Source organism: Papio anubis, chromosome 1 (genome assembly GCF_008728515.1).
Source record: "Papio anubis isolate 15944 chromosome 1, Panubis1.0, whole genome shotgun sequence".
In the NCBI taxonomy this organism is placed as follows: domain Eukaryota; kingdom Metazoa; phylum Chordata; class Mammalia; order Primates; family Cercopithecidae; genus Papio; species Papio anubis.
Window position 1 is genome coordinate 113,381,755 of NC_044976.1, and position 72,089 is coordinate 113,453,843.

General features: G+C 43.1%; 1 protein-coding gene across 2 annotated transcripts; it reads right to left on the reverse strand.

The window, feature by feature from the left end:
• Window positions 1–634: 634 nt before the first annotated feature.
• Window positions 635–42,944, reverse strand: TSPAN2 (tetraspanin 2). 2 transcript variants are annotated; one of them, XM_003892447.4, is made up of 8 exons: window positions 42,804–42,942; window positions 26,317–26,419; window positions 15,656–15,753; window positions 13,856–13,930; window positions 12,271–12,369; window positions 10,922–10,993; window positions 4,793–4,876; window positions 635–1,969 (listed from the first exon to the last, which is right to left on the reverse strand). In XM_003892447.4, exons 1-8 carry the CDS (start codon window positions 42,870–42,872, stop codon window positions 1,904–1,906), a joined length of 666 nt encoding a protein of 221 aa, XP_003892496.1. In that variant the 5' UTR covers window positions 42,873–42,942; the 3' UTR covers window positions 635–1,903. The 2 variants fall into 2 exon arrangements, with proteins under 2 accessions (XP_003892496.1, XP_009214344.1); XM_009216080.2 differs by lacking the exon at window positions 4,793–4,876 and having other exon boundaries at window positions 989–1,969; window positions 42,804–42,944.
• Window positions 42,945–72,089: the final 29,145 nt, after the last annotated feature.

The window sequence follows — 72,089 nt, forward strand, 5'->3', positions numbered from 1 at the left end:
ACTTTTGTGGAATCAGAGATAATTCTGAGTTGGAAAGAACCTGAGTATGCACTTGGGCCTGTTTCCTGTCTTCAGGCAAAGAGATAAACTAAAGCTAAGAGAGATGGACTGTCTGTTCTTTGCCTAAAAGGTCACATTTCTGAACTACTGGGGTACAAACTATATTTCATGAAGTAATTTTTGTAAAATAATTTTTCTTTAGCTATAGACACAGTAAAGTAGCTACGTATAATTAAGTTTTTAGCTTGCCTCAAATATGACCTTTGTTCTTCTGGAAAATTTTCCTCCAAAATCAGTAGCAGTAGCAAGTATGGCAGAAAGAGAAATGTGGTTCTCCATGGGAGAGAGACTATTTCAAGCAGTTATATCTTTTTAGCAAAATGTTTTGTGAGGTTTTTTGGGAGTGTGACACTTTTAGTGCACACTCAAAGACTTGTGTTTTCACATGTATAGAAGTTCACTTGGGGGTTTCCAAAGCCTCCCGTATTTTCACTTAAGTGTGGTCTTATAAAACGCAGTTTTAAAAAAATCTATGGTTTACTAAATGTAACATGTTAAAAATTACTGAAAAATTTGCCAATGTAAATCCTAAATTTAGGTTTACTAACTTAAAATGAAGCATTAAGACCAAAAAAAAATTTGAAAATTTTATTTTCACAGGGGATTTGCACAAAAAGAACATATTTTTGTCCTGTGTGTATATAAGCATTTTTCTTTCCTTAACTTGTTTCTGTTGTCTGCACACAACTAGAAGATGCTTTTCTTTATTTTGGTTTGGCCAAAGATGCTAATGGTTAAATTATGAAGGACTTTGTTTTACTTATTTTAAGTGGTGAAAACTGTAGTTCTTAACTATAAAGAATTATCCAGGTGGAGATATAAGAAAAATACAAAAAATTGGGAAAACATGTAAACATAAGTTATGAGGTATTTCAAAGATACAGTGCCAGTAAAAATTCTCTTTCCCACAATTTTCAACTGCCAGATCTCTTGCTTTAGTCTTTTTGTCCTTATATTTGGAGAAACAGAAGAGTTTGAGATAAAAGTCCCTTTGAGGATGTGAGGGTTGCAGTAGTTTACAGCAGGGTCAGAAAAGGAAAGTAATAAAGCAATATTTACGTGTTTTTGTATAAGAACAAAAATATTTCCTTAAAAAGTTGTTAAAAGGTTTTTAGTCCTATAAACACTCACTTTTATAGGGCACATGATTGTCTGTGTGACTTCTCTTTCCAGAGGAAGACTTTTTTATTTTTAAATTCTAGGAAAGCATGACTTATTCAAATTAGATTTTCCATGCTATATTTAGTTTTACAGATGTGTTTAGTTCTAAAACTGTGGTTTACTGTATTCTGGGGAGAGCATGTATATAAAAAAAAACCCAGGACACTCTTACAACCAACTTAGATACAGTCAGTTTTAACACTCCACTGTGATCTCTCAATTCTTACAGCTTATTGCTTCCATTAAGAAGAAATCTCTGAATTCTCTGCATCTAATTTTCGATGGCTACAGTCTGAGAAACTGACCCATTATCACTTTTTCTAAATAACCAAGTTCTCAAAGTTTCTGAAAGCTCTTTGATCTTTTTTTCTGGGAGTGAAATAGGTTGTTTCTCTTATATAACAAGAATCAGGAATTCCCAGCAAACAGATTTCATTATGTATAAAGCATATTTCAGAAACACACAGACCACACATGAATATGCTCTCAGTCAACATTCACAGGCATTCACTCAAGGGGTAAACCAGTAATGAGTCAAACATATGTACTCATGCAAATGTACAATTGACAGCAAATTATTTTAGATACTAATGTCATTTCAGTATTAAAAATGAGCTGGGAGACAGCTCCTGTGACATTTGGTATGAAAGCTTTAGATTGCAGTTTTCATGTAGAAGTAGCTTCATATCACATCTCGTGAGTTTCGTATCGCACAGCAGAGGACCATACTGAATATCATGCCAAAGATCTGAAACAGAAGGAAACACTCATCAGTGACTTTGAAATGGGTACTGATTGGTAAAATGTTCAGCAGATTTTCTGTGTGTCTAACTCAAGTTAACAAATAATTATAACCAATTATTACCAGTTACAAATGACATTTTAGTATGTTACTTAAGGTTGGCTATGGGGTAAAGATTTCCAGATTAACTGTTTAAATGTATATGATTATTGTTAACAAGTAACAAGACTCTGCTTTAAAGGAACCTACCCTGCTTTAGAATTATAGAACCGTTCTGAATACTTGTGAAAGACAGATACAATACTGGCTTTGGAATTTTATATTTCAGGTTAATCCCAGATCTCTTTTATAAGTTTATTTTGAAAATTGTGTTCATAACCATTTGTTGTTTAGATATGCTTGTGGTCTAAATAATTTTCTATTGTTGGAAAAGCTCTGATTTTTTACAACAGTGTCTGTATATAAAAAAATGGAGTATCAGCTGGGTGCAGTGGCTCATGCCTGTAATCCCAGCACTTTGGGAGGCTGTGGTGGGAGGATCGCTTGAGCTCAAGAGTTCTAGACCAGCCTGGGAAACATGGTGAAACCCTGTCACTACAAAAAATACAAAAATTAGCTGAGCACGGTAGTGTGTCCCTACAGTCCCAGGTGCTTGGCAAGCTGAGGCGGGAGGATCGCTTGAGCCCAGGAGGTCGAGGCTGCAGTGAGCTATGATCGCACCAATTCACTCCCTGGTGACAGAGAACCTGTCTCACAAAAAAAGAAAAAAAAAGTGGAGCATCACTTCATTTTTGGTCCATTTTTAAGGGCAAATGATGCTTCACTGTTTAATTCAACAGTTTTAGCAAAGCATAAACTAGTGTTTATACTATGATATTATTGACTTTTACCTTTTGGATAGTTCTCTGAGAAGTCAAATACTTGATTGAAATCAATATCCACTTCCATGGTTTAAATAGAAGAATGCCAAAGATTCTTCTTGTCTGCAGTTATTTCCCCTACAATTTTGTAGAGCCCATGAAACCCTATCTGTAGGCACCATTCTATAAACTACTGTCAATGCTTATTTTAAAAAATGGGTACTATAACTTTCTGGTTCTCTCCTCAATTCCATCCTAGGTCAGACTAAGATCTGTAAATGTTAAATTCAATAAGATGAATGATCAGTTGTTTTGAAAAGGGAGGGACAGAAGCAGGTAAGGGTATGGCCAGGAACAGGATTTCAAGCTTCTGGATAACAGGACTAAGTACCAGTATGTAGCACAGGAGACACCCAATGGACATTTAGTTAACTGATTACATTGTGCAACTCTCACTTTACAGAGAAAAGAACTAACGAAGAAACCTGGAGGTGCCGACTCAAGATAGACTTGCTATGGGCATTTCCCTTTTACCACTGCCATAAGGTTGGATGTAATCTCTACCCCATCCTGGCTTCAGTGAGACTTCTTCAGTCTCAGCCTACTGCTGACACGAGTCAGGGGTGAATGCTTCTAGGCTGCTCATTTGCTGAGATTGTGAAACTCTCCATTATGTAGCACATGCTCAGACCTGCCTCAGGATTGTCCTTTGGGGAGCTGCGGAACTGCAGCCAGGCTATCCCCAGAGCAGGTGGGGAGGACCTGAGAGCTGTCCCTTGATTTGGAGGGCCTCAGCCGAGTATTTCCAGCCACTTCCCCACCCCTCTGTGCTCTAAATACAGAAAAGGGGAAGGCGCTTGTGTGTCCCCTGATAACTGCAAATTCACTGATTTCCTCACAATTCCCACAGCCCTGGCCTTAGTTTAGGCCATGAATTAATCTACATAGAGGGCTAGAGACTAAGTGCCATCTCAGTATTAGCTATCATCACCCAACCCCTGGAAAATGGAAATCACCCTTTAACCAGCCTCCCAAATCCAATCTTGCCTCCCTCCAACCTTTCCTCTATCCTCTACCACAGGTTCTTCCAACCCTTGGTGACTCCCCTCTCCTTAAGGATGAAGCCCACCCTTTCAAAGGGGCATGCAAAGACCTCAATGATGTAGACGCAACACTCTCTCCATTACCATCTCTCGCAACTCCTGCCATACCTGTCCCCTGCTCTCCGTTCTTCCCACACACTCTTCTTTTGTACTTTAGAAGTACAGAGCCACCTGGTGGTGGCCTGGATGCACTACGCTTAATACCTTCTATGGCATTGCCTTTGCCTGGTAGATTATTCAGAGAGCTGGCATTTGTTGAGTGCTATATGTCCCAGACACTTTACCTGTAATAATTTGTAATACTACTTTATATGTAGTATCCCATTTAATTTTCACGGCAGTCTTATGAGGTTTATATATGAACAAGATGAGGAAATTGAGGTGTAGAGAAGTTAAGAAACTTTCCTATGATCCCAGAGTTTGCAAGTGGTGGAGTCTAGAGTTAAATCCAAACTATGTGATGCCAGAGCTCGCCCTATTAATCTCTATGCTCTGCTGCCTCTTAAAATCATAGATGAGAGAGATTAACCTGATATGTTGCATTGAATTTGTAACAGTAGAAAGAGACCCAGAACTGAAAATCACTTATCTGGGTTACGGATGGTAGCCTTAAAATGGGAAGTTAATAACAATGGTACACTCAAGGTCATAATGAGTTAAAGTTGAAATTTGTATTATATTTTAGAGGACAAACTATTAATATATTTAATGAGCTTTGTTCTTAGAAGATATAACACATTGTGAACAAAGGTCTTTTTTCTTTATGAGAATTCTCTCTTAAGATACTATCACACTTGAAGAGAAATAAGATGCAAAGTTTCAAGGCTTTTAGAGGGCAAAAAAGGTAAGTTCTAGAACTTTCTCACCGTGAGACCTGCAATTCCAATACCGACAATTCCAATGAGCTGGAGCTTAACACTGATTATGGTCTCAATTTCATCGATGCAATTCTGTTTTGAGGAAAAAAAGCCAGGAATAAAAACTGTTTGTATGTGTCAATCATTACCCTGATCCAATCCTTTCCATCCCTACAGTTCATTCTATGAGAGTCAATCCACGCCAGCTTCTACTCGTGTTTCAACAATTCATCTTTGGTAACATCATCTAGATAAACTTAACGCAAAAATGCAGTTTGGGGAAAAAAATAGAAGTCTCTCTTTTGGGTGAGATTTTCATGTTTAGGACATTGGCTTCTTCAGAGCCCTGAAATATAACTGGAGGAAGCTATTTGTCTGGTTCCAAGGAATCTAAAAATTTGGAGCCACTTCTTACTTGTAGCAAATAAGTAAAATGCCCTTAAAACAATAACTCTTTGTTTTCATATTGTCATTTACAGTTTAAAATACTTTCTATGTCTTTGATCCAATTTACTATGCAAGGTAGGCATGACCTATTAAGAAACTAAAAAGTCTTAACAGGTTCAAGTTAAACAAAGGAAAGCCAAGAATTAGAAAAGCCAAGTCTTGGGAGCTCTAAAGACCATTCTTTTCTGTGGTGGCTGGGCTGGGCTGGGTGGGTTCCTATCCTTTCATCTGTGCCCATAAGAGACCTGTGTAGCATAGATTCAAAGGGCCTTCATGGATGTGGGGAAACTTAGACAGAAAGCCAAATAGATCACCTGTAACTATTATTAGTTTCCCCAACTTCAAACACTCCTATTTGGAGTGCTCTTAAATAGCCGGATGCTCTCAATCCAACAGTATCCCCGGGTTACTGTTCAGATCTGTTCGCTTGTCACTGGTTGGTTCCTTCTGATACCATCTGAGCTATGTGAAACCCTCACTTCTCTCTTTGTATTTCCGATCACACTTCATTCATTCAACAAACATTTCTTGAGCATCTACCTTGCGTTAGTCACTGGAAGAGGGGTGGCAGATGCAGAGACAATAGGATATGGTTTCTCCTGCTTTCTGGGAATTCACAGTTTAGAGAAGGACACAGATCCACAAGAGAAAGCTATAATACATTCTGACAAAAGTATGAAAACTACTGTTCTATAGAGTGGCTCCCTTACTTAGTAGAAAAAATAAGAGTCAACCTATAGCAATTCTTTCACTCTTCCTCTCCTTCTCCTATACACTTAGATGCTCCCTTCCTTCAGTGCCAGGCATTGCTGTAGGTAGCAAGCACACTCCTGACTCCTTTTTCTCTGATCAGAGCCAAAGAGGTACCCTTCTCTGTTGAAAGTTAACCTCGTGGCTGGGTGTGGTGGCTTACACCTGTAATCCCAGAACTTTGGGAGGCCGAGGTGGGTGGTTCACCTGAGGTCAGGAGTTCGAGATCAGCCTGGTCAACATGGCAAAACCCCATCTCTGCTAAAAATACAAAAATTAGCTTGGCATGGTGGCACCTGCCTGTAATCCCAGCTACTAGTGGGGCTGAGGCAGGAGGATCACTGGAACCTGGGAGGTGGAGGTTGCGGTAAGCCAAGATTTTGCCACTACACTCCAGCCTGGGCAGCAGACTGAGACTCCGTCTCAATAAACAAATACATAAATAAAAATAAAATAAAGTTAACCTCATATCCTGCTTTGGGTCTCTCCCTCAGCTCCTCAGGAAGCCTGTGCTGCCAGTTACTTTTTTTCCTTCCTATACATTCAGCCTCTCCTTATCCATTGACATTTCCACTTATCCTATTACCATGCTCAAGTTCTTCAATCAAAACAAACAAAACAACACTCAAGATTGTCCTCCTCTAGTTCTGCCATTAGGCCCTCCTTCCCTTCATTGCCAGTTTCTTTTTGTAAAAACCAAATGTACAAAAGATATATTGGCTTTAGTCACAAAAGGAATACATGCTTCTTGTAGAAATCTAGAAAAGAGATTTTTTTTAAAAAAGAAGCATCTGTACTCTCACCACAAAAGGTAATAAATTTGTTGGTGATACTTACACACACAAACACACCTACACCCTTAGGTCATTCTTTATATTCAACAGTGTGCTTTTTTAACTTAACAACTTCAAAAATGCCTTGTTTCACTAAAAAATTCTTCGAAATCATGATTCTTTTTTTTTGGAGACAGAGTCTTGCTCTGTCACCCAGGCTGTAGTGCAGTGGCGCAATCTCAGCTCACTGCAACCTCTGCCTCCCAGGTTCAAGTGATTCTCCTGCCTCAGCCTCCTGAGTAGCTGGGATTACAGGCACATGCCACCATGCCCGGCTAATTTTTGTATTTTTAGTAGAGACAGGATTTCACCGTTGTTGCCCAGGGTGGTCTTGAACTCCTCAGCTCAGGCAATTCACCTCCCTCTGCCTCCCTAAATGCTGGGATTACAGACGAAATCATGATCCTTAATGGTGGTAAAACATTTCATCATATGAATAGACCACAATTTATCTAAACAATCCCCTACTGCCATATATTAACAGCCTATCCAGCGTTTTGTTCTTATGAATAACATGTAATGAACAAAATGGTTTGCACAAAAATGTCTGTCTGCATTTCTGATTCGTTTTCCTTAGAATAAACTCCGAGAAGTGGAATTTCTGGATAGAAGGGCATAAACACATTTCATCCTCCAGTCTTACACAGTCATACTGATCTTTAAAACTATTTACTATTTTCTCTGAACATGCTCATCACATCACTCTTACCAAAACTGTGTATTATTAAGGGGAAAAAAAAAACTTGGTCAATTTCATAGGTTAAACAACAGCATCTCTTCATTTTAATGTGCTATTAATTTTAAATATTACTTTTAATTTCCTATATTTTCTATATGTTTAATGGTAATGTGGACTTTGGCTTTTGTAAACTTTCTTTTTGTGTCCTTGGCTCAAATCCAAACTTCTTGAAAGGATGCTCTCTCTCCTCACATCTTGCTCTCTGAAACCTGGGCTCTGTCCTCACTCCATCCCTCACAGCACGCACCAGTTGGTTCCTTACATGCTAAATCCTGCCAGCTTTTCAGTAGTTATTAGTGGACCTTCTTAGGCTTTTAGTTCCCCACACAAACCATGGCATTTCTACCTCTGTGCTGTTGTTTACCCTGGTCTCTCTGCAGGCAGGCCTCCCCCTCCTGCTTCCTGCCCAATGCTAGCATAATTACTTTCCATTCTTGAAGATTTAGCTGAGACAGCATTACCTCCAGTCAGCCTTCCCCATCCCCCAGCCTCTGGCCTCTCCTAAGTGTCTTTCCCTCTGTGCTTTCGGAGCATGATGCACATTCCATGCATGCCTAATCACTGCACTGTACGGACTTCATGTTCATCCCTCCTACTAGACTGCAATGCAAGCTCCTTGGGAGTAGGAACCTTTTCTCCTTCCCCTTTGCATCCACAGTGCCGAACATAAGGTAGGCAGCTGATCAATACGGAATTGCCCTCAACAGCAGCATATGGGCCTGGTGACCATTCCCTCTCCTTCCTGCAGTGTCTCCTCACTTGTGTCTGGCTGCCCCTCCCAGTTTCCTTCTTTGGCACCTCTTCTTTTGCCCACCCTTAAATGTGGTTGTTCCCCAGTGCTCTATCCTCATCCTTCTTTTCTTCCAAGTCTAATGAATCAAATCCGTATTTATAGCTTTAAGTTTCCCATCAAGTGCTGACACTCAGACCTCTTTCCTGAGCGACAAACCAGATTTTCCAACTGCCTACTGGATATTTCCACTTGGAAGTGCCACTGGTTCCTCAAAATCACCATGTTAAACACAAAGCTCATTTTTCTCCACAACTGGCTCCTTTTCCTCTCTCCCTCAGCTCCGTAAATGACACCATCATCTACGTAGGTGGTGAAGCCAAAAACCCAGTGGTGGATTCTCCTCTCTTCTCTGATTTTTAACTGGTCACCACTCCTATAGACGTCACTTTCTAAAAGACCCTCTTTAACATCTCTTGCTAACAACAAGGGCAGCAGCCTTCCCAATGGGTCTCTCAGCTCAACGCTATTCATTTTCCATCAATCCTCTATGCTGCCACTAGAGCAAATTTGGTAAAATGCAGATCCCATCCCAGATTCTACCTTCAATGGCTTCCTAAGCTAGCAGCATGAAGGCTAGACTTTTGGTCTCACAAGAGTGCCCTTGGCCCTTTGAGTACGGGTCCCTCCTTTCTGAAGTACTCATGTCCCACGGGCAACCTGGGCTTTCAGACACTTCTGCTGCTGGCACTCGCCTGCAGACAGCTACCTTTTCTCTCCTCCATGCCTTTGCCCTGTGTTTCTGCCAGAAATATCCCATCCCCAAAAAAAATATTTTTTGCTTGCTTACTGAACTCCTAGTCATCCTTCAAAATTCATCCTGAGAATCACATCAGGGAAGTGCCTGTGGACCCTGGAATCCTATGCCCGGTTTGTCTGCTGCACTGTCCTGCATAGCCTTAACTCAGCCCACGTGCTGTACATGGGTCCTGTGCGGGTCTCCCCTGCCAGACGTGAGCGCTTTGAGGGCAGTGCTGTCTTGTTCATTTCATCCAACTCAGAAAGACCCAACCAGTGTTAAATGGGCAATTCGGGACACAAGCTGGAGTTAAAATCTCATCCACCCCATTCACAGCCGAGGATCTAAGAACATCTACATTATTGTCTCCATAGTCTCATAGTTCCCTCTCTCGTTCCCACATTGTATTTTTCCCCAATTACTTTGCTGACACTGTATGACAAAAGTCATTAATGATATTCTAACCAACAAATCCAACAAACTATTTTTGGTCTTCATTTACTTGTCTCTTCCCAGCATTTGACTTTATGGGTGAACCATCTCCACCTTGGCTTCCAAAGTAGACTCTGACTCCTCCTTCACAGTCTCTTATGCTGGCTTCTTGGCCTCAGTCTGCCCCTGAAATGAGGGAGCCCCTGCTCCTTCCTTGTTCTGTTCACTCTCCCTGGTGCTCTCGTTCACTCCGAGGGCTTCAGCTACGGCCAAACTGCTCAGTTTCCCACACCGTGTCTTCATCTCAGCCTACCCGTAAGTCGACAGGCACCTAAAGTACAAACTTGACCAAAACCAGAGTTGTCATCTGTCTCCAGGATCTGCCCCTTTCCCTATATTCAGGGAGTGGAACCTCTACCCACCCAGCCACCCAAGCCGAAGTCTGGAAATCTTAGCCCCCTTCCTTCCATTCACTCACCACTTATACCCACTAAGTCACCCAGGCCTGTTGATTTTGCCTCCTGAACGTCTCTTCAACTGTCACGTCCTTTCCATCCCTACTGTTTCTGACTTGCTGTGGCCGCTCATCCTCTCTTATCAGGGTGACCACAAGTGCCACCTAAGTGGTCTTCCTCCATTACTCTCCAACCCTATTCTATCCTTCACACCCCAGCGGCCTGAAAATACTCTCTACAACTCAAAGCGGATTTGCGCATTCTCTACTAAAATCAATGGCTTCCTCAAACTTCCAGGTGTAAAATCCTGCCTTTGCCTGCTTTTCTCAACATGTTACCCAGCGCTCTCTGTGGGCTCCCTGTTCTCCTGCAGTCCTGGAGTTTTTCAGGTGGCCGTGTCTGTGTTCCTGCTGCTTCCTGGGCTTGGAATGACCTTCCTTTGTTAGAACTCAGCTCGGGGACCCACTCCTCTATGAACCTTTCCTAAATCTGCTGCTTTAGGGCTCCCTGTTCAGACTTCTTACATAGCACTACTGCCCTCGACTAAGTCTGTGAGGCTGCTGAGCACAGGGACCATGTCTTTTTCATCTCAGAGTTCCCAGAAACTGGCATAGTGTCTGATGCACAGAACTGAATAAAGGAAGCATTTATCAGTGCTTGGAGAGGTGTGGGACAACATTCTTGTGCACAAACTTCAGCCCTGGTGACCTTAATTAATACCATAAGCAGGTGGCATCACTACTGGAAGTTGGCATACCATCTTTCCCCAGGGCATCGGGGGACTGTGACACCGCATTGCTTCACTTATTTCACATGGAATGAGGCCAAGCCACAGAAGCCACTGAGAGAGGGCTTCCCAGAATCCCTGAGGTAGGAACTGAGCCCCTAGCCCTACCCTGAAGGCAAAAACGCCTCACAGTACAGGTAGAGCAGGAACCTTGGTAGAAGCTTACCTTGTGTCCTAGAAGCTCCTTTGGGCATGTAGGCTGAACCTGTTCGGAGCTTTCCTTCCCACAGCACTGAAACTAGAGAGTCAGAAAAGAGACTTCAGGGCCAGGAAGGAGGAGCAGCAGCTACAAGTCTGGGCACCCTGCTAAGGACTGGGGTGCCAAGGCGGCAAAGCAGCTCCGAAGCCCAGTCACTGCAACCCAGACTGCTATTTCTGGAAGGAGAGCGAAGAATCACACAATCATGCTGGCAAAACAAGAAAATGACTTCGCTAAAGCCATCTGAGTTTATGATGGGAAGTGACTCAAGGCAACCCAAACAAGGCAAGAAGCTAATTGACAGTGTCTGTGTAAATTGTTGCTTTTTAGAAAGGGGTTGGGGCTTTAGATTCCTTCTTTCAGACTGGGGGTCATTTAACCTGCTGAGGAGCTCAAGTTTTAAGAGCTTCAGGAAGGACTCATTAGCTGGGAATAGTCTGGGAAAGAGGGGAGAAGTGGCTGCAGGAAATTCCAGGGTCCGAAAGACCAGATTTGAAGATTGGCCAGCAAACAGGTATCCTGCCTAAGGCTAGCTGGCCCTTTAAGACAAAAGAACCTGTGTGCTGCCTCAGGTCCGGAGGGCAGCTGAGGTGAAACTGTGTAAATGTATAAATGGTAGCCACTTTCCAGGACATAACCTGTCCTAGACGAGAACTAGGTACCTGAAAACACCTGACCCAGGAATTCACAGCTACTTCTCCATATCACAGTGTCTAAAAAATGAGAATGACTCTGGCCTGGCCCATCTCCTCTGCAAGCCTTCCGTGATTAACTGCATGTAGCTCTGAGCACTCCATGGACAGTACAGTCCCACTGAATGTTCCAGAAGGGAGTGTAGCTATCTCCCATGACCCTTCATTTTCCAAATGAGAGAGTTGAGTGGGTATCAGGGAGGCCAAGTAACTCGCTCAAGGTCACGAGGCTGTGAAGTGGCAGAGCGGCAGCTAGAAATTAGCTTTTCTGACTTAAAGATCACACTTGTTTCTGTTACACCACAATGCTGCCCTCTGACACAGCCTGCTATTTATTTGGGCTCCTTTCTCCGTAACCTTGTTTGTGCTCTTTTGTCTCTTTGGGGCATGTGTCTTTTGGGTTCATGCTCTTCTGTCCCTCTTGTGAACTCTGTGTGACAGGCATCTTTCCCTTCAAGGGTTCCACACATAATGCAAACTATGGCCCTCGAAAGGGCTAAAATAGGGGGTGCTACTTGGCTTTACTGAATTTATTTTTATTTTTCATCCTGGTGATTGGTGAGAACCTGGCTCAGACATAATCTTCAGAAGCTGCGATTTGAAGGAAGAAGTGAAGTTACTCACTGTTGAGTGGAAGGTGATGAGCGTCCCATTGCCTTTTCCCCTGTCTTTAAGGTAATCATTATAAGCCTCTTCATACATGGTCTGAACATGGCGGATAGCCTGAAAAAATACCAGGAAAAATGAGGGACTACTGAGTGGGAAGTTTCAAACATTCTCCTTTCATCAAGGAAAATCCCTGCTTCCACATCTTTCAAAAATACTGCCTTTCTCATAAGAATGATACAGTGGACTCTGGGGACCTGAGGGAAAGGGTAGGAGTGGGGTGAGGGATAAAAGACTGCACATGGGTACAGCGTACACTGCTCAGGTGATGGGTGCACTGAAATCTCTGAAATCACCACTAAAGAACTTACTCGTGTAACCAAACACCACCTGTTCCCCACAAAACCTGTCGAAATAAAAAAAATACTGCCTTTCCATAGGTATTTTAGGATAATTCTGCACATATGGAGAAGATTATAGTTTCTGGAGTCTCTAAGATGCTTTTGAGGATGGAAGGATAGACTAACCAGAACAATTTTCATGGACTAGAAAGATTTCTGACAGTTCCCAAACCCAGTTGGGCTTCAGCATCAACTGGGCCCCAGATTCCGGGGCTGCACCCAGGTGATTCGGATGCATAGCTAGAATCGGGACTTATACATTCCTGTTACCCCATTGGTTAAAAGCATTCAAATCTTTTTATGACATGGTTTAAAAGATATTCATCACCAAGGAAAACTTTCTACATTCAAATATCATATAAAGCTTAGAGAATGCTTTTTCTAGTATAAAAGCTTGTGATTTCAAATCCACAGAAATCTCAAAAGGTCCTAAGATCCCATTCTACTTCTGTATATAGCTGAATTTAAACTAACCTATGAACACAGCCAGCTACTTTAGAAAAATTCAAAATGAGGTGACATTTACTATTCTACATGTTTACTGTTTTTATAGTCTAAAATAAGTTCATAAACATAATATTAATGACACAGGAGTTAATGTGAAATACAGCAAACTTAAGTTTCCATTCTTTCTCCTTTTCCGTTCCATTCTCTTCTACCCCACAGTGTGTTTTACCCTTCTAGAAAGGCTACTTCCTCTGTGTGTCCTCCTGATAAGCTATTCTGGACATGTAGAGTTGGGCAGCAAATATAAACTGGCTTCACTAGCCCACAGCAGGGCAGGCTCTGGTCTTTGAGAATGAAACGGCCCTGTCCAGGTCAATCCTTAAGAAGAAATGACAGTCTGACAGGGGATGAGAATCTAGATTCTTTCTCAAGTCTGTACTCTAACTCTTACCCCATTTCAAACTGGGGAAGAATCTTAAACTAGAGATCTTTTTTTGTTGTTTTTTTGGTTTTATTATAGACCACTTCATAAGTCTAATGGAAGATATGAACTATCTCTCCAAAAAAATGTGAGCATGTATATATGCCTGCACACTCATACACACATATGCTCAGTTCTGCACACCGCTTCTAAGTTAAAAAGTTCTGTTTAAACTATAATAATGGAGATTATTTGGCTTCTTAATAATATTGTGGGTATCAATATTCTAACACTTTTAACCGTCACAGAAAAACATTATAAGTAATTTACTTACTACCCCCTTGCCTATAAAAGCAAATACTCCAGTGGTTACTTCAGCAGCAAATATCACCAGGAGGCAGGTAAAAAACTGTAGAGGAGAGAAAATACTAATTTCATTAATTTAATACCTTCTTAATTTATATATTTTGCACCTTAGTTTCCTTATGTAATGGCTGAGTCGCTTTCATGTGGTTCATTCATTCATTCATTCATTCACTCATTCATTCAGCAATTGTTTATTGGGCATCTATTCTGCACCAGGTACTGTCCTTGGTGCTGAGTATTCAGTGGTGAACAAGATAATATTCCAATGTCTCTGCTACCACGGACCTTGGATTGGACAGGGGAATATACGATAACTGAGTAAAGAAATTAGAAAGTGAATACGGTAAGTTCAGATAGTGATGTAAAAATCCCACCACCTAGAACACCACCTGGCACCTATGTGCTCAGTAAATACTTGACAAACACAAAAGACCTAGAAAGATATAAAATAAGGCCAGGAGAGAGAGAGTCACTGATGCAACTTGGGCATGGGGAAGGGGGTGACTTGAGACTCTGTGGTCTGGAAAGTCTTCTTTGAGGAGATGGGAGTAGAGGTGAGGGCGTGTCCTTCTGGATGGATTTCTGTTCTGGTCTATGGATTTGCTCTGATCAAACCTAGTTCAGTGATAAACAAGACAGAAATGTGCTCAGCAGTAGGAGAAAGAGAAAGAATGAATGGCAAAGAAAAAAGTTAGACATTTCATGTAGCAAGAGATCAGAGGCTGTGGCCAGAGTTAAAAATCCAAAGATCACAATGAGTAATGAGATGAGAGGCTGCCTCTTAAAACTGCTGTTTCTGACTCCCTGTGGAGAAATATCAACACTTTCTCTCCTCCTGCCCCTCTTCTTCCCTTCCGTTTCTCTTAGGCTACACTGGCATTGAATGTATAGCAGTTAATTGAAATTATTTGATTTTTTTTAAACAGAGGTTGCTTGTTAAAATAAGCCACAAGAGGGATTTTGGTTAAGTTATTGATCTCAAACATAAATGTTTTCCTCGTAGATAACAGTGCTGCCCTGGCTATAGAAACCTTTTAGCTGTGTCATCCACTGTGAAATATATATATACACACACACACATGCATAATGTATACCTATATATGTATATATATACATATATATGTATATGTGTATATACACATATATGTATACATACATATATATACACACACATACATACATATTTTTGAGAACAATCATAGTCACCCCTTACAATTACTAAGTACTTTTACTCCCAAAACATCTTTACACCAATGACCTCATTTCTTTTCACACTTCTCATATGAGGCAGGAGCAAAGATAATATTTTTTTTCTTTTTTCTTTTTTCAAGACAAGGTCTTGCTCTGTCGCCCAGGTTGGAGTGCAGTGGTACAGTCATGGCTCACTGCAGCCTCCCAACTCCTGGGCTTAAGTGATCCTCCCGCCTCAGCCTCCTGAGTAGCTGGGACCACAGGTGTGTGCCATCACACCCGGTAGAGACTGGGTCTCCCTGTGTTGCCCAAGCTAGTCTTGAACTCCTGGGCTCCAGAGATCCTCCTGCCTCGGCCTCCCAAAGTGATTACAGGTGTGAGTCATAGCACCCGGCCCTAGGTAACATTATTCATATATAAGAGATGGAGAAACCAAGACTGAGGGAGGAAAAGTGCATGCCAAGGGTTCAGAGAGTCCATGGAGGAGCTGCAGCCAGGGGCCAGAGGCACTGACTCCCTTCAGATGCAGGCGGCTCCATCACTCCCATCCCACCATTTACCCCCACGCCCCACTTACTGATCCAAGCACACATTGCGACTCCCTCATGGCTCCACAGCACCCGAAGAAACCCACGGCCATCATCAGGGCCCCGGCTCCAACCAGAACATAGAGCCCTGTGGGGAAGAGATCAGAGGAGACCATTGACAGCCAACCGAATGCCTCCATGACCAACTAGGCTTAAGACTCTGGGCACTGCAGAGCATTCTAATAGTACCACAGGTACTATCCTTACTGCCGTGTTTAACACGGAGGAACTGAGTCCCAGAAGGTTAAGCAGTTCGCATCAGGTCATAGAGCTGGTGCTTGGCAGAGCCGGGAGAAAAATAGCCGTGAGCCTCAAAAGGCTGCCCACATCCCGACTCTGTCCTGCCTCTCCAGTGATGGAGGCAGCCATCATTCAGGTGGGGATTTCACTTACTACTTAGTCAAGCCCCAGGTACATTTCTGACAGAGAAAGAAAAGGGCAGAAGTGCTCTGGTTCTGAGAGAACTAAAGCCAAGCCTTTTTGTATTTCCTTCTCTGATTCTGAGATAAGTTAGAATACAATGTGCGACCTGGCACTTGTCTTACTTGGAATCATATTAATGGTCTCTATTTCATTTTTTGCGTTTTACTCATATGAGTCACCTGGAAACCACGCCCATTAACAGGGAGGGTGGGGGCTGGTGCCCCGCCTCCATGGGGAACCCCTGGGCCTGGCATTCAGGGTGCTTCCTGGGGCTCCTCTGGGTTGCTGATGGTGGTTTGTGGGCAGATCTGACAGTTCACAGACCTACTAGGAGCCACAGGCGAGGCTGCTCTGCTTCCTGCCCCACCCGGGCCTGGCCGCAGGGTTCTTTTCAGGGCCCTGAGGCCCTGCTGCTCTGTAGCCCTGAGGCGGGTATTTATTTCCTGCTGTTCCAGCTCTGGCACCTCCTCCCTTTCCCTTTTCTCTAAAAGAATAATTTCATGAGGGAATGGATGTGGTAATGCGAGAAACGATATCCTATTAAAAATAATAGTGTTGTTGGCCCCACTGCTTAAACACTTTACTGTTTTTAAAAATGTCTTTCACCAAAGGTTTAATATCCAGAATCTATAAGGAACTTAAATCAACAAGCAAAAAGCAAATAACTCCATTAAAAAGTGGGCAAAAGACATAAACAGACAATTCTCCAAAGAAGACACGCAAGCGAGCAACAAACATGAAATAATGCTCGTCATCTGTAATCATCAGAGAAATGCACATCAAAACCACAATGAGATACCATCTCATAACAGTTAGAATGGCTTTTGCTAAAAAGTCAAAAATAACGGATGTTGGCAAGGCTAGGAGAAAAGAGGACACTTTATACACCACTGCGAATGTGAATCAGTACAGCCACTGCGGAGGGCAGTTTGGAGATGATTCAAACAACTGAGTTGAACTACCACTCGACCCAGCAATCCCATTGCTGGGTAAATACCCAAAGGAAAATAAATCATTCTACCAAAAGGGCACATGTTCACTGCAGCACTATTCACAATAGCAAAGGTATGGAATCAACCCAGATGCCCATCAATGGTAGATTGGATAAAGAAAATGTGGTACGTATACAGCATGGAATACTATGCAGCCCTAAAAAAGAACAAAATCATGTCCTTTGCAGCAACATGAATGCAGCTGGAGGCCATTATCCTAAGCAAACTGTCACAGGAACAGAACATCAAATACTACATGTTCTCACTTATAAGTAGGAGCTAAATATTGGGTACACATGGACATAAAGATGGGAACGATAGATACTGGGGACTATTAGAGGGGCACAGGGGTTGAAAAACTAACTATTGGGTACTGTATTCATTACCTGGGTGACAGATTCAGTCACACCCCCAATCTCGGCATCTCCCAATATACCTTTGTAACAAACTTGCCCATGTACCCCGATTCTAAAATGAAAGTTGAAAAAGAAAAAAAAAAAGTCATTCACTGTGTTGCAAAGTTTTCAAAGCTCTTTCACTTCCATCATCTTATTGGCTTCTCAAAACAACCTGGTTAGGTAAGCAAGGACTGTTATTTCTGTTTTACAAATGGAGGTCTGAGAGACAAGATGGCTGCAGGCAGGATGCCCTGGCAGGGCGGCAGCAACACCACCATATTCAGCTCCTTCACGAATGTCTCCTGGTGGACCACCTTGCTACAGAACATGCCACTGCCTCCCATTGCTACTGCCACAATTGCTACATGATGCCATTTGCAGATCTATCATGAAGTCACAGCCTGCAGACCAGTTGCCCCCCAAATCCTTATCCATCCTATGCTCCAGCCACCTGGGAATTCACCACAATCTGACCGTGACCTGCTCTTTTCCATTTTGTGCTTTTGCAGGTTCTCATATTAGTCTCTCATTATAGATTTCAAGTCGACAAACAAACCTTATTCATCCTCTCTAGAGAATGCCTTGCACAAGGCAGAATTCTCGGTCAGTGTGCATTGCATGAGTAGATAAGACAGAGAAAATCAAATCAGTTCCAGGCTGGCTTGCTGTCATCACCCATCTTTGCTTAGAGATACATGCTGGAAACACGTCTTAGCAAACATCCACAGAGGAACTACATAGCTGGGCTCTCCAAAGCCAAGCACAGGAGGATGGTTGCTTCACACCCCGAGAACCCCTGGAATATAGGAAAGAGGGAGGCTCCTGAGGAGGCGGGAGGCTCACTGCACAGGGGCACAGAGGTTTGAGGGAGGCCAGAGTTGCTCCCTACTGTAAAGGAAACTGTCTGCTCCCTCAGGCAACAATGCTTATCCTGCTGAAATAATGAGCTCTTCAGGAAAATGTGCTTATGTGAACAATATTTCATTCTTAGGCCATCAGAATCCCAGAGCTCATGGCAAAAACAACCTGAAGCTGCCCTAGCAGCTTCAACTTTTAGGCCTCTTCTCAGCCAGCCTCTGTTTTGTATCTGTGGGCCTGTGACTCAGCCCAGCTCCAAATGAGCATTGCTTACTGGAGTTGAAGGGAAAAGCAGAAAAAATCTGCAAGAGGAGAGGTTCCCTGGGCCCGCTGGATCCAGTTCCAAATCTGGCTATAATACTCTGCATGCCATAAGGCCACCTGTGGCTTCCAAGGATACTTTATCCTTCTTATGGTGTGCCCCTCAAAAAATAGCTGCTAAATGTAATTAATTTACAGCCACATTTTAAATTCCAAGATGGTGACTGTAGAGCACTCTCCTTCCCACAGGAGCAGGTGTGACAAACGTATGACCTACTTCCCGAATCCCTCACGCTTTCCGAGTCCTATTGCCTTTGATTTGAAAAATAGAAAACACTTTGAAATTACATTTTCATCATGAATAGCTGAGCTTTGGGATGCCAGTGATCTTGGGACATGCTACCACAAGTACTTTCCCTGGGACACCTTCTTTTTTAAAAATTTAAAAAGTATTAAAAATGTTTTTTATTAATATCTTACTGATAATATTTATACATATTTTGGTGGTACGTGTGCTATTTCAATGCATGTATACAATGTGTAAGGATCAAATCAGTGTCATTGGGATATCCATCACCTCAAACATTTATCTTTGTGTTGGAAAGTTAAAATCTAAAAAAATTCTTCTCATCTAGCTACTTTGAAATACATAAAAATTATTGTTAAATATAATTTCCCTACTGTTCTATAGAATACAAGAATTTCTTCCTTCTATTTAACCGTACTTTAGTACCCATTAAGCAGTTTCTCTTTATCTCCCCACCCCCCTACCCTCCGCAGCTTCCAGTAACCATCAATCTACCCTCGGCCTCCATGAGATCCACTTCTTTAGCTCCCACATGAGTGAGATCATGTGATATCTGACTTTCTGTGCTTGGCTTATTTCACTTAACATAATGGCCTCTAGTTCCATCCATGTTGCTACAAATGACAGGATTTCATTTTTTTATGGCTGAGTAATATTCCATTGTGTACATGTACCACATTTTCTTCATCCATCCATCTGCTGATGGACACTTATGTTGACTCCATATCTTGGCTATTGTGAAAAGTGCTGAAATAAACATGGGAGTGCAGATGTCTCTCCGATTTACTGATTTCCTTTCTTTTGGATATATACCCAGCGGTGGGAATGCTGGATGATAGCTCTAAATTTATTTTTTGAGGAACTGCCATACTGTTCTCCATAGTGGCTGTACTACTTTACATTCCCACCAATAGTGTATGAGGCTTCCCCTCTCTCCATATCCTCACCAGCATTTGTTATTCTTTCTTGCTTTGATAATAGTCATTCTAGCTGGGGTAAGATTTGGAACATGTTCCCAGGCAATTCCATCACTCTTTTCTTAGGTTTCAGAGTCTTCTTTTAAGCTAGAAACATCATTTTAGTTAACATAAAAATGAGAGAGAGCCTTCTAACGGCCTACTGGGACAAACTCATTTTAAAAAGGTTCCCCCCTTTTAGGGACTGGATGTGGTCATCAATTTTAATGGCTTTCTTGCAGCAGATGGTTTTACATAATCTGCTAATGACCATTTTTTATCTAAAAAAATTTTTATGTCCCTACATTTATGTCCCTCTCTCTCCCTTCCAGTATCCCCTGAATGCATATAATAATGCAAATATCTAGAATATTGAATGCAACTTAGTTTTTGGGAAGGGCAAGTGTTTCAGCTTTAGGATGTTTTCACATTTTGAAATGTTTGCATTACACTGGTCGAGCATTCCTAATCCCAAAATCCAAAATCTGAAATTATCCAATGAGCATTTCCTTTGAGAGTCAGACTAGTGCTCAAAAGGTTTTGGATATGGGGGAATTTTGGATTTTGGATTTTCAGATTAGGGTTGCTTGATCTGTAGTAACAATAGCCAATATTTACTGAGGGCTCACCACAAAACAGATACTATGCTTAAATATGTTCATATTTCACAGCTGAAGAATCTGAGACACCAAGAAATTAAAAAATTTATATGAGATTGCATAGCTAGTGAGGGGAAAAATTGGAATTGAACCCAGGGGAGCCTACTCCAAAGTGTACCCCCTGAACCCCTATGCTTTCCTTTTAGCAGTAACTCTGAAGGACAATAATGCTCTTAGTTAGAAATTAGTTCATTTTGCAATTTATAAATGGCAGTACAGTTATTTTTCCTCTTCCTTGAGAAAAGTACTTGAGATATCTAGAATTGACGGTTCCTGGTTTTTCCTCTGAAAGTACAGGGCTGGGAGCCAGAAATCCAGGCCTGCCAACTATGGCTTTAGGTAAGTCCTCCTACTCTTCAGTTTTGTTAGCTGCAATATGGAAATGATTGTCTATTCCAACTTCTTATAAAAATGCTCTGCAGAAACTGGCTCAACAATGTAAGCTACAACACCTCTCTGGTATCCAGTTACCATGGATGTCAGGTACAAGTGAAAACGAAGTAAAAAAATACGACCAGCGTGAGTCAGAGTTTTTAACAAGCCAAGCCACCCCCTTGGTGTTCAGCACTGGAATGCTTTCCTTATACGTAACATTCAACCACAATCAGAGCCAGGCTTGGAGACTCTGAGTTCCACAGGGAGCGACAGCTGCAGTCAGGCTGCGATCCTGGAGAGCCCAGTGGCTCCTGTGTGTGTGGGCAACCCCTTCTTGGAGAAAACCTGTTAATATTCTCTGCTCACAGACATGACTTCATGCCCCAAGCACACAGTCTCTCCAGTGTTCCAAGGGCTGAGGGGCTCATTCCCTACTCTGTAACTCTAGAAAGAAGCCCCTGGGGTGTCTGCCCACTCCAGAGAGGGACTGTAACAGGAAGTCAGATGGGCAGGTTGCTGGAGTTTAGAAGACACGGGGCTTCTCCCAAAAGTGCCCTGAAAGAGACTAGCATGGACAGGGTGTAGGAAACACTGAGCAACTCAAGTCCTCCTCTGCCAGCATCACTCCGGCCAGGTCCTCTCTTTTACCCTAAGCAACCAGTGGACACAGAGACCTTGGAAGGGCCTCCAGGCCTTGGCCTGGATGCAGAGGGCCCTGAGAAGAGACACAGGTGGCAGTCAGTCAGACCACCCTCTTGCCCTGTCCTCACTTCCCGCAGTTGGATCCTCCTGCCCTGGCCTGGGATTGACCAACCCCCTGGCTTGGAGGTTATGTCTGATCTTTATCACAGGGAGGGAAACTCGTTCCATCCCCAAAGAGAGAGAACCAAGGATGCCAGAAAGGAAAGCTTCCCCTAGAAGATGGGACAATTTCCCTTACAAAGTCTGGCAGTCATCTACCTCGAAGCAGGGACCTAAACAATGTGTCTTCCTGGGGTTCCTCTCAGAGAGGAGAGTCAAGGCTGGAAGGGCTTACTTCTTTAAGAACCACCTGAATGTGCCACGCTAGTTTAGGACACTCCTTAACAAAGAGGTGATAAGAGTTCAATGGACTGATTTATCTGGAACCTATTCTGAAAAGGAAATACCCAGACCAATGAACGGTGCCCTGTGACAATGGAGCGAGGTTTTCCAAACACTGGGCCTGCTTGTTTCCTAAAGTGCTATCACCTGACACTGTGTGCAGTGCAAATCCATAAACAGTATCCTAGTGTATTTTTCTTCTTGTTTTATTGCTGGAGAGCAGGTGTCTTTCTTATTTGGAAAATTATTCACTAAGGAAAAAATGTCAATTTCTACAAACATGTCTATTGCTCTTTCTATTTATATTATAAGACATATTTGAAGGAGAAAAAAGGTACCTGACTTCACAAAGACTTCTTGTTGCCACTATCCAGAGAGGCAGCACTGGGAGACAGAGCAAGCACAGACCTGGCTGTCGGCAAACCTGGGTTCCAGGCCGAACCCCACCAGGAGGAGCTGAGAAGCCCTGGCTGACTGCCAGCCCCAGGTGCTTATCCACGGTCTGTAGTTTCCTTATTCTGCATGGTGCTAAGTTTCTATGATGACCCACTTCCCTGAACTTTGAGCATGGATCGTAAGTGCCTTTACCACCAACCACTCTGGGCTGCCTTAGGGAAGGGAGATGTGGTGGACGAGGAACGAAGGGTGGGTAAACCCATATCATGCCCTGTGACACCAAGGGCAAGCAGGAGGATTCAGGCCCTGCTGTGGCCTGCTGTTTTCCCTGCCCAGAATCCACTTCTTTTTCTCTATTGGGTAAAGGGAACTCCTCCATTCTCAGCCCATGCGGTTTGAGAGGGCTGACTCACCTCCAGCTCCACGGTGGGCATGAAGCCCAGGCATATGCCTACAAGCAGCTGTCCACAATGACAAGTTCAAGGATGGGCACGAGGTCCAATATTGCCAATAAGAGTTAGGCCCGGGGCGTTAGATGGATCTGTTGGAATGAAAGAAGCATGTTCTATTTCTGGAGTCACTCTGGAAACGGAGCCTAGAGCCACTGGCAGCCATTTTATCACATGGAGAAGAAACCTGCCTAAGAATGGAGCCAAAGGAAAGCAGGGCCAAGAGATGGCTCCAGATTGAACTCTGGTCACATCACCTGAGTCCCTGAGACCAGTATTAACCCTTGACCTTTCAAGTATGTTACTCAATAAAGGTCTGTGTTGCTTCAGTCAATTTGAGTGGGTGTCTGTGATTTGCAATACGAAGAGTCCTGATAGACATGTCCATAAAGATAGGACATAATGAATAATTCCTCATATCTCAGGCAGTGTGTGTATTGTTTGGTTTAGATTAGAAACAAAATCAGGAATGTGTGTGCGGAGCCAGTTCAGCCTCCGGCTCAGCACAGGAATCTCCTGAATAAAACACACAATTCTGATTCTTGCCACGATAGCGGTTAAATATGACATGAAGGACGGCTCACTTTCATCTGTGGAAGTCTATTCAACCTTTTGATGTATCCAATCATGAAGGTTTGTATGTGGAACTGACATCTACAGCTGTGAAATGGCTATCAGCCTTTTGTTTCTGGAGAAACACAGACTGAGGCTGCTGCCGGGGAGGTTTCCATCTGTAGCTCCACGCAACGGCCCCTCCATCGGACGGAGCAGGGACCCCTTCCTCACACCTGTAACTCAGGTTTCCATCAGAAAGTCATGAATTATTACTGAGAGGCTTGACTCTGCCTCTCACTCATCTCTTTTGCCATTTTGATTTCTTCTGTCCCTGAGTTTGATTAGGCAGGCTTAAAAATGTTTAATAATGTTTCTTGTCTTTCTGTTTCTTTCTTCTTAATTCCTTCTGCAACCACTGTGGGTTATATCCTAATTTCTCAGGCCTGATTGTATCAATAATCTGCCTTTTTTTTTCTGTTCTGGGATTCCCCTCTCATTCTACTTCTGCCATAATAATCTCTTTAAAATGCAGTGCAGATCATACCTTACCCCTGGCCCCAAATCATCCTTCGACTGTTTACCAACTTAACCCTGACATTCAAAGGCCTCTATACTTGTCCCCTCTCCCTCCCCAACAGTCCGAATCCTACTGCCCACCATGCCCCAGTCCTCAGACTCCATCACAGCCCCCTGCCCCGCCCAGCTTGCTAATCCCTCCCCACAGTCATGCTTTGTGCATGCCTTCCCAGTCCCCATTTTTCCTCTTCTCCATTGATTACAGCCTGGTCTTTAAAACCTAACTTAAATTCTTCTTTCCTTACCAGTTTAGAATGACCTCTAATGCACCCACTGCAAATACCACTTAGTTGGCATTTAGTCACATGCTAATTTTTATTGTAATTTAAATTGTGAGGTCTATGAGTCTTTTCATTTATATTACAAGTTACATGGGGGCAGTTACAGAATTCTTATACATTTTGAGTGACGGCAGAGCCCAGGACTGTGACGGCTGGCCAATGGATTATATTGAGGTTATACTGATAGGTTATATTTTCTTGTCTCAAATGTCCTTGTCCTGTGCATACTTCCTGGAAACCATGTGGGTAGAAAGGAGCATTTCAGTTTTATGTCTACGGCAGATTCCTCTGCTTTTTCATTGTCACAAAATCCCAATCTTGTCCAAGTGTCACAGGCCCTGTGGGGGGCCCAGGCCCCTCCCCAGGCCCAGGGGAGGGTGTGAATATCAATTAGTCAGAGATCCAATCATAGTAATTCGCTTCTTGGCCATGATTGGCTTAGGCATGAATACAGAATGCGATTTTGACTAAGAAGCTGCAAGGGGAAATGTGTTGGCAGATTCTGAAAAAGGTTTTACTCCTTCAAAAAAGGGACAATATGAAGCGAAATTTTCTATGTTCTCTTTTGGATGTTGCTGTATGAGAATATGATGCTTGGAGCCACTGCAGCTATCTTTTAAGGGGAGATGTCTAAGGACACTGAGGACAGCAGAGACGGGGAAAGAACCTGGGCCCTTGATGACTTTGTTCAGCCTTGAACAAATTCTGGAAAATCCCCATCTCCAGACTTCTTTTACTATATTTCATCACTGTTGAGATGGTTTATTTTTTGGTATATCTTAACATGCTGAAATTAGAATGCATCTTTTATGGTATGTCATAGCTAAACTGGTAGCATTTTTTCCTTTCTTAGTGGAACCTAAAATAATTGAGTGTTTTACAAAGAGCCACATCTAAGATTTCCTGAAATGTGGAATGTCCTTATTGTTATCCATCTTTAGTAGGTTTTCTGCTACTCTCCTCTAAAAGTATCCTAACTGACACAGCTCTTCTCCTCGCAGGAGGATGCTGTGTGGGAAGAGTGTTTGTAACAAGAGGCAGCACAGCTGCGGGCTGGCCCTTCTGGAGGATGTCCCTGCTCTGAGTGGGGCCTGCACTCTCTCTGTCCTGGAAGAGACTCTACTCTTCTTGTGATTTAGAGCAAATGACCTGTGCAGGATGCTCCTCCTCCCCGCCATAGAGGTCACCACAGCCACTGAAGCTTACTCTATGGCTGGTGCAGATCCTAAAAGAGCCAGTCATATGGGGGTGTCCCCTATAATGATGATGGTCTTGGGCTTTTTGAAATTTACAGTCTTAGTCCATTTAGCTGGAGAAGGAGAAAAGGCCACAGGAAATGCTAGAAGTAGGTCAACTAATCCCAGGGCAATAATGCTCAGCCCCTACTAAGAGCACTGCCTTGCGGGTGGAGGCTGTACCTTACCCTACACTCCTCACCCCTTCCTACTGTGGCAGGGGCGGAGCTATTGCCCCTTCCCGCTGGAGCCTCTTCCCAGGGGTAGCCCTCTCATCTCCTCTCCCTCCATCTCTCCCTTCCCTCCTTCTTCTCTCTCCTCTCTGCAGTCCCTAGTCATGGAGAGACTGAGATTAGCCCCTTCAAACCTGTATTTTGAGTTATGTTTTTTCCTACACAATTTAAAACATAAGATCAGAAAATAAAGTCCTGCAGGGGTCCTGTGTCACCCCAGATGGGCTAGTGAATGACACACTTGTGGTGTAACCACTTTACTCCAGGGGCAATAGGGACTTTTCTCATTCTTTGAAATAAATTTTAATTGCATTTCCTTGAGACTTTCCCTGAAACGAAGCACAACAGGCTGCTCTTACTGGCTCCAGCCTCCCTTGATTTTGGAGACTGGAGGAACAGGCCGCGTGAAGGCAAGGGGAAGGGGTCACAACAGCTTCTCTACCTCTCTTCAGCACACAACCAGTGCACAGGGGCTTGGGGGGGCTCCTTTCAGCCTCTTTCCCTGCCCCTCTTCCCTCCCACTCCCACCAAAGTTTAAGTGCTGCTTCTGCTCTAAGCCTTTGCACAGCCCCATCTACTCCGAGCTGGAACTCAGGGAAGCTGGAGTCACTCACCCACATAGAAATACTCTGGGGACTTGTCCTCTGATGATAACTCCTTTATGGCACCTCCGAACCGAAACCATAGTCCAAAAGCAATGACGGCCGATCCAGCCAGCTGGAAGGCAAACAACACTGTGTTTACAGTGGAAGGGGAATGAGCATGCACAGATCCGAGAGCAGGCTCCAGGCACAGGATGCTGACGAGGTCACCCCTTTAGAACTCACTTAGACCACCCTTCCCATTTTATAGGGGAGAAAATGAAGGCTCAGAGAGGTGAAGTGACTTGCACAAAGTCCCTCAGGCCCCTGATGTGACATTGGACTGGGTTTTTCTGATTCTGAGAGCAGGGATTTTCCATGATGCCAGGCTGCGCTGTGGTTATGGGGCACACTCAGCACAGCCAGGGAGGTGTCTCAAAAGCAATATTCCAATAACATTCCCTCTGGAAGGCATCTGCCCCCTGCCTTTTTGTCCCTTGCTGGGCACGTCGGATCTCTTCACCCACACCACAACGAGAGGTGACTACGTCTCAGCTGCCAGGTCACCAAGAACAAGATGAACTCCAAGACCTCAGGGAAATCCACTTTTCTAAATGGGAAGACAATACAGCAACCTCAACCTCAGAACCCACCCACACCTCGTGAGTGCACAGTCTCCAAATAGAAAGCTGTTTTAGGGGCACCCGTAACCCTCTCCCCCTATCCTGTATGGTCACTGCCCTGACTGGGGATGGTTTTGCTGGTAGGGAGATAGCCCAGTCTTTTTTTTTTTTTTTTTTTTTGGTTGCTATTTTGAGTTTCCATGGAAAGTGAGAAAGGAAAAAATAATTTTCTGAAAAAGCATGGTCTGTGTGCTGTGTGGCTCATGGAGAGGCTGAGTGGCTGGCGCAAGCAGTGGCTGGGCAGGCTGGCGGCTGGTAGAGTCATCATCCGGCTTCCTTTGCTTCCCTACTCTGAAGGCTTTTGTGAGGCTCAGCATGGAAGTTGGAAGCCCTTTCTGCCATCTCAGGACTGTCACTGCTGCGTGCCAGCAGGGTCTAGCCACGGTGTTCCCTCCCCACAAACACTGCTCTCGAATTTCACAGTATCAATCCATCAACAGATATTTACTGGGCACCTTCTGGGCTCAGGTCACCATGGGAAAGTAAGCAGAGATATAAAAATAGCCTCCTAATTCTGCTGGCCCATCTAGTTGCTGTTGGGCTGCCCTCACCTACCACTAAATGAACAATTTAGAGGCTTCCCCTGCCCAAACAGAGCAGAGCACACACAGATGCTGGGAACAGGAGCACGGAGGATGCAAATCAGAGGAGCAGAGGTCTAAAAGGCAAAATCACACCAGACACAGCATAGTTCTTTTTACACAGGAGACTTCTATCTTGCCAGGCAGCTTATAAAGCACCCAGAACTAGCCTTCTGGACGATCTGGTTGGATTTCTATGAGGACTCTATCCCTCTTCTCCTTCTATCCCCCAAGGCCAATTCCCTTTGCGGCCAGTTTCTTCAGAAAAGAGGTGTGATTTCAGTGAGGAGGAGTCAGAGGGGCAGAATTCTACCAGCTGGACTCTCCCTTGTGGAGTAACTAACAGTTTCCGGCACTTAGAGGAAAGCACTAATTGGATAATGTGAGGGGCAGCTAAAGGAACTGGGATCAATCAGCTTTTGAAAGAGGTCTGCGTTAAAAAAAGGCTGGCATGGCATGGAAACATACTGAAAGGAGTCTTGCTAAAACACTAACAATATCTTTTTAGGGCAGGATTTCAGGTGACTTTTTTCCTTCTCAGTATATTTTCTAAGTTCTCTGCATTAAGTGTGTATTTCTCTTGTGGCTTTAAAAATATATTTTTAAAGTGTTACATGGTAGTTTCTATATTCAATCCAGAAAAAGTGGGGAGAGTCTTCTTGGGCCATGTTTTAACTTGGGAGGACACCAGCTTTGAGGTCCTCGCTGTTCCTGTGCAGGAAAGAGAGCAATGCCCCTGGTCAAGCACCTAGGTTCCTCCTAGGAGCACTTGGAGGCTGCCTGGGACAAGTCTGCCCAGCAAAGCGTCTCAGGCAGCCCTGCACGCCCTCATCTCTGTGGCGACCTGATGGAAAGACAGAGTTTCCAAATACAAAGCAAAACCTATTGACAGAGGCATCGGGCCAAAGCCAGCAGCCACCGAGCAGACTGTGGAGGAGGTGACTGGTCCCAGGGACACCCTACCGCGAGGCCACAGTTTTGGAATCTCTGTACACAAACTTTAATTTATAGCTGTCTGGGATTATCCTCCCAGACGGAATACATGTGTCCAGTTCTGGCACAGATGTGTTTGATGCATAATGGAAAATTAAAAGAGAGGTTGCAATTTAAAGCCATAGGGCAATGGGAAAAAATCTGCGCTTGCTCATCCATGCCCCTAACCCCAAACCACACGGGTTTCCTCCTGGGTCGAGGAAACTGTGGCTTAGCTGAACGTCATCACTGTGTGGAAGGGAATCCTCCCAGCAGGCTGCTGCCGGCTGTGTCAGGGATGCTGTGGGTAAGGACCTGGCCAGGGCTGATGCTGCTTGTGACAAGAGACAGGGTGATCACTGCTTTGGAAAGTGGCATCGGCACAGACCACACAGCCGTTTGGTCCTTCTTAACTCACCATTCCTGTAAGATTCATGGAATGCTCTGTGTTCACTGGGCTTTGGTTGGTCTATCACACACTAGAAATTGCTTGAAAAAAATTCACACCAGTTCCAGTCCAGTCAGGAACAAAGTGAGCATGTCAGTGTCACTAAGTTCTCAACACTCCCTGTATTCCATAGAGCTGGAGGAAATGGTCTCCCCAGTGACCTGAAGAAAGTCTTCGAACCTCTGTAATCCTAAATGTTAACCCAATGAGGCCAAAACTGCCTCATGCCCACATTTCCCTCTTCTCCGTTTAATCTCAACCACTCCTTTGCATTCAGACATAACATTGCACCTCAGCCAATGTTAAAACAAATAAGAAATGAGAGGCTACCATTTTTTTAATGGTTCCTTCTTCTGCCCCTAGCCACATCTTTCCCTGTCTTTGTTCTTTGCATGTTTACTAAGAATAAACTATGGTCCAGGTCAGGTACTGTGCTCAGTGTTAGGGAAACGATGAAGTAAAAGACACGGTTCACAGTCGAATGTGGTAGATAGTCACATAAAGTACTGGGTGCACTATAATGCAGGAAGTGCGCTGAAGAGGAACAGCGTGCACACTGCCAAGGGACTGGAGCAAACTGTAGCCACTGGCATGCAGGAGGAGTCATTAAATTTTGATTTACATCTTGAAGAATGAGTGAGAAGTCACTGGGCAAGGAAGGACTGGCAGCAGAGGCAAACTCCAGGCAGAAATGGCAGCACAGACGTGCATTTCCTTACCTCGATGCTGTGTTTGTTAAGGAGAGTCTGGGGGAGGTCGGAGGTTCGGGTTTAAGAGCGTGTGGGGCAGACCATGACTCGGCTTCTACTTTGCTTGCTACCATCTTGGAAAGCCCATAGCAAGGTCTGCCTGAGGGGAGGAGGAACAGAAGCCCACATTTTGATGGAAACCATCAGGAACATGAATACTACCTGGATGTTAGACATAGCAAGGAGCCAAAGGCAAAGGCTTGAATGGCTGAGGACCAGAGACAGGACACCAGGGGAGTGGATGTGGAGAGCTGTGAGAACGATGAGGTCACTGTACCCATTGAAGAACTTTGCTGAGGGTTGGCCTGCTTCCAGGACCAGTGCCAATCCCCGTGCCTTTGGAACAATTACAACTAGAAACGTTGTTGTTTTTCAGAAACGGACTTTTTCATACAGAAGCAAAAGTTGGACTTTGATGTTAATCCTTTAAAAGACATGTATTGAACACCCATTATGAGTCAGAAGCCAGGGTTTCAGAGATGAGGAAAGTCCAGTCCTTCTCCTGGGGCTCAAGGAGACGCTAATCCCCACTGGGTGGCCCAGGAGGGGATCCAACCCTGCGGGTGGGAAGTCAATCCAGAAGCAGCCCACCAGAATGCACGCGAGAAGATGCCAGAGAGCATCATTTTTTGAATCCTCCCTCCCTTTTTTTTGACAAGGTCTCACTTTGTCACCCAGGCTGGAGTACAGTGGTGCCATCACAGCTCACTGCAGCCCCAACTTCCTGGGCTCTAGTGATCCTCCACCTCAGCCCTCCAAATAGCTGGGAATACAGGCGCACACCACCACACCAGTTAATTTTTGTATTTTTTGTAGAGACAGGGTTTCACCATGTTGCCTAAGCTAGTCTCGAACTCCTGGACTCAAGTGATCTGCCCACCTCAGCCTCTCAAAGTACTAGGATTACAGGCATGAGCCACCGCGCCCAGCTTCATCATTCCTTTTCTGAGGACCGGTTGTATGTGAGGTACTCAGAGAATGTGATAAAATAGTATTTAAGGGCAAGAGTGTGCCAACTATTAAAAAGAGGATGAGAAAAATAGTTAAAAAAAAAAAAAAGAGATAAGAATGCAGGGAAAGGAACAGATAGTGACAATAATTCCGAGTCATTAAATAGGGGATCATCAGATATGGTTATAGTATGTATTGTCATGGGCAAGTTCTTTCAGTAGCTAACCATATTTCAGAGAGTTTGGAGGACACAAAATTGCAAATTGTAAGCATATGTCTTTAGAGAAAACAATGTGTGTTCTAAAACTACAGAAACAGAAGAAGGACTGAAAACCTGATTAGAAAGCATTTCAAGCAAAGTGGATGGACAAAAAGTTTTCTTTAATAATGGCTAACTGCCTAAAACAAGTCATCGTGCATGAAGCAGAGCTTGCTAATAGATTTCAATTTTGTTTTACTGTACTTACTTCCATTTTCCTGGGATTGCTGATGAGATGTCCTATCTTGAGGACATATTTTTTCATTTTTAAAAAAGACAAGTTTCACGAATTACAAACATGGTTCCTAGGGAGGCGCTGTGGTTGGAGTGGGTGGTGCTGAGATGCAGGAATGCAAAGATCATTCCCCATTCTGGGCTCCCCCAGTCTGCCCAGCTGTCCTCCTTTTCCCTGAAGTTAGCCAACCAGACCACCAAGAGCAAATACCTGCTATCCACTTTCTAGTGACTAAACCCAGCAAAAAAAAAAAAGCCCACTTTTGGGGTAAGAAACATCATTTAGGGAAGTTCTAGATAGCATGTGCACTTATACCTAAGTGGGAATCACAGGTCCTGGCCCTCAGATGCTCCAGCTACAGTTTCAGATCCTTCCTGCCCCTGTGGAGGTCTCTGTTCTTGCTGTTCCCTCCTCCCCCTCCCCCTAGCTGACACCCATTCACAGCTCTAACATCAGTTCCTCAGGGAAGCCTACCATGGCCTACATAGGTACCTTCCTTTATATCTCACATCATATTTTCTACTTAAATATGTCCATTTTTTGTAAATTAAGGTCTAAGCTCTGTGAAGGCGGGGACAGGGTCTATATTGCTATTTCCCAAACATAATCCCCTTTGCCCTGCAGAGTGGGCTCCCAATAGACATTTGCTAAATGAGTGAATGGAGGACCTTCACAAAGATGCTATGGACTGAATTGTATCCCACCAACGTGCAAAATTAACAGGTTGAGGCCTAATCCCCAGTGTGAGGGTATGTGGGGATGGGGCTTTGGGAGGTAATTAGGTTTAAATGAGGTCACGAGGGTGGAGCCCTCATGAGGGACTAGTGCCCTTATAAGAAGAGACACCAGAAAGCTTGCTCTCTCTCTCTCCACCACATGAGGACACGGCAAGAAGGTAGCTGTCCACAAGCCCTCGCCAGGGAGCCCTCGCCAGAACCCAACCTGACCTCCGACCTCTAGCATCTGACCTCTGACTTCTAGTCTCCAGAACTGCGAAAAATAAATTTCTGCTTCAGCTACCCCACTCTGTGGTATTTTTTTTTTTAATGTCAGCTTGAGCTGATTAAGACAGGCTGACAGGAGCAATTGCGAACAACCTCCTTCACAAGTCTCCAAGGGAATACTTCACAAAGTGCTATTTTCAAACTCGTCTGCACCTGGGAAACACTACAGATACCTTGGAAGGCACTGTGTGAACACATTGTCGAATATGTTCAGCAAAACACTTGCCCCAGAAACAGAAAACAAAACTAGAGCACGTAGTATCAGTTCTGTGTTTTCCTAAGCCTGCAGAAATGTGTGTTGTGCACCATCCGTGGACATAAAGAAAAAATCTACACAAAGTAAATCTACACAATGTATATATGCCTTCCACTGGCAGGGGCATATGAACACAATACAATTATGGTGACACACACACACGCACACACACACACACATGTACATGCTGCACTCAAATGAAAGAATGAACAAAATCAGTTCTGTATTCTGGCTTCTCCAGGGTGAATACCAACTCATTTGCAATTCTCTTCTTTGGGATGAAGTCACAAAATTGGAAATGATGCTTCAACCCTAGAATTTTCATTAAATGCTTTTAAGCTAATACTTGCTCTTGGTGGCAATTCTCATCCGCGTTGGAATCACATAATGAGCACTTAACGATTCTTGATCTGATTGTAAACCCCATTATGATACCCCATAAGGATAATGGAGTCTCACCCTCTTAGCAGGCAAAAGTCAGAAGCACATTTGCTCTGGAAGATGATCTGAATTTTCTCAAATAGGAAAACCGGCTCCCAAGATTTTTATTCCGTTATGCAGTGAAAGCAAGGCAAGGATTCAGATGGCACTTCTTCAAAATCAAGGGTTTTATCAGAAAAAATGTGAGAATTGAATGCCATACGACATCCACATCAAATAGTCTCCGAGGGACCTTGCTACCTTAGCCTTCATCAGGACCAGGTGAGTGGGAACTGAGAGGCAGGACTGTGGCAGCATGTGATGATAAGGCTGTGTTAGTTTGGAAATGCATGGCAGCTTCTTTAGGTACCAGTGTTTCTGATCTCTCCATTATTTTCCTCATACAATTTCCTAAGAAAAAGTTCACTCTAAGAAAGACTTCGTTCAGGTAAGAGTATATTTTACAATCAACCAATGCTTAATTCTCTGCACTGATGGAAGGGTGCTGCAATTCAGGCCACAATAAAATCAGGAGCGTTCCATTCATTTCTGGAAAGAACAGTGGGCAACACATTTGTGCCAGATGTACCTTCAGTTTGTTTAAATTGTTATAAAGTTAACTTGCATGGGTCAACCAACATTGCTGGGGGCAGTTTATAAGTGCTGGAGAAATATAAGCTCAGGGGAAGGAAACTAACTTGGGATGAAAAGCTTGCTGCAAATGATAGAGCAGATAATGTACACATAGACAGTGGAAAGTGTGTTGTTTATTCAGTGATTATACATAATGTCTTTTCTCTTAAAAATATAGGGGGAAGGAGGAGGAGATTAGGGAACATCAAGAATTAGGAGAAAGATGATGGCTGTGTAGTTTTCTTGCTGTTTATTTTTTTGAGACAGGGTCTTACTCTGTTGCCCAGGCTGGAGTGCAATGGCCTGATCACAGCTCACTGCAGTCTTGACCTCCCAGGCTCAAGCGATCCTCCCACCTCCTCCTCCCACTACAGGCATGTGCAACCATATCCAGCTAATTTTTTTTATTTTTTTTTGTAGAGATGGGGCCTTACTTTGTTGTCCGGACTGGTCTCGAACTCCTGGGCCCAAGTGATCCTCCTGCCTCAGCCTCCCAAAGTGCTGGGATTCCAGGTGTGAGCCACCATGCCCAGCCTATGTAGTCTTCTTTATACAGCAAAGTGAATGTCATAGACTACTGGCTAAGGATTCCAGGGAGCAGATGGCTTACTCAAATGAAGATCAAATATGTACAGAGCTAAAATCCAGCCTACCAAGTCACAGAAGTGAACTGAACTCAATGTCCGCCTTACTTACCTCATCAAGGGGATAAGCCCAGGGAGGAAAAAATGGTCTTTTCTAGGTTCTCTGGACTTCCTCTTTGGAACACCCAGCTGGCTGTCATCCTAGGCCTGCCCTCTGCATATATAATCACTTCTCTTGGAGGCCACAGTGACTACTGTGACATCTCATCTATCTAGAGCTTTACATAAGCAAAGACAATACATTAAACACAATTTATGTATAGTGGTTGGGAGAACTACTTTGGAGCAGATAAACAGAATTCTTAATTATTGATCAATAAATATGATCTTCATCCAGTTTTAGTTGTTACAGAATGACAATGGTTAAAAAGATGTTTCAAGTAGAACTAAGGCTAGATTAGAAAAGCCAAAACAATTTGTTTAGTAAGAAGTTAGCATGGGTGGAATCTAGCAGAAATTGTGAAAGTCTAGCTTGGTGCGCTATAGAGATTTTTCTTAAAAGCCATTTTACGAGGACCTGTTTGAGGTCAGGAAGGTGCAGCACTGGTCCGTTCACATAGGGCTAGATAGACTCTGGCGTGAGCAGGGAGACAAAGTCAGCTCCCTGGATGAGTGACAGCAGCCTCCAATGCACCCCTGGCCCTGCTCAGCCTTGCTCTGCCACCTCTGTTAATAAGCTGACTCCCAATCACCATTATAACGTGGGGGACAGAGCTTGGTACACATCCTGGAATATCTGCCAACTGCTCTTCTAGAAATTCACCTCTTCTGGGTGTTCAGAGTGCATAACGATGCCCTTAGGGTAATAAACACATGCGCACATACAGTACTTAAGTGTAAAGGAGTTATAGTGGATAAAAATGGGGGTTCTAGGCATTTGGGTTTGAATCAGGCTCTGGCACTTACTGGTCCTATAATCTTGGGCAAGCCACTTAACCTCTCTAACCCCAGCTTCCTCATCTGCAAAGTGAAGGTACTAATAGTGCCTCCTAAAGAGACTAAATGAGTTCATGTTACACACTGAGAGCAGTGAGTGCCTCACACTTCGTGTTATTATGTTGGTAGACTTGCTAATGTTACCTTCAAACTGAAAGCTTAATCTTCAAGACAGGAAACATCGCTCCCACGGTTCCAATAATGTGGTCTGCTGCAGCCGTCCTCTACTCATTTTCATTTTAGATCTACACTCCCTCTTTCCATGACAGCTGGAATTCCTTTCGGTTTTTTAAATCTTCTATACTAGAAAGTCAGTGGCCTTTTGTGGAAACTATGTCTTCTCTCTTTAATGGTTTTAAGGCCTCATAAGAGAAAAATATGAATAGATGTATTTATGAGTGAAAGAATAACTATATTTAGGCTAGGGCTGTCAAGTAGAACTTTCTCCAATGATGTAAATGTCCTATATCTGTGCTGTCCAGCATTGTGGCCATTAGGCACCTATGGCTATGGAGCTCTGAAATGTAGCTAGTGGGACTGAGAAAATGAAGGTTACATTTCATTTAGTTTTAATTAATTTAAATAGCTACATGTGATCGGTAGCATAGTCCTCACATTGGACAGTGCAGGTCTAGAATTCACAAGCTCGTCAGAGCTTCAACCTTCCTCTCTGATCGTCTGTAAACTTCGAGTGGTTACGAGTATAGACTCTGGGGACACACACAGAGACACAGCTCTGCCACTGGCCAGCTCTGAGACCTGGGCAAGTCTCTTCAATGCTTCAGACCCCTGTTTTCTCATATGTAAACTGGGGATGATAACTGCTACTATTTCATAGGGTTGTCGTGAGGATTAAATTAGTTAATAATAAAATGTGCCTGGGAAAGCAACCGGCACATAGTGTTTATATAGTGCTTACTGTTCTTCAAATTTTTGCTCCTGAAATTAATTTTTTAAACTGTCTCTTGATATATACCCTTTCTCAATTTCCATCTTACTTTTCCTCTGCCTGAAACTGATCAGCAGTGTTCCCAACCTCTCTCCTGCTTCTTCTCCCATATGCCTTAGTATTTTAGGCATCTCTTTGTACCTGTGTTTCTGGAATGCATCAAGACTAAATCTGACACTGAATATAATCTCCCTGATCACAGACTTCACATTTTCCAAGTTGGTAGCATTTCTTATACCTTATATTCTACATGTTCCAATAAATTAAAACAATGAAAAGAGCATGGGGTTTAAAGTCAGAAGACCTGGGACATACCACCTACTGTGCCTGACTTTCAGCTTTCACAACTGTAAAATGGGAATAATTACACTATTTCACGAGATTGTTGTGATTCATGATCAGGTGGGATAATGCATATGAAAGCACTTTGTAAACTGAAACATCGTATGAATGTTAATTAGCATTGTTATTTTTGTTCCCAATCAAATTCAAAGAGGATGAAAAAGGCAGGCCAAGGTAACCCGAGGTAATTCATCTGTAAGACGTGCTCCCAGCCCAGCTGGTATTTCCATCTTACTGGCAGCATTCTCTCTTTAATTCCTTAGCAACCATGACATGATTTGTTTCAGTGCTCAGTATAGCATCACTTGTTTTAAGGGAGCAGCTTCGCAATATTAACTGTCAAGGTTGGGGGATAGAGGTTACGTTCTCTTTTGCCACACATGGTTGAAGACCCAAAGATACTTCATGGCTGACGTTCTAGAATAACACGGTGAGATGCAATGAACAATGGACGGGTGGCCTCCCAGTAATTCCTTGATGAAAGCATCAAGTATTTGCATAAAAAAGAGACTTAATAAAGGTAAAGTGGTAACTGAAATTAAAAGAACGGCCAAAAACAAGCCAAGTGAGTAAGCCAAGAAGTAGGGCACACCCTGCTTCAGTCAGAAACAAGTGCCACTGCTGAATCTCTGATCTCTTCAGACCACATCTAAAACAGGGGTTCTCAAAGCATGTGCCCAGACCAGCAACACAAGCATCACCTGGGGGCTTGTTAGAAATGCAGACCCACTGAATCTGAATAGAGCTGAATGAGCTCCCTAGGTGATCTGTACGCACGTTAAAGTCTGAGAGGCACTGATCACCAAAGGTTTTCCCATTGCTCTTCCTTGGCCTCCACTTAGTAGCACAGAAGCAGGAAAGGAAATAAACAGATCCTGCTCCAAGGTCAGTGCACACAACTCCCTTAGCTGGAGCCATGCTGAACTCTATTAGGTGCTGAGGGACTGGGAGAAAGGGGATGCCAAAAGGACATAGTCCCTGCCCTCAAGGAGCAAAGACTAAACAGGGAATAAATTCTAATCAAAGGCAAAATGGAGGCTAAATAAAGGCATGAGTGCCTCAAGATCAAGGACTGTGTCTTAATCATCTTTGAATTCCCAGCACTTGGCAGGGAATTGTAGAGGAAGTGATCTCCCCTTTTGACTCCACGCCCTTGATAAACTCCGACTCTTGCCACCTTGCTTGCTTAGTTGGATGTAAAACACCTGCCTGCTTCATCGTGCCTTTATGAACCTCTTGGATTCTAGATTCTACTTTCCCATTTGTACTCCTAGTATTTAAAAACAATAACTACTACTATCTTATGTTATTATTTACTGTATGCATGAACCATACTTATAACCTTACATATATTAACTCATTGTATCTGCACAAAGTTCATAGATTGATATTAGTACTTTAATATGTCCATCATACAGATGAGAGAATGGAGGCTCAAAGAGGTTACACAACTTGCCCGAAGTCCCCTAGGTAGTAAATAATGGAGGCAGGAATAAAGTCAGGCAGTGTGATGCCAGTATCCACTGCCCAGGTTTTCGATTCCTGGATTTGAACTGCCACACTGCATAGGTCTGACCGAGGTCTACCAGAACCCTGGGACCATAGCTGTGGCTTCTTCAGACTGTCCCCTCTGGTAGACTCCCTGTTCCTCCCAGCAATGCTAGGTCCCTCTCTAGGTCCACACTAGGGGACACTGGCCCCTGTTGCTCTCTTTCCACCTTAACAAAAATCAGAAATGAAGATTCTCCTACAGCGAAGCTGAGAACATTCCTATCTGCCTTATGGGCTGGTCTCCAAAGGATACTTTCTTGAGGTATTTTTTCCTAAACCAACCTCTCTGACAAGTGATTGCTCTGAAGTTACTGTTTGAAATAAATTTGGGAAAGAGGGGAAGGTGACCTCTATAAGATTCATGTGAGTCAAACTTCTTTGACTCCCAAGCCTGCAAGACACGGTCTTTCTTAAACTCACCTGTTAGGCATCTCCAAGTGAAAACCCAAAGGTGTATTAATAATGGTGAGAAGGAAAGGAGGGCAACTTCAAACTTGCCATATATGGAATCTGCTTTTCAACAATGAACAGCTCTGCTTCCTGTGGGTCAGTACTGCTGAGCAGCTAGTGCAGCACAATGATAGGAAAACGCTGACCATACAACAATAAACCAAGGAATAAACAGCGCCCAGGTTTTCCTTTAAACCAACATATGCGGCTTGGTGGGGGTGTAGTGTTTTATTTATATTGCTATGCAACGTAGGAAAAAAATAAAGGTGATTTCAATGAAAGGCACAGGAATATGCTGTGCTATCTGATCGCGGGTCTGAATTTAGACATGACAGATGTTGGGAGGGGTTTCACCTTAGACATCAACCATGATAAGAGAAATTAATGTAGTGGGGTTAATGGCTAGGCTTGACTTTGTTTTTAAAAATTCAGCGGTGAGTACAGTCAGTGGCCCTGGGCCAGGGAGTACTGTGCTGGCTCTGGCAGGGTCTGGTTGGATGTTTATGAAACCAGGAGCACAGCCTAGGGAAACTTAAAGCAAGCTGCCAGAGGAGGCTACAGATTGATCTGTTAAATTGCAGATCACCAAACGAACCCTGCCCCGCCTCTGTGCTTACCTCTGGCGAGGAGGTTCTGACTGGAAGGAAGTGCTGTCACCCAGGGAACCCCGTAACTCAGAGGGGCAGGCATGTGAGCTTCTAAGGGCGTGTGTGTAAATGTTACACTGTAGTCACAGCTAAAGCCTGGCCTTCCAGGAAAACTATCCCCCACCCCTTTCCCAAACTTCCCACAAAGCCCTCCAACCAGGAGAAAACAACTTCAGAAACTAGAGTGGGGCTTTTCTGGAATCAGGTTCCCTCAGTTACAGTGAAGGCAAATATCTAGATACTTTATCCCACACAGCTACTTTCCCTTAAGTCATGAGGTGCCTGTTTCAGTTGCCACTTCGCTCTGGTTGCTGCCTCCGCCCCCACCCCCATGAAACTGGGGGAGAGGAAGGTCCTTCAGTTCCCACTGCATGCCTTCTATACGCCACACACTATTCTAGCGCTGGGGATACAGCTATGAGCAAAACAGAAAAAACAAAATTCCTGCTCTCAGAGTGTTTTAAGTTCTAGTGGGGGAAAATCCACAAGTACAAATTGACAAGATAAGGTATAGTTATCCTCAAATAAAGACAAATTGCAAGTCACTTGGCAAACTTATATACTATTCCCCAACATGAAAAGAATCAGGAGAAAGAGAGCTAACATGTATTAAATGCTTCCTATGTGCCAGGCACTTGATAACAAAAATAATAGTTAACATTTTTTGCATATTTCCTATGTCCTAGGCTCATAGGAAGTTGAGGTGACATACTTTACATATTCCCTCTTAATCCTCTCACTATTTCTGTTACTCCAGTCGTACAGATGAGAAAATAAGCCTAGAAGCAAGAATAACTTGCTCAAGTACACCCTGTTTGTGCAGGCACACCCTGCTTGGGACCTCTGCACTCCAGCCTGATAGCTTTGACAGTCAGATGGTGGCACACACTCCCCCTTGCTCTGCTCCTCTGCTGGTGGATGGTCAGTCACCCCCTCGCCTTTGCCCAGCTCCATTCTACCAGTCCTTCCAGGTTCAGCTTAAATAGCTCCTTAAGGAGAAATTTTCTGGCTTCTCATGATGACTCTGATCCTTTCTCTAAACTTCTTACTTAGATCACATATAGAAAAGGTCAGATCTAACCTCACTGGTTAACACATTCAGGCACTCAAACATTGCATGGCTCCTACTTCCTTTCCTTACTGTGTCTATGGTCAACAGTGTGATACTTGTCACTTGATTCCACACTGTCGTGTTTTTATGTTGTTCCATATCCCTTGGTCTCGTTTCCTCAGTGAGATGAGCAGCTTAGGGAACTGTGTTTATATTTATACATTATTATTTGTTTAATCATTGTTTAATAGAGTGGGTCTCAAATTTGAGCATGGATCAGAATTATGTGAATGGCTTGTTAAATTAGATTGCTGGGTCCTTCCCCCAGAGTTTCTGATTCAGCAAGTCTGGGATGAGCTGAGAATGTTTTGTTCATTTGTTTGTTTGTTTTTGAGATGGAGTTTCGCTCTTGTTGCCCAGGCTGTAGTGCAATGTGGCACCATCTTGGCTCACTGTAACCTCTGCCTCCCAGGTTCAAGAGATTCTTCTGCTTCAGTCTCCCAAGTAGCTGGGATTACACGCACCCACCACCATGCCTGGCTAATTTTTGTATTTTAGTAGAGATGAGGTTTCATCATGTTGGCCAGGCTGGTCTCGGACTCTGCTCAGGTGATCCGCCTGCCTTGGCCTCCCAAAGTGCTGAGATTACAGGCATGAGCCACCGTGCCTGGCCCGAGAATGTGTATTTCTGACAAATTCCCAGGATATGCTGACGCTGCTGGCCCAGGAACCACATTTGAGAACCACTGGTTAATTGAATGTACCGCAATGCTTAAGAGAAGGTAGGCGGCTGGGCGCGGTGGCTCATACCTGTAATCTCAGCACTTTGGGAGGCTGAGGTGGCCAGATTACGAGGTCAGAAGACCAAGACCATCCTGGCTAACACGGTAAAATCCTGTCTGTACTAAAAAGACAAAAAAATTAGCCCGGCGTGGTGGAGGGCACTTGTAGTCCCAGCTACTTGGGAGGCTGAGGCAGGTGAATGGCGTGAACCCAGGAGGCAGAGCTTGCAGTGAGCGGAGATCGGGCCACTGCACTCCAGTCTGGGCCACAGAGCGAGACTCCATCTCAAGTAACTTAACCAATTTGAGCCTCTGTTTCCTCATCTGTAAAAAATGGGGATAATAATAGTATACGTATATCAGGACTCTTGTGAGGATTATGTGTAATAATGAATGTAATATGCTTAGCACTGTCCCTGACGCATTGAAAACATTCAATGAATGCTTCCAACTATTACTGGAAAGGCTGATACAATATCAGGCACTAAATAAGCACTGAACCCAGTTGAAGAATTGCTCCTCAGGCTTAAAACTTCTTTTGAATTCATAAGCAGTGAGAACGAAGGGTGTCACTGTGGCATGACATCTATAATTAACAGCTTCTGAAATTAAGCCAGATTCCTAAAAAATACAACACAAAGGGTCTTCAGAAACCCCTCTCCCCATAGTATGCTTAATGTAAATCCCCACATGTACAAAGGCCATGTGTCTCTTTAAAGTTCAGGGGATGTCTGGGAGGTACCTCCTTCACACCTTCCACTGCTGAAGGATACTGAAGAGCTTAGAGTTGCTGGAGTCATCCAGGCATCTGAGCTAATGGGTTGACAGACAAAAGCGGAACCCATCATTCAATAATTAATTACTTGCAATCATGGGAATACAACTTCCCCCAGAGCAGATAGGACAGCCACCTCCTCCAGCCTGGTAGTTTCAAAGCACCCAGGCCCTGGCTGCTCTCAAACCTCTTTATCCAAAGCAAGAGCTACGTTTTCCCTCAGGGTCTAGCTAAGCAGTTACACTGACTGACATTCTCTTAAGAAAGCCCAAGAGGAAATGTGCAGAAAAGACGATTTCCAGACCTTGTCTCACAGTCCTCCAGGGCCTGGGACAGGGTATCCAGGGATGTAGGTTTGGTCTAGCTGTATCCCTGTCTCGATAATATAGGAGACAAGGGTCAAGATCCTATCACTCTGTGAACCATGAATCCTGGGAATGCTGTCAGTTCAATGAAACCCTGCAAAGTTGAATGAGATCATCTCTGGGAGGATTAGTATTTACCAGAGGCTGCGGCTGGGGGTTGTGGAGAGATGCTGCTGCCCTTTGGAAGCCCTTCCATTCCCCATCCCCTTCTCAGAAGAGCACCCACCACCTCCTCTCACCTAGCGGTACCCTTACCCTGATGCCCAGAAAAACGATGATCCCCCCACCACCACAATGTTCATTCCTATCTCCAATTTCTTAAACAAAACCTTCAGAGCCAGGTACTCTGTCCACACACTCGAATGGAGCACCACCCCAGGCAGCCCCAGGGCAGGCGTTTCTCTCCCAACACCCTGGCCAGGCCCTGGTTCCAGCTGGTAGGCAGAGTGAAAAGGGGGTGTGTGCACGGGAGGCTGGAGGGGAACAGGGACCGCCAGGGCCCCAAGTCCTCCGGGGGTGAGGAGAGACTGGGTTCCCGCACCTGGGGTCACCAGCTGGGAGATAAAAACCAAGGCAGGTGGTATTCCTTCCAGGAAAGGGCCACACGGTGTATCTCCCCTTCTCACCATTTCTCATTGATCAACCTTCTGTGTTCCCGTTCTCTCCCCTCCAGCCCTCCCCTCCCTCTTTGTTTGCCTTCTCCTCGCCTCCGCGTTTGAGCACCCTGCCCTCCCACGAGCGCGACTCGGACGCCGCAGTCAGCTCCCCGGGGACCCCGGCCCCGCGCCCGCCACCCGGCCCCCTGCCCTGCCCGGCCCTCCCGGCTCCTGGTCTCACCCAGAAGAGCAGGTTGAAGCCGAGCAGCAGGTACTTGATGCACCGCAGGCCCCCGCGGAAGCGCCCCATGCTGCGGCCCGGCGGCGGGATCCCCAGTCCCCAGGCCCGCGCTGCGAGCGCCGGGAGCGGCAGGCGCCGGCGGGGAGGGGGAGGAGCGGGGAGGACCGGGGCGGGGCCTCCGGGGGGCGGGGCGGGGCGCGGCGGGGAGGGGCGCGAGGACCCCAAGCGGCCAGGCTGGCGACAAGTGGGGGCGCCAGGGGATGGAGATCGAGCGGCCCGAGGGAGCATGTCCGCTCTTCCCCCGGACCCAGGGACCACCTTCCTTCCCTCCCGTGGGCGCACCGCTGCTGGTGGCTATCCGAGCACCTGCAGGGCGTGAGCGCCCACCGGGGACTGGGGACCCATTTAATCAGCGCCCAGTGCGGAGACTGGTTTGAGGCCCGGGCGATGCTTGAGGGATAAGCAGCACTTGGTCTCGTGGCTATGGAAATCTAGGAAGGTGACCTCGGGTAGAAGAACTAAGTGGGGTCCGAGGTTGCCCCGAAGCTGACAGGACCCGTGGCGGGGCACCCGGCTGAGTGTCCAGGGCTGCGGCTCCGCGGTGAGGAGCAAGCGCACAGGCCGCTTCTAGGGGACCCTCCCTCCGGCCCCTCCCCCTCCTCGGGGGACTCTTACCTTAATAGGCAAGAACTGGGAGAGGGCGCAGGAGGCGGCGCCCTGCGTCCTGAGAGTTGCCCCCAACCCGGTCGGCCAGTGAAGGGAGTCTGACTTCTCACATCCTGCCAGGTTCCGCTGATCGGAAGATTTGGAAGGATCCCAGATTTTCGGGATCTTAATTACGATGTGGAGATGGGAGAAAGGGGGCGGTTTTTGTTTTGCTTTGTTTTTATTAAGTTAGGCTGTTGGCAGGAAAATCAGACTCCCACTTCCATTGACTAAGTGTCTACAATATGTGGTGTCAGACAGTATGGGGGAGACAAGAAAGTGTAAAATTCGGAGAGCTTATGCATAAATTCAGCAAAACTTTGAGTGCCTATTATAGGCCAGACATAGTAGCAAGCCCCAGGGACTCAACAGTGAGGAGACAGCCAGGCCCAGAACCACATCTCTGGTGGTACAGACAGATCTGTAAGCAAATAAGGTGAGAAGAGGTGGGCTGGGTGCTGGACAGCTGTGCCTGGCCTGACTGCCTTAACCAGAAAAGGCATTGCTAAGGAGAGGGGCCTAATCTGGTCTAGAAGAGGGAGCCCAGGCGGAAAAGATCAGTCCAGGAAGACGGCATGTGCAAAAGCACAGGGCTGGAGAGAACAAGGCCTCCAAGGGAGTTCTGAGAACCGCAGTTAGCCTGAGTGAAGCCTGATGGGGCAGAGTGAGTCAGGAAGGCAGGAGGGCCAAATCACAGCTTTCAGTCGGCTGACTAATGTGCAAAACTGTCCTTGGCCCCAAGTATCCCCACGTGCAACATGGAGATAATAGTACTCCGCTCATAGAGTTGTGAAGATTAATGAGTTAGTATTTGTGAAGTGCCTAGAACAGTGCCTGGCACAGAGTAAGTACTGCATAAGGGTTAGTATTATTGTATCACACTCTTATCAGTTAACCATTCAGTTTCTACCATGTTGCCATCTTTGCCTACCTCTGTGTCTTTGGACATTTGTTTGAATATCGACTCATTTATAAAAATGAGTAGAAGACAGAAAAATGAAAGTGCTGATTCTAGTAATAAACATGTCTCCAACAATGAAATAAAGACAAAGATGGAAGTCATTAGGTATGCAGAGAGAAGTGAATCATTAGCTTCAATCAAACACTTATAGTTCTATATCTGTCACCTCTGTTTTAGTATAAAGGAAAAGAAGTTAAAGAGTAGTGTCTGGTACATAGAAGGCGTTCAATAAATCAATGAAATGAATAATGATATTATACTTTAAATATATCGTTGAATTTTGCATCTCTAAGACAAAATATTTCTAGAGATTACATAGAGGGAAGAGAACCCCTATTGTAACATATACATCTATTGTTTGTTTTTTTATGCTACAATTTTAGCACATATGTATTAGAGACAGATGGTGGCTGCCTGTCAACATTAACAGTTTCAGATCTTTAGTATAGACTTGCCCAGTCACCGTTTCACAAAGTTATATGTCTTAGGGGAAGCTGACCCTTGACAAGAGTAAGCTAAGGTAATCCCATTTGCCTTGTAGTTAGTTCAGGAAACAAATTGACAAGCACTCTGACTAATGGGATGGGAGTGGTGTCTACTGAGGGGCCAGATGGTCTTCTTCCTCTTGAGGCTGTTGGATCTGGATAATATACATAGAGTTGCTATATCCATCTTCATACCAGCCTGAGGACAGATCCAACATTGAAAACAGCAAAGCAGGAAGCTGAAAAAACCAGTGATAGGTGACATTAACCATAACTGAGTTAGCCATTTCTGAAGCCAATTGAGGTTTAGGTTTTTATGTACATGTATGTGTATGTGTATGGATGCATGTGTGTTAGTCCATTCTCGTGTTGCTATAAAGAAGTCTCTGAGACTGGGTAATCTCTAAAGAAAAGAGATTTAATTGGTTCACAGTTATACAGGCTGTACAGGAAGCATAGTGCTGGTGTCTGCTTCTGGTGAGGCCTCAGAAAGCTTTCAGCTGTGGTGGAAGGTCACAGGGAACCAGTGTGTATATAGCGAGAGTGGGAGCAAAAGAAGTGGGGAGTGCCACACTCTTAAACAACCAGATCTCACATGTGAACTCAGAGCGAGAACTCACTCATTATAGGGAGGATGGCATCCAGCCATTCATGAGAAATCCACTCCGATCCAATACCTCCCACTAGGTTCCATCTCCAACATTAGGAATTGCCATTATCAACATATATGTATGTATTGTGCCTGAAAGGCATCCCATACATTTTCAAGGGTATATTACTATAAGAAAGTACAGGACTACATTAAATGACATAATAAGAAAGTTAGCCTTTCAACTGTCACTGGCATTGCTCCCTTTTCTTTCTTTCCTGTCTTGAACTCAGACATGATGCTTGAAGTGCTAGAATGTTTTGTGACTATGAAGAAAGGGCAAGACAATTGCAGACCTTCCAGTTAGGACATCGTGGAACCACTGAACCAATACCAGCAGCCACCTAACTCCAGATTTCTCAGTATATAGGAAAAATAACTCTCTTTTTGTTTGACTTTGTGTTCTGTTGCATGTAGCTAAAGATATTCCTAACTGGTAGAGGGAAGACAATACATTCATTTTTGGATCTGCTGAGTTTTAGATATGGTGGGAAATCCAGATGACATGGAAATATGATTGGATTCTGGAGAAAGGTTTGGATGGTAAGTTTAGGGTAAAGATTCTTCAGCAAATGGTGATAAATAGAAGTCAGTGGTCTTTAAACTTTTGCCCACACATGCCCTAAAATAGTTACAAAAATATTTTCTCTTGCATTTTTTCCCAATATTTTATTACATACAAAATAATTGAAATAGTTGAGCAAGGAGCACCATATACTCACCATCTAGGTTCTACAATCAACATTTTGCTTCGGTTGCATTACTTATCTATACACTTGTCCATTTCTCAATCTACCTTGTTTTTTGATTCACTTCCAAATAAATTTTAGGCAATATGTTTTACCCCTAAACTCTTGAGCATGCATAACATTACCTAGAGTTCAAATATCTATTTACTTTTATTCTAAAATTTACCTCAATGAAATGTACATTTTAAGTATATTATTTAATAATTCTTGACAAATGCTTTTGCCTTTCTAACCCCAAATCCTATTAAGATATAGAATATTACTGTCACCCCAGGAAGCTTTCAAGTTTTCATATAACCCTTCCCAGTCAATCTTTGCCCACATCCCTCCTACAGGCAAACACTGTTCTGATTTTCTTTCACTATAGATTACATTTGCCTGTTTTAAACCTTCATATAAATGGCGTTGTATAGTATTACCCTCACACATTTTTAAGTTACATGTAAAATTATTTATTATAAGTTTGAATATTTTCAGAGATGTCACTTCTGGTGTGTCTTAAATATTGACTTTTAAAATAAAATGACCACATTACTCATTTTAATACATCCAATAGAAACTGAATGCCAGTATGATCTGCTACCTGTTATCATCCATTTAAAAAATACATGAACAAGGCCGGGAATGGTGGCTCACACCTGTAATCTCAGCACTTTGGGAGGCCCAAGGCAGGAGGATCACTTGAGTCCAGGAGTTTGAGACCAGCCTGAGAAACATAGTGAGACTCTATCTCTACAAAACAAATGGACAAAATTAGCCGGGTGTGTTGGTGCTCACTGTAGTCCCAGCTACTCCAGAGGCTAAAGTAGGAGGATCCCCTGAGCGTGGAAGGTCTAGGCTGCTGTGAGCTGACATTGCACCATTGTACTCCAGCCTAGGTGGCAGAATGAGACCATGTCTGGGAAAAAAAACAACAAAAAAAAAGCAAGTTCCTCTTTAACAGGGTGAAAATTTTAATCTTTCCTTTTGCTTCTTGAACTTGTATTTCCATTTTACAAAATGTCATCCTAAATTAATGCATGTTTATGCTTGAAAGATTTTTCTTGAATGTCCTTTTATATCTGTCTGAACAAAATTTACTATGTTTATTAAAAGAAATTAAACTTTTCCCCTGAGACCATAAGGCTGTAAGTGTTAACAAATTTCTTCTAGATCAGGGGTGTCCAATCTTTTGGCTTCCCTGGGCCACATTAGAAGAAGGATCATTGTGTTGGGACACACACAAAATACACTAACACTAATGATAGCTGATGAGATTTTAAAAAATCACAAAATACTCATAATATTTTAAGAAAGTTTATGCATTTGTGTTGGGCAGTATTTGAAACCATCCTGGGTCACATGCAGCCCAGGGTTGGTCAAACTTGTTCTAGATTAAGTTACTGTTAAAATTATTTTTGGTATACAAGTGGTTAAAATTGTATACTAAATTTAAAATACAGCTTTAAATAAATAGTCACTAAACTTAAAGGTAAAATATTGCTGGAAATGCATCTCTTAATGATATTGGTGGGATTGGTATTTTTTTTCTACTAGTTCATATATCTCTGAATGAATATTATTGCTAGAATCACAAGGCTCACCATAAATTCCTTTAATGTTTTTCATTGTTTTGATATGAATATTGAAAAACTCTGTTTAGACAAATAAGTAGATAAAGATGGAAGACGTTTTTATAGCAATGCCAATCAATTCTTTAAACCTCTTCTGAATTATGTGCCCCAATTCACACACTGATACATGCTTATATGGTAATTCCCAGTGTTGGAGGAGGGACCTAGTGGGAGGTATTGGATCATGGGAGTGGATCCCTCATGAATGGCTGGATGGCATTCTCCCTATAATGAGCGAGTTCTTGCTCTGAATTCACGTGTGAGATCTGGTTGTTTAAAAGAACATGGCACCTCCCACCCTTGCTGCCACTCTTGCTATTAAACTATTTTAAATGATTAAATCAGCTGACAATTCCATTTGGCCTCTCTTCAATTTTATTTTTTTATTATAATTTTTTTTTTTTTTTTTTTTTTGAGAAAGAGTCTCGCTCTGGTACCCAGGCTGGAGTGCAGTGGCATAACAAAACTCACTGCAAACTCTCTGCCTCCCAGGCTTAAGTGATCCTCCCACCTCAGCCTCCCAAGTAGCTGGGACCACAGCCATGTACCACCACATCTGGCTACTTTTTGTATTTTTCTTTTTTTTTTGGTAGAGATGGGGTCTCACCATGTTGCCTAGGCTGGTTTCAAGTGATCCCCCTGCCTTGGCCTCCCAAAGTGCTGGGATTACAGGTGTGAGCCACCTCATCTGGCCCTTTCTTCAATTTTATTGAAAGCATAGAGTTGGAACCCTTCTAACTTACAAAGGCATTTATTACCCATATTATAGTTATTTACTTTCTCAGCACCTACAGCAACTTTGCAAATTGGTGACCAAGAGATTTCTACAACCTGGGGACGTATACCCGATTCAGAATGGGTGAGCAGTAGCTTGTGGAAGATATCTCGGTTGTAGGCATATTCCCAGGCAGATTGATTCTAGGAAGGAATACACCTGGAAATTAACAAGTGGCAAACTGATTTTCTTAAAACTGTTTGTGTTGGAGCACCTCTGCAAAGAGTTCTTGTATCCCAGGACATGCATGCCTCAGAGATATACGGCTATCTTAAGCCATAAGAATGGATGATATGCCCGGGAAGAGTGTGAAAAGGGTCAAGAACAGAAACTTTAGAGCAACAACATTTTAAGATGTGGGCAAAAGAGATGTGACACTTAAAGGAGACTGGTAAGAAATGACCAGAGACATAGGAGTAAAATCAGAAAGAAGTGGTGTCACAGAAGCTGAGTGAGGAGTTTCTCGATGGAGGCAGTGTCCACAGTGCAAAATACCTCAGCAGTGTGAGGTGAGAGAAGAGTTCATTGCATGTACTGATTTGGTACCTTAGGACACTGACAACCTCAGCTATTGCCACTGCAGAAAAGTGGGGGTGGACTGGGTAAGCTGGAACACAACTTAGGAGGGAACGAGTGGTGAGGAAGTCATAATAATTGCTCTCTCTCTCTCTCTTTTTTTTTTAAGTGAGAAATGTGCTTTTTGTTTAACTTTTATTTTAAGTTCATGGGTACATGTGCAGGTTTGTGATATAGGTAAACTTGCGCCATGGCTTTATTTGTACAGATTGTTTGTCACCCAGGTATTAAGTCCAGTATCCATTAGTTATTTTTCCTGATCCTCTCCCTCCTCCCACCTTCCACCTTCCTATAGGCCCCAGAGTGTGTTGTTCTCCCCTATGTGTCCATGTGTTCTCATCATTTAGCTTATAATTGAAAACATACGGTATTTGGTTTCCTGTTCCTACATTAGTTTGCTAAGGATAATGCCCTCCAGCTCCATCTGTGTCCCTGCTAAGGACATAATCTTGTTCTTTTTTATGGCTGCATAGTATTCCATGGTGTGTATGTACCACGTTTTCTTTATCCAGTTCACCATTGATGGACATTTAGGTTGATTTCATGTTTTTGCTATTGTGAAGAGTGCTACAGTGAACATATGCTTGCATGTGTCTTTATAATAGAATGATTTATATTCCCTTGGGATATACCCAGTAATGAGATTGCTGGGTCAAATGATATTTCTGTTTTTAGTTCTTTGAAGAATCACCACATTGCCTTCCACAATGGTTGAACTAATTTACACTCCCACCGACAGTATATAAATGTTCCTTTTTCTCTGCAACCTTGGTAGCATGTGTTATTTTTTGACTTCTTAATAATAACCATTCTGACTGGTGTGAGATGGTATGTCATTGTGGTTTTGATTTGCACTTCTCTCGTGATCAGTGATGGTGAGTATTTTTTCATATCCTTGTTGGCTGCATGTATGTTTTCTTTTGAAAACTGTCTCTTCATGTCCTTTACTCACTTTTTAATGGGGTTGTTTTTTTCTTTTAAATTTGTTTAAGTTCTGTATAGATGCTGGAGATGAGACCTTTGTCAGATGCATAGTTTGCAAACATTTTCTCCCACTCTGTAGGTATAGAAACTGGGTATTGAAGGAACATACCTCCAAATAAAAAGAGCCATCTATGATAAACCCAGAGCCAACATCATACTGGATGGGGAAAAGTTGGAAACATTCCTCTTAAAAACCGGCACAAGACCAGGGTGCCCTCTCTCACCACTTCTATTCAACACAGTATTGGAAGTCCTGGCCAGAGCAATCAGGCAAGAGGAAAAAAATAAAGGGCATCTAGATAGGAAGAGAGGAAGTCAAACTTTTTCTGCTTGCAGACAACATTACCCTATATATACAAAATCCCATTGTCTCAGCCCAAAAGCTCCTTAAGGTGATAAACAACTTCAGCTAAGTCTCAGGATACAAAATCAATGTACAGAAATCACTAACTTTTCTTTTCTTTATTATCATTATTTTTAGATGGAGTCTTGCTGTGTCACCCAGGCTGCAGTGCAATGGCACTACCGCGGCTCCCTGCAACCTCCACCTCCCAGGTTCAAGCAATTCTCCCTCAGGCTCCTGAACAGCTAGGACTACAGGCGTGCACCACCATGCACAGCTAAATTTTTTTTTTTTTTTTTTTTTTGATTTTTAGTAGAGATGGGGTTTCACCAAGTTGGTCAGGATGGTCTCAAACTCCTGACCTCATGATCTGCCTGCCTTGGCTTCCCAAAGTGCTGGGACTACAGGCATGAGCCACCACGCCCGGGCAAAAATCACTAACTTTTCTATAAACTGACAACAGTCAAGCTGAGAGCCAAATCAGAAATGCAATTCTGTTCACAATTGCCACACACAAAACAAATAAAATACCTAGGAATACAGCTAATAAAGAAGGTGAAATATCTCTGTAAGGAGAACTACAAAACACTGCTCAAAGAAATCAGAGATGACACAAACGAATAGAAAACATTCCATGCTCATGGATGGGAAAAGTCAACATTGTTAAAATGGCTATACTGCCCAAAATAATTTATATATTCAATACTATTCCTATTAAACTACCATTGACATTCTACACAGAACTATAAGAATTATTTTAAAGTTCATATGGAACCAAAAAAGAGGCCAAATAGTCAAGACAATCCTAAGCAAAAATAACAAAGCTGGATGCATCACATTACCTAACTTCCAACTATACTACAGGGCTACAGTAACCAAAACAGCACAGTATTGGTACAAAAGTAGACACATAGACAAATGGAACAGAACAGAGAACCCAGAAATAAAGCTGTACACCTGCAACTATCTGATCTTTGACAAACCTGACACAAACAAGCAATAGGGAAAAGACTCCCCTATTCAATAAATGGTGCTGGGATAACTGGCTAGCCATATGCAGAAGATTGAAACTGGACCCCTTCCTTACAACATATAAAAAAATCAACTCAAGATGGATTAAAGACTTAAATGTAAAACCCCAAGCTATAGAAACCCTGGATGACAACCTAGGCAATACCATTTTGAACAATTAATTGCTCTTTCAAGAGACTTAGTTGTGAGTGGTGCAGCAAGATGGGTGGAAGCAAGCTTCCTTTTCTTTTTTCTTTTCTTCCTTCCTTTCTTAATGGGGAAAGATTTAAATGTGTTCATAGTTCTGGGAGAAGGTGCCTGGGGAGAGAGAGGTTGAAGGAGAAGAAAAGCAAGAGGAGTGTTTCTGAAGAAATAGAAAAGGACTGAGAACCAGACACTGATGGGGGCTTGCATTTGGAAACAAGGAAAATAAACAAGGGTGGAGTTGTAGAACCATTTTGTATTATATATCTCATAACCCTGGTATCTGAACTCTCTGTGATCTGACTTTGCTGCCTGTGGACTTTTCTACGAATTGATTTTAGTGTCTTGTTCCTTGTGTATTATGTGATTTTTTTAAAGCTGTAAACCGTTTACTTTCCTTGGAAATTTGTGGGAATTCTTTAAGTCCTTTGTTGAGATTTTATTCCTGCAGAGACGATTTTCTTTGCCTTCTGCAAATCATCTCAAGGCAGTACCACAGTGTTGTTAATTCAGACAACAAATCCATTTGAAGGCTGGCTTGTGGTTACAAGGTCTCAGGGGAGATTTTCCCCACTCCAACACCAAGATCAAAACATATACATTTCTTCGTCCTCTTTCGCACAATGGGTTTATTTCTTATCTACTCTTCCCTTGAGGGTGTATCCTTTGGGAGGAGGTACCAGGTTTGGGTGGGGTCTCCTAATACACTGTCTATGTTAGTGGCATTTGAGGCTTTACTTCACAAACCCCAAGCCGTTGCAGCTGTCGAAACAGAAACCCAGGGCAAAAGGTGGCTTTGGTGCCTGCTTACTTCGAGTTCTGGCTTTCATTTCATTTTGGCCTTGGTAGATTCTCTTCCTTTTGTGCTAGCCCAGCAATGTGGTTTTATTTTTACATTCTTACATATTTTATCCAGTGTCTTAGTTTCAGTCGAGAAGGCAGTTCAGGATATCAAATCTGCCCTACTGCTAGAAAAGGAAGCCTGGTGTGCCTGCTATCATAACTTTGGTGTTGATAAGCAAACATGAACAGGTTTTGACTGCTGGGTTTACAGCATACGAACCTTGTTGCTATGCAGCTGTTGTTGGAAAATAGTCTGTGGGCTCAGAGTTTCTAAACCAACCGTTTATTGGATGCCCAGAGAAGGAAGGAAAGCGAGGGCCCTGGCTTGCTGATTACAAACCATCTCCATGGTCACAGGTTGCTGGGTGCTCCTTTTACAATGTTTTCCCAGCAGCATTCAGGCAGCAGTAGCTTCCTTTGATCATTTTTCAGTTTCTGTTATTTGCTAATGAGAGAAAGTTTATACCTGCTTGTGGGGACATGAGTGAAGAAAGAGAAGGGACTTTGAAACAGGAGAAGAGAGCAAACTCAAAAGGTAACTGATTGTTTCCATAGGACCCTATGGGAACAACTAGCCCATTTTTTTTTTCACTTGTGCAGCCAGTTGGGGGAAGGAGAGAAACATAACTCATCCAGGTCTGAGGTCTACGTTTGAATATTTATTGTGCCTCACAGATGATCCCCATTTGAATCATCCAAATTAGGAAAGAGTTTAAAAAATTACTGAGTAATAGCCTGGCAGAATTTTAATGTGACTTTTCTTGTTGTCTTTAAGTTTGAACAGAGGCCCCAAAGGCTGAGAGTAAAATTGTAGGTACTTAAGTACTTTTACAATCTAAAGCAAGGTGCAAGATTGTCTATATTAGCCAGACATTATGTATTTATATAAGAGATTTATTATAAGGAGTTGGCTCATGTGATTATGGAGGCTGGTAGTCTTGAGGTCTGCAGTCAGCAAGCTGGAGACCCAGGAGAGCCAATAGTGGGGTTCTAGTCTGAATGCTGTCAGGCTCCAGATCCAAGGAGAGCTGATATTTCAGTTCAAGTCCAAAAACAGGAAAAGATCTTGTCCCAGGTCAAGCACTCAAGAAGGAGTTCCTTTTTACTTGCAAAAAGGTCACCCTTTTTGTCCTATTCAGGCCTTCAACTGAGCAGATGAGAGCTGCCCTTTAAGAATGGCAATCTGCTTTACTTGGTCTACCAATTTAAATGTAAATCTCATCCAAAACACCCTCACAGGCATACCCAGAATAATGTTTGACCAAATATTTGGGGTCCTCATGGCCTAGTCAAGTTGACATATAAAATTAACCATCACAGGGAACAAAAGAAATGTAAAACAGTTGCCCAAATTGAAAACATACAATGAGATGGTAAATTTATACCCACATATATCAGTAACTTCTGATGAAAATAATCAAGAAAAAGAGAGATTGCACAAATAGCCAATGTCAGGAATAAAAAAAGATTAATAACTCCAGATCTGCAGACATTTAGATAATAATAAGAGGATAATATAAACAACTGCAAATAAATTTGAAAGCTAGGTAAAATGGACTGATTCCTTTGAAAAGTAACATCAGAATGGACTCAGTGAAAATTAGAAGTTTGAATAGTCTTGTAAGCATTAAAAAAATTGTATATGATCTTTTCACAAAAACGAAAAAGTCTAGCCCAGATTGTCCTTCATTGGTGAATTCTGCCAAATGTTTAGGTATGAAATAATTCCGATCTTATGCAAACTCTTCCAGAGAATAGACAAGGAGGAAGTGTTTAAAAAATACTAAAATTATGAGACTCATAGCATGATCTTGAAACCCAAACCTGAAAAAGACAGGACAGTAATGAAAAGGAAAATTATAGGTCAATTTCACTTATGAACATAGATGCAAAAATCTTCAGAGAAGTAATAGCCAACAAAATAGTAATATCTCACTTATTTGTGGGATCTAAAAATCAAAACAATTGAACTCATGGACCCAGAGAGTAGAAGGACAGTTACCAGGGGCTGGGAAAGGGAATGGGGAGTTGGAGGGGAGGGTGGGGATGGTTAATAAGTACAAAAAAAAATTAGAAAGAATGAAGAAGACCAACTATTTGATAGTACAATAGGGTGACTATACTCAATAATAACTTAATTGTACATTTGAAAATAAAAAGTGTAACTGGATCATTTATAACTGAAAGAACAAATGCTTGAAGGGATGGACACCCCCTTTTCTATGATGTGCTTATTTTACATTGCATGCCTGTATCAAAGTATCTCATGTATGCCGTAAATATATACACCTACAATGTACTCCCCCAAATTTAAAAAGATATGTAGTAATACATAAAAAGTCTAATACATCGTGACTGTATAGGGCAGGAATACAATGTTGATTTACATTTCAATCAATATAATCTACCACATTCATAAAGGAGAAAAATTCTATGGTCATCTCAGTAGATACAAAAAAATCTTTTGATAATTCAACATCGATTTGTTGTAAAAATTCTAAGCAACTAGGTATAGATGGGAATTCATTGCTATAACATAAAATTTTGGTGACAAGACAGATTCCTGCTATAACTACTTCTACTCATCACTGTACTACAGAGCTTAATAAGATAAATTAAATGTATAAGGTTTAGAAAGAAAGAAATAAAGTTGTCATTATTTGCAGATGATCTAATTGTGTGTTTATTTTGCTTTTCTACATAAAAAATAGGTTACTAGAATTAATAAGAGTGCTTACTAAATTTTCTGATGATTAAAATAAATGTGAGAATATCTTTTCATTATATCAGTAATGAATAAGAAACTAAAATTTAAAAGAACATAGTTTAAAATAGCATAAGAAGTATCTACTCTCTAGAAAAGACATGTAAGAACTTTACAGGGAAAAATTAAAGTCTTTGTTGCGTAATGTTAAGGAAGCTGTTAATGAATGGAGAGATACGCTATGTTTGAATTAGCAAAACTGACATTTTAAAAATGTCAATTCTCTCCAATTTGATGTATAGATTCAGAGCATTTACAATAAAAAAATCTTCACAAAGATATTGTTTGTAGGTTTTTCATGGTGGCATGTGACAGGGTGATGCTGAAAAATTTATATGGAAATTCAAAGGATCAAGAACAGCTGAAACATCATTGAAGAACAAGGTGGGCTGGACTCACTCTACTAGATATCAAGTTTTATAAGCAAGTACAGTATTTAAGACAGTGTAGTATTGGCACTGGGATAGACAAAAAAACTAAAAAGAAAAAGAGCCCAGAGACTGACTTTTGTGGATGTGAACAGTTTGTTTATGATGAAAGTACCACTGCTATGCACTGTGGGAAAATGTCCTCAAAAAATGACACTAGGTCAATTGGGTATCCCCACGTAAAAACAATTAACCCCAACCTCACATCGCACACAAAAATTAACTCCATTTGGGGTATGTACTTAAATGGTAGGTAAAACTATTAATATAAAGTTTAGAGAATATTGTTTATTACTTTATTGGCCCCAATTCTTCTCTCCTCCCTGTGCCCATGCCCTTTCCCAGGTGACTTTGCAGTTCCTCTCACAAAAGGGGAAGAATATGTTTTTCCTCCCTGGACTCTGTATGTTTGGCTTAAGTCCTTCGGTGGAAGTGACAGTGTGCCATTCTGAGCCTAGGCCTCAAGGGACCTTGGACATCTCTGCTTGCCCTCTTCCACTTATGCCATCCCCATGAGAAGGATATGCCTGATCCAGTCCACTGACCCTGAAAGGGAGATCAGAGACACATGGGTGGAGCTCTCTGGTGAAGCTGCCCCAGCCAAACCCAGCCTGGAGCCAAGCCCAGCCAAGATAAAGTGAGCCCATCCTAGACCAGCTGACCCAGGCACCTGAATGAGAACAAACTAATTTTTGTTTTCCATCACTGAGCTTTGGGTATGTTTGTTAGGCAGCAATAAACTAATATTAGAAGGCGATATAGGCTATATGACTTCCAGATAGGCAAATGTGTTTTAAGGTAGTCACAAAAGTACCTGCTCACCATAAAGAAAAATAGTTTTTATGTTAAAATCAAGAATCCTCATTTATCAGAAAATACTATTAATAGAGTAAAGAAGCTTGCCATAAAATGGAAGGTGATATTTGCAACCATTTAGCAAAAAACCAGTATCAAGAATATTTTTAAAATTCCTACACAGAATTAAGAAAAGATAATTTGACATTTTATATAAAAGCCCATCCACCTTTTATATGCACCTGTTGCATATAAAAATGAGCAAAAAGACTTGAAAGAGTATTTTGCAAAAGAGTAAATTCAAATGGACAATAAACATATGATAATGTTCTCAATCCCAGAAACCAGGGAAATGTCTATTAAAGTCAACAACAAAGTGGTAGCTTAGAGCCCAAGATTAAAACAATGTCAGTGAGAAAATACCAGCTATAGAGATAGTCAGGAACCTTTAAGAAGCAAGATGCCGGATGTTACATTGAAAAATATGTGCTGAGCCGTGCTGCTCTGTAACTACCTGCCCTGTTGTGAATCTGACCCACAATGCCTGTGAGAGTGGTGTTTTCTCTGGAGGATTGAAAGGAAAGGACAGTTGCCTTCTTCCTTGTGTTGCTATGGGGCAGAGAGAATACTGCAGCAGGTGAGGGGCAGAATAGAGTGTATAAACTCAACTGCAGTGTGAAAATGCTGGTTACCTCCACCATGTCTTAGGGTATAGCAGCCATATGTTTTGAGTCGGGTTGATTCCATCCACCTTCAGGGATAAGCCCTGATTGCCCTAAGCCATTCATCGTAATCCCACTTCCTTGGCCATGGACGGCAATATAACCTAAATTGATTCAATCAGACTGAAGTTCTGGACTCTTGCTGAATATTAAACACACATATGACCTGAAAGTGCTGCAGCCAGTTTGCTACTATGAGGAACCCAGTCTGAAGACAAATTGTATATAAGGGAAGGGGCAGAGCCAAGAGAATTATGGAATGAAATCCAGTTTGATTAGATCATGCCTGAAATTTTTCTAATTACTGTACCTTTCAGTTATATGAACCAATGAATTTCCTTTATTGTTCAAGCCAGTTTGAGCTGGCTTTCTGCTAGTTGCAATAGAAGCATCTGTAGAAACTAGAGCAACAGGTGATGATGAAAGATGTACCGAAATTTCCGCAGGATCTGGTGATGAGGAGAAAGTGCAAGTTATACCACCAAATATGGAATGGAGGCTTAGTAGGTTTAAAAATAATATTAAGGGGGAAGTTTGACTGAGGAACTCTAGCAAATGACACTTGACTGACATATATATCTAGTAGCTTAGTGAAGTTTAGGGATGAGTCCTTGAGAGAACCAACTAGAAAGCCTTTTAAAACTCCTTTGAAGATAATATAAGCTCTTGAAAGGATCCCAAAGAGCAATCATTTCATCAAACAGCTGGGGAAACTGAGGCCCAAAGAGGTTATGGTTTAGATAGCACTTAAGATGGGGCCAGGTTCTGGGTGTCCAGAATTCTCATGAGAGTTCTATCAACTCATGAAAGCTCATCATCTTAGATGTGTATAATGAAAAACTGTCATTTTCATCTACTCACATTGAATCTCAATGACTGTATTTTTTCTTTCTCACTCAACTTCTAAAGATTTTTTAGCAATTTAGCAGCAAATAGGTCACTGCCACTCAAATTTACCATCACTTGCTGATGTGGGGAATTCCTGGGGTGCCCTGAGGTGTCCAGATCAGTTATGTAAGCCCTGAGTGAGATTCATCTGTCACAGAGGCTTTCACTCTGCTCATTGCCTCCTTAGCTCCTGGTGGTTTGAAGCTTCCCTTGGATTTGGCATCTCGTCCTGGGTTCTTGCTCCTACTCTCCTTGGGGTTCAGTTCTCTCTCTTGGATTTTGAGCACAGTGGCACCAACTCCCTAATTCCTGGTGCAGGTGGAGCCTGCTCTGGCTGTGGTCGTGGATTCTGCCATGATCTCTCCAGGTCCTACCTGAGAATTTGATAGTCCTTGACTTTTCTGTTTTTACCCCCGACATGGCTTTGTCACGCAGTGTGATTCTATATGGTGTCTACCACCTTTCTTGTCTTTACACCACTCTTTCAATCCCCACCTCATTATCTTTTGCCTGGACCATTACAATAGTTACTAAAGGCCCTAAACCAAAAAGATCTGAAGAAATGTGTACCTTTTCTGTGGCAATAATGTAAATAATAGAATTTGTTAAGCACGTAATGTGCAGAGCTCTATTCTAATCTCATTATAGTTATTAACTCTCCAAACAACCTTATGCATTATTGCCATTTTTTTAACTGTGAAACTTAAGCACAGAGGAGTTAAGTAACTTGCCCAAGATAACAATGACAGTGGTTGGTTTTGAATTTCAGAAGTCTGGCTAGAATAATGTTTGACCAAATATCTGGGCTCTCCGTGGCCCAGTCAAGTTGACATATAAAATTAACCATCACAGGGAGCAGAAGAAATATAAAACAAACAGGATAAATTGAAAATATACAGTGAGATGATAAATTTATACCCAAACATATCAGTAACTTCTGTTGAAACTAATCAAGAAGAGAGAATGTACAAATAACCCATGTCAGGAATTAAAAAAGATTAATCACTCCAGATCTGCAGACATTCTCCTGAATGTTCCAAGAGCCTGCATTCTTAACTCCATACTGGTAATTCACCAAACACTGGATAACTGTTATGTGTCAGGCACTGTGCTAGGCACTGAAAATATTGAGTAAATACCTGCTCCTGGGGAGCTTATGGGCTAATGGAAGTGACAGTTATAAACAAAATGTTACGTCATCAACAAGTGCTTTAATAGAAGAATGTATACCATGATTCTGGCAATACAGAGGAGGGACCTAGGGAGCTGTGTGAGGCTTCAGGAAGACATCCCATTTTAGCTAATGTGTCAGAACTGAGTTGGAGTTTGGTAGACAGTGAGGGAGTGTGTTTAATGGATGCTGGAAGGGAGACTAGCCCAAGGCATGGTCTGTCTTATCCAGGGAATGCCAAGGAGCTGGGTGTGGCAAGAGCATGGAGTGTGCATTTGGAGGGGCAGGTGGCTGGGGGGCAGGTGGGAAGAGGTGGGGAGTAGTGAATAAAATGGCATTTGAGACCAAATTTAAAGGATCTTGTCTCTATAGCTGCTAAGTCGTAAAAACTTTATTTTGTGAAGAACAGGAGAATGACATGATCAGATTTATGTGCTTTGTTTTGTTTTGCTTTTTGAGACAGGTTATCTCTCTGCCATCCAGGCTGGAGTGCTGTGGCACGATCATGGCTCACTGTAGTCTCTGCCTCCCAGGCTCAAGGCATTCTCCCACTTCAGCCTCCAGAGTATCTGGGACTACAGGTGCGCGCCACTACACTGGGCTAATTTATTATTATTATTATTTTTTGTAGAGACAGGGTTTTGCCACGTTGCCCAGGCTGGTCTCCAACTCTTGGGCTCAGGTGATCCACCCACCTTGGCCTCCCAAAGTGCTGGGATTACAGGTGTGTGCCACCACATCTGGCCTCTCAGATTGATGTTTCACGAGATAGAGTACTGGACAGAGTGGACACATTCATCTAACAAATAAATTTTAATTGCACAAGACCCTATGCAGATAACTAGATACGATCTCAGATCTTGAGAAGCCCACACATGTTCTGAAAAAGAAGATGTCCATCAAAACCTCGTATTTCAAGGAGATGAACATTGAGTCCTATGTGAGAAGTCCTGAATGCTCTAAGTGCAGTGACAGTTCAGACAGGAAAGATTCCTTTAGGCCACAGAGGGTTGCAGGAAGTGGGGCTGGTATCAGAAGGCTGGGTCCTGAATGATTATTATGATTTCAATATGGCTTGCCCCTTGACACACGTTCTATCACAGCTAGGTGATAGAAATGACCATTGTGAGTGTGTGGAAAGGTGGGATCCACATCGGCCAGAGCGCTGGTGTGTAAAGCCAGGTCTTGATTGACCAGCTGACACATGATTCCCAAAGTGCAATACCTCAGGCGATGTCCTAGATGACTTTCGGTGGTACATGGTAGACATTTAAAGTTTATTAGTTAGGTGTTTATGTTAGTATGTACTGAAAATACTTAAACAAGAAATGATAATGTTGCTTCTGACTATACAAGAAAACGAGGCAATTTAATCAATAACTGGAAGTAGTAATATGGATGGTGCACAGATATGACAAAAAGTGTTGAGGAAATATGCAAATAACTGAACGTTTTGGGGGAACTGGGCTAAGGAGTTTAGGAAAATGTAGGAGGGTAGGCACCGTAAGTGTTAAAGAGTGGTGCTTCTCTAGAAAGATCAAGCTGAGAGCTGGTGTAAAATGGATTCAAATTTTAAAAGTAGAGGCCTGAGCTAGAGATACCAGTAAGGAAACTGTGGTATGCATCAGTGGAAAGAGTTTCCTTTATAAGGCATCTGTGCTACTTTTCCTTCACACGTTGCTATACTTGCTCAAGGTCTCACTGTAAATGTATCAGCTTGTTTCACATGGAAGTGACACTTGCTGTCAGAAGCGCCCACAATCTCTCCTGCTGCTTTGCTGAAAAATAGACATTTCTTGATTTTGGCAGTGGTCTTTTGACGATTTGACACATTACACATCACAGTTTCATTTCTGGACTCCTTTCCTTGGAATCAATGCCACTCTTTTTGCATCAAAAAGTTTTCATCTGAATGCAATGGGAGAAGTCTTCCAGGAAAAAAGGTAAAAATAAGACTTTCAAAAACTATCAGGCCAGTGCCTCAAAACTGCACAGAAACCTGAGCTCTATCCCAATGAAACTAAGCAGTACAGAGGCAGCAAAGGCTCCTCATCCCACCCCAACATCAAACTCTTGTGCAATATTTACCTTCAGTCCTTTTGCGATGTCTGCTTTCTTTGAAGAACTGTGGATTTCTTAAGATACTGTAAGCCACATTTGCAATGTTCTTCCTGTGAGAAATTATGTATTACATTAGCACATTTTGAGCAAATCTTGCTTATTCAGGAAGGAAATTACCGTAGCTATTTCAACGGATGGATCTCTTGGAGCAGGAGAAGTGGCTCTGGTCCCTCTTGGACGCTTTCTGCTTAAAGCCTTGGATGCTTTCTGCTGGCAGATCCTATGGATTCGTTTTCTTGACATTTTGAACATACAGAATCTTGTCTATAGATAACACTTACTCCTTCCTTCATTCTCCCAAGGAGGGGAACACTTCGGGGTCAACCTTCATCCTTAGATGAATAGGTTTAGACATACTTATTAGCAGAATAAGTACACTCCTCAGTTTCCTCTGCCGCCTCTTACTACTTTTGGTGGCTTGTGTGTTGAGTGATGCCCTATCTCTCTGAAAGCTACAGAGAAGTCAGAGGGTGTGGGGAAGGGTTGTATGACATGTGACCTTATCTGAGGCGCCATCTAGCAGCTTCTTTATCTACTTCCCATCTCCCAAGCCTCCATATGGCTTGCCTCCTGAAAAGATGGTGTCTGAAAGAGTTGCTGCCTAGGCAAAACCACAGGTAAATCCACTTTGTCCTTGATGATCCTCCCACCTTTCCTTTGGAACCTGTAGTAGATATCTGATGGATTTTGTTTGTTTTACCAGAATCCCTCTCAGTTCTTTGGAAACATCACCACAATTTCTTTGTGATTTTCCTGTGGGAACAACCCTCCCCCTCAGAAGCTGTTTTTTGTCAAGGAACTGTCACTTTAGGTGTGTTGTCTTCTGGCAAGAAATGAGCATGTGACTGGGCCACGTGTGGTGGCTCACACCTGTAATCCCAGCACTTTGGGAGGCAGAGGTGGGCGGATCATGAGGTCAGGAGATCGAGACCATCCGGGCTAACACAGTGAAACCCTGTCTCTACTAAAAATACAAAAAAAAAAAAAAAAAAAAAAAGAAAAGAAAAGAAAAGAAAGAACAACAACAACAACAACAAAAAGAAATGAGCATGTGACCCAAGTGTGGCCCATCAGAGTCTGTCTCTGTGGATCTTGAATCTTGAGAAGAGTGACACAGGGTTCAAGAATGGCTGGAGCACATTTATCCTGAGGTGGTGTATCTCAGTCCCTGCCACCCGGATCTGCAGCACCTTTTTTCCTTCCTTCCATCTCAAGGACCAGTTGTTCAGCCTTTCCTTTGATGCTACCTCGTCTTCTTGAAGTAAATTAGTTTTTTTTTTTTAATGAAGTAAAACAGATTTTGTTACTGTTGCTTATAATCAAAGAAACTTGAAAAATCCATCCTCTACTCGTTTTCTTAGTCGTCTTCTAGGCTTCTTCCCAACTTAAGACTCTTTAGTGGTGTCTTAGTCCATTTGGGCTGCTATAAAAAAATACCATACAGTCAGTGCCTTATAAAAAACAGAAATTTATTTCTCATGGTTCTGGAGGCTGGAAAGTCCAAAATCAAGGTGCTGGCAGATTTATTGAAGAGCGAGGGCCCACCTCCTGCTTCATCGGTGACAGTCTGTTAGCTGTGTCCTCTTGTGGAGGAAGGGGTAGAGGAGCCTTCCAGGCCTCTTTTTATAAGGGCACTAATCCCATCACAACCCAGAACCCTCATGGCCTAATCAACCCCTAAAAGTCCCCCTCCGAATACCATCACATTGAGATTAGGTTTCAATATGTGAATTTTGAGGGGACACAAATATTCAGATGACAGAAAATGGCTTCACATTTCTATGAGAATAAGACCCAAGTCTCAACCACAATCTGTAAGGCCCAGCCCTGTCTGGCTGTCTGGCCCATGGGGACTTCTCTGCCCACCCTCCCACCCTGACTTCTCCTTGGCTCCCTCTTCCACCCTACCCACTTTCTCTCATTTCTTTGGGTGCTCCCTGCTCTCTCATCACAGGGATTTCACAGCCGCTCCCCTCTGCCTGCAGTGCTCTTCAATCTGCCTTCCCATGCCCTCCACATGCCCTTGGCAGGGTTGATTAGGTTAGGGGCTTTCTTAATGCACCTGGTACTCCTGCATCATGGCACTCACCTCAATTTGTAATTGGATATCTACATGTTGATTATTTGATTATTGCTTATCTCCCTCAGTAGACTCTAAGCTTCATGAGGACAGGAACTATGCTTCTGTCCATGATTATATTCTGGTGTTTGCAACAGATGTACATATGAAAAACCCAAAACATCTTTCAAATTTTTTTTTTTTTTTTAAGACGGAGTCTCACTCTGTCACCAGGCTGGAGTGCAGTGGCATCATCTCGGCTCACTGCAACCTCTGCTTACCGGATTTGAGCGATTTTCCTCCCTCAGCCTCCTGAGTAGCTGGGACTACAGGCACGTACCACTACGCTGAGCTAATTTTTGTATGTTTTGTAGAGATGGGGTTTCAACATATTGGCCAGGATGGTCTTGATCTCTTGACCTCGTGATCTGCCCACCTCGGTCTCCCAAAGTGCTGGGATTACAGGTGTGAGCCATTGCGCCCAGCCTAAATTTCTTAATTATAGGTTCATGGGTACATATGCAGGTTTGTTACATGGATATATTGTGTGATAGCGAGGTTTGGGCTTCAACTGGACTTGTCACCCAAATAGTGAACATAGTACCCAATAGGTAGTTTTTAGACCCTTGCCCCCTGCCTCCTTCCCTTATTTTTGAAGTCCTCAGTGTCTGTTGTTCTCATCTCTATGTATACCCAATGCCAAAAAATTTTTGTGGAATTAATACGTTTTAGAAAGTGAAGTCTGACCTTGTCAGACCACCTGAGAGATGAACCTGTGTTCCCAGCCTTCTCACAATAAGATTTCTGAGCTTCCTCTGCTGCCTTTAGGGCTCTGGTCTGCATTAGCATTTTACGGCTGGAATAGTTTAATAGAATACATAAGCATGGTTTTTGCTAACACGCTTTCCTGCAGTTCTTTCTCTGGTTTCCTATTGTACTCCTGTCTAATGTTGACCTCCTACCACTTGATTATGTTCTCCTACTGAGGCCTATTTTGTGATAGAATGGTTACATTCTTGAAAGCAAGAACTAGGGGGTTAAAGGCTAACTCTTTTCCTGGTTCTGCCCCATTGTAGCTGGGTGGACATTGGCTAATTCATTTAATTTCACTGAAACTTAATTTACTCATTTTAAAAATGGGGATAATATCTGTTCCACTAAATATAGCTGTCCCTTGATGTCCATGGTGGAGCAGCTACAGGACTGCCTGCAGACACCCCAACCCACAGATGCTCAAGTCCCTTATGTAAAATGGTGTAGTATGTGCATATAACTTACACACATCATCCCGTATACTTCAAACACTCTTTAGATTACTTAAAATACCTAATACAATGTAAATGTTATGTAAATAATTGTTACACTGTATTGTTTAGGAAATGATGACAAGAAAAAATGTTTGGTACAGACACATCCATTTTTTAAAAGAAAAGGTTGAACCTGTGAATGCAAAGAGATAATGAATATCAAGGCACTTCAGAAAGTTGCTAAATTAACATATAATGTAAGAAGTATTTATCATTACTTTACACCTGCTGTGGTCTAAATGTTTGTGTCCCCCCAAAATTCACATGTTAAAATCTAAACCCCCAAGATGATAGTATTAGGAGATGGGGCCTTTGGGAGGTTATTAGGTTATGGGGTGGAGCCCTCACGAATGGGATGAGTGCCCATATAAGAGAGGTCTGAAAGAAAACCCCTTCCCCTTTCACCGTGTGAAGACACAGAAGGCACCATCCATGAAACAGAAATCAGGCCCTCACACACTGAATCTGCCAGCACCTTGATCCTGCACTTTCCAGCCTCTAGGACTTCGAGAAATAAATTTCTATTGTTTAAAAGCTATACAGTTTACGATATTTTGTTGAGAGCCGGAGTGTACTGAGACAATACCTTTCTGATATTCATAGTAAGATTTGGTTTCTGGTAGGCACTCTCCAAATGCTATAGTGCTTTAGTGTAGCTGCACTTATTTCAGGTATTCAGTGAAATAAGATGTACTACTAGTTACCCTGAGTACCTACCAAGAGCCAGGCACGGAGCTAAGGGCTTCGCATGTGCTGCTTCCACGGATACTTGCAATATTATAGAACTGACATTAGTTTTTCTCATTTGACTGAGGACAAAATGAGGCTAGAAGAGGTTAAGCGACTTATTCAAGGCCACACAGCTTACAGACTGGGGAGCTGGGATTCAAGTATAAGCCACTGACTCCAAGGGCATCGCTGTTCACCAGGGTTCACACAGTTGCCCTTACCCTGCACATCCTTTCCGGGGCAGACCAAAAGTTATACTTTACTGAGGGCCTCTTATGTTCTGGGCACTAAGCAGGCTGATACACGTACTTCCCCTCACTTAATGTTTACATATTATCGTCATTTCACAAATGAGGAAACAGAAGCTTAGAGTGTAAGCCTGCACTGTCGCCCCTGGATAGGATACAGAAAGCTGCAACAGGCCCCCACTGCTACTATTGCAATAATAGAGAAAAGTGGATCAATTGTGAAAATCCCATGTTTAAAGACAATGGAGACCAGTGGAAGCAATGAGCAGGACAACTGAACTAGAGAAGGAAGCGTCCTTCCTAAGCCCTCATCCCGCCTCATTTTTTTTCTGGGGGCATTTGCCTTTTCTGAGCTTGGGTGAGGGCTTGACCTAAGCCAGCAGAGACTCTGAAGACAGAGAGAGAGGAAATAGAGGTTGTGGCAGTCTTTCGGGGCTGGCATGACAGACTAGAAATCAGAGGAGCCCTAAAGGTAAGACAGGTTTTCCCCAAGGGACATTTGCTGAGCTCTGGGATGCCGATAAGGAGGCTCAATAACATACGATCTAACACTGACTAAATCTGGGGCTGAGTACCCGCACCACAAGACAATTTTGTTTTGAATTTCTTTCCTGGGGCCTGTCAAGCCCAGGGGATCATAATTTGCCCATCTTTTCCTTTGGGCATTTACATTCCTCAGCACCAATTGTCTGGATTTTCTGTGGCAGGTAGATTTTTCCCAGACATTGGCGCCCCCTGCTGTCAGACAGCAGCTTTGCAAGGACTTGGAGCCAGGCTCACAAACCATCATGATGCTGATGGGGACAGAAAACAAAGGGTCGCTCAATGTCCTCAGGGTATTGCTGGGCTTGGTGGGCTGCCCAGGAAAGCACAGGTCATCTGGAATGCCTCTGAGTGCCCCAGCCCCACGCTGCTGCTGGCTGCTTCCTAGTGTGGGTGGCAGGGTCTGGGACCTTGGGAGCCTTTTACTGTGCTCCCAAGAATCACGGATTTAACCCCAATGGATGATGATTTCCAAAGTCTGATATGGGCTAGTCTCACTGCTCTCTACCAGTGGGACTTGTCCTGAGTGTTAACTCTACCTGACTTGTCCTGAGTGTTAACTGTCCAGACTGGTAGATAACCGTGGCTCCAAGTCCCTGTCTGTAAAATGAAGTCAACGGTGCCCACTGCACAGGGCTGTTTGTGCGTTAAATGAGACAGTGTGTATGGAGTGCTTAGCAGTGCCTGACATACAGTTAGAGCTGGGTTACTAGTGAGAATAGCAGTGGTAATTCTTGTTGTTAGGGTCACCCCCCCCATCCTCCTCAAGCTCCTCAAAGCTGGGCTGCACTGGCCACCTCTTAGTAGTGGTGAGAGCTGGTCTGAACGTACTGGGCCGTTCAGACATTCTCAGCCTTCCTTCACATGCTGGGTGCTAGGGAATCGTGGGTGTGGGGGTGAAGTGCTGTCTGGGTACCTCTTGGTGCCAGACTTCTGGGATGAGACAGCCTGGATCTGGGCCTCGGTCCTCCAGTTTCCTGGGGAGCCGAGACCTTTGGAATATGGGCCTTCATCTCTGGATTGCACCCGTGCCCTGTTTTGTAGTTTCCCTAGTTCTCAGGTCCCCCAGTCACCAGCACCCTTAGCAGCAGTCTCACAGAGGTTTATTTCCTGGCAAGAAAGAAAACGTCTCATCACTCTATTTTGAAAGCACACACCATTCCTTGGGTGCCCATCTGTACTCCCAGGTCTTGGCACCCACTCCCTCATGGGCCCTGCTGTGATCCTGTCCCACAGTAGGCCTTGCCTCACCTCTGGCTGGAGAGGTTGCAGCTGGAATGCCAAGCCCCTGGAATGCCCCAGGGTCCCAGACTCTGCCACCCACACAGAGATGGAGCCAGCAGCAGTGTGAGGCTGAGGCTGAGTCTGAGGCCTTCCAGGCGACCTGTGCTTTCCTGGGCAGCTTGCCAGACCCCAGCAGCACTCTGCAGACATTGAGTGAGCCTTTATTTCCTGTCCCCATCAGCATTATGACTCAGTGTGTGACTTTTTTACCTGCTCACGTATGTTATCTTAGGTTTTCGCCTTGTGACTTTGTTTTGTCCTAGGGTTGCCAGATAAAACGCAAGATGTACAGTTAAATTTGAATTTCAGATAGATAAGGAATCATTTTTTTAAGTGTAAGTATGTCCCAAATATTGCTTTTTAAGTTTGAGTATGCCCCAAATATTGCATGAGTTATGCTCATCTTAAAAAATGATTCCTTGTTTATCTGAAGTTCAAATTTAACTGAATGCCCTATATTTTTATTCACTAAATTTCTATTCACAGTTAACTGGGTGTCCTGTATTTTTATTCAGTAAACTTGGCAACCCTGTTCTCATGTCTCCCATCAGAGGGGCCCTTCCTGAACTCAGGAACTTACTTTCTCGGGGAGGCTTCCAGCCTGACTGCAGGGACTTAACCCCCCTGTTTAGAAGAATCATAATGGATGATTTCTTCCTCAGACTGGGGGCTCCTTGAAGGTAGGACTTGTGTCCCCTCCCACTGCCACACCTTAGATGCTTGAACTAGGGCTAAGGGGCTCAGCACTTTGTAAACAATGTAGGTCCCATTGGGGCCAAAACCCCAGGGACCTTGGTGCTGTTTGCCTGCTCAAGGGACCATAGTTCCTGAAATGGCACAGGGCTGGTGAGCGGCAGGGAGCCTTGAGAAGAAATTCCCTGGGATCACATGTCCTGTGACAGCTGCTGGGCTGGGGAATGTGCACTGAGCAAGGTGGGCTTCCTGTGGGAGCCTCATGTCATTTTGCCAGATACAGAGGTGCATTTTACCCTTTCTGCCGCATATGATGTGAGATCATGGGCAGGCCTGGACCCTGTTTTCTCCGCCCGATGGCCTCTCAATTTCTTGCCTCATCTCAGAACAAAGGGCTGACTCCTTATATAGATGAGGGGAAATAATTTGCCCAGACACCAATCAAATTAAGGGAAGAATTGGGACCAGGATAAGTTCTTTTGGTTCCCAGTCCAGTGCTCAGCACAAGGCTTTCTATGGGCAACAAGGACCTGAGGCAGGACGTTTACTGGAGCCCTGAGCCCTGGCAGCAGCAACTGGTTATTGCTTCTGTTCTCAGCCGTGATGACAGAGAGTGTCAAAACCGAATATTCACTGGAGGCAGAGTCTGAACACTTCAAATAAGATGTGGTGAATCATATGGTTGAAGGGAAGTCCCCACAGGTTATACACTGATAGCCTAACTAATTTTAGGGAGATAGACAGGAAGAGCTTCTGGTGTTTGTGTTTTGAAATTTCCCTTTTTTTCCTCCATAAAGGAAAATAAACTTTGTCCTTGGGTGGTGAAGCCGAGGAGGCCTCTGGAAGCTGTGCTCAGTTAGTGACAATGCCAAGGACTGAACACTCCTGTAGATTGCCCCTGGGCTCACAGGATCCATTGCCTTCTCTTCCCCTGTCCTTAGCTCTCCACTCATTTCTGGAAACTCTTGCAATGTGCATGGGCCACTCCAGATGTTACTGTGTTAGAGGCATAGAGGTTACTGGGTCCTACCTGCAAGGGTGTCTCTTTCTCAAAAGGGCAGGCTTTTCTGCTTTTGCCTGAGCTCTCCTTAGTATATTATCTTTCCCCCACCCACATCATTATCATCCTTTTTGCTATATATCAACCCCCCTTAGAATCCTCTGTTGGGACTTGCCCACGGTCTCTGACAGGAGACGGGTACTTCTGCAGTTGAGATTTTTCAACTGGAACCCTTTTCCCTGGGGCAAACTCTTCCCCCAACCTCTTGTCAACCTGGCAGCTCTTAGGAGTGATTAATGGGGTAGTCTCTCATTACATTGCCAGAGGGGAGAAGGTGAGGAGGCTGAATGAAAGGGAGAGGGCCCTGGGTCTTGAGTGGGTGGGCTTGTCTCTCTGGAGGGGCCCTGAGGTCCTTTTAGTACCTGGGATTTCATGCACAGATTCCTCTGTGGTCAATAAATTACATTTAAAAATGTTTTAACTAAAATGAAAGTTTTAGAAAGGACTGTCTCTACAGCCTTGATGCTTTGACACAAGAAGAATAGTTTATTCTTAAACAAGGCACACACAAAATATTTACCATAACATTGATTATATTACAGTAACAAATTTGTTTATTTGACATCTTAAAGACAAGTTGCATATTAGGAGAAAATATTTGGGATGCATGTAAGTTGCAAAGGTTCAGTTCATATTATATATAAGAACTACCATAATTCAATGAAAAGAGATCAAACAACTCAATAAGGAAATGGATAAATGACACAAACAAGGGTTTCACAGAAAAGGAAATATATATGGTGAATAAACACATGAAGAGATATTCAACCTCATTAGTTTTCTAGGAAAAATAAAGACAATAGTGAATTAACATATATCTATTCAATTGGCAAATATTACAGCTTGTTAACATAGGGAATTGGAAACAATTAGAGAGTCACCTATATATTTGATAAAAATGTATTGACCCCTACTTTGCACTTGTAAACCAAAAATAAAAATCTAAGGCCCCACTCACCCATCTGAATGGACGCCTTCTCTTGGCCAAGGACATTCCAAAGTTAGTCTCAAAAACTAGTTTTAGGCCATGGTAGGAAGGGGGAGCCAGACATGCCTCATTACACCGTCCTCTCTTTTGGAATTACTGATAGAACAGACTCTTTAAGTCTGATACAATTTATTCTTTCTGAAGCTTGCTACCTGGAGGTGTCATCCGCATGATAAAACCTTGATCTCCACAACCCCTTATTATAACCCAGATGTTCCTTTCTACTGATAATAACTCAACCAATTGCCAATCAGAAAAACTTTGAATCTGCCTGTTACTTGGAAGCCCCCCACATCCAGTTGTCCCACCTTTCTAGAATGAACCAGTGTACATCTTACATGTATTTAGTGGTGTATCATGTCTCCCTAAAATGTACAAAAACCAAGCCGTACCCTGACCACCTCAGGCACATGTTCTCAAGATCTCCTGAGGGCTGTGTCATGGACCATTGGTCACTCATATTTGGCTTAGAATAAATCTCTTCAAAGATTTTATAGAATTTGACTCTTTTTGTTGATACACTGGATTCTCTCAGGTGCTCAGGATATGGCAACAAACAAAGAAGATAAAAATCCCAGTTCTTGTGATAGCTTACATTCTTTCGGGAGGAGATAGAAAATAGACAATAAATGTAATAATTAGGTGAGTTTTATCTTATGCTAGAAGGGGAAATATATAGGAGAAAAAGAACAACTGAGAGTGATAGTGGGATAATTTTCCAATTAAATGGAGCATTCAGGATGTACCTTATTTAGAGTGTGACACTGGAGAAAGACTTGAAGGGCATGAGGAAGTGGCTTGTGCAAATGCCTAGGGGAAGAACATTCCAGGCAGAAGGGACAGCCTGTGTGACCGCCCTAAGGTGAGAGATCAACAGGATTTCTTACACCTTGTTGAAGGGAATGTAACTTAGTACAACCTCTTTGAAAATCAATTGGCATTATCTTGTAAATTTGAATATCTCTTAAACGGCAGTTCTACTCTTAAGTACATAGCCAAAGGACACTGTTAACATGTGTACCAGGGGAAATGTGCAAGAATATTCATAGCAGCAATGTTCAAAAATTAAGCAACTCAAAGGTCCAGGCATAAAAGGTTTAAACCATATTGTTTAGGCATGTTTCAATTGTCTATTGTGCATAACAAATAATCCCAAACTTTAGTGACTGAAAACAACAACAATCATTAAGAATCCTTTATGGTTTCTGTGGGAAACCAGAAATTTGGACGGGCCATAGAAGAGATGGCTTATCTCCATTATTACACCTGGGGGCTCATCTGGGAAGACTTGAAGACTGCAGGGGTGACTCAACATCTATGGTTTACAACTATCTGGAAATGTAAGGAGTCATATGTTTTGTGGTTGATGCTGCCTATTGGTTATGATCTCAACTCAGCTGTTGACAGGAAAACGTACATGTGGCTTCTCCATGTGGTGTAGTGTCATTTTTTTCTTATTTTATTGGTAGAGGCAGACACAAGGCCCACCTATGTTCAAGGGGAGGGAACACAGACACCAGCACTCAATGGGAAGAATGTCAAGATGTATCACTCTGTTCTTACACTGCTATAAAGAAATACCCAAGAC

Coding starts and splice junctions, on each gene's coding strand:
- TSPAN2 (XM_003892447.4), bottom strand. CDS start 42,872: ATGGGGCGCTTCCGCGGGGGCCTGCGGTGCATCAAGTACCTGCTGCTC. Junction 26,420..42,803: donor GCTTCAACCTGCTCTTCTGG/GTGAGACCAGGA, acceptor TTTGCCTTCCAG/CTGGCTGGATCGGCCGTCAT. Junction 1,970..4,792: donor TTGGAATTGCAGGTCTCACG/GTGAGAAAGTTC, acceptor CTTCTGTTTCAG/ATCTTTGGCATGATATTCAG.